Source organism: Pseudophryne corroboree, chromosome 4 (assembly GCF_028390025.1).
Source record: "Pseudophryne corroboree isolate aPseCor3 chromosome 4, aPseCor3.hap2, whole genome shotgun sequence".
Taxonomy (NCBI): Eukaryota; Metazoa; Chordata; class Amphibia; order Anura; family Myobatrachidae; genus Pseudophryne; species Pseudophryne corroboree.
Genome location: NC_086447.1, coordinates 871285251 through 871346198, shown reverse-complemented (window position 1 = coordinate 871346198; position 60948 = coordinate 871285251). Strand labels below are relative to the sequence as shown.

The window sequence follows — 60948 nt, the reverse complement described above, 5'->3', positions numbered from 1 at the left end:
CCACTCTGCACGCAGGTGAGTTCGCTTCTTCTCCCCTTAGTCCCTCGATGCAGTGAGCCTGTTGCCAGCAGGTCTCACTGAAAATAAAAAACCTAAAACTAAACTTTTCACTAAGAAGCTCAGGAGAGCCCCTAGTGTGCACCCTTCTCGGCCGGGCACAAAAATCTAACTGAGGCTTGGAGGAGGGTCATAGGGGGAGGAGCCAGTGCACACCAGGTAGTCCTAAAGCTTTTACTTTTGTGCCCAGTCTCCTGCGGAGCCGCTATTCCCCATGGTCCTTACGGAGTTCCCAGCATCCACTAGGACGTCAGAGAAATAACATTTGCAGAGAGTTAGATTTGGGTGGGCTATTTTGTTTCTGTGCAGGGTAAATACTGGCTGCTTTATTTTTACACTGCAATTTAGATTTCAGTTTGAACACACCCCACCCAAATCTAACTCTCTCTGCACATGTTATATCTGCCTCCCCTGCAGTGCACATGGTTTTGCCCAACTGCTAAAAAATGTCCTGCTGCGATCAACTTGGAATTACCCCCATTGTGCAGCCAAGAGCTCCGCAAGTGGCTTCATGACCTCAGCGCTGGTTCTGCTGTACGGCTTCCACTGGAGAGTGACAGCAATCTACGGGACAGGCACAATGATCTACGCCCTGTAACACAATTTACCCGATTCAGATGTGGTCACAATGCCGTCACAGCACTGATCCTTTCCAGTGACGGAACTGGGAGGCAACACAAGTGGAGCAGCCACCCACAAGTAAACAGGGGATGTAGTGAATATCCTGGCGGTCAGAACACTGACGCCGGGATCCCGACCGCCGAGAATGCTGGCAGCTGTGCCAGAGCTATTCCCACTCGTGGGTTTACACGACACCCATAGAGTGGGAACAGAACCCATGGAGAGTGCAGCGAGACCAGCAGCGTGGCGAGTGCAGTGAGCCCGCAAGGGGCTTTCTAGCGCTCACCCCGCTGCCAGCATTCTGAGGGCCGGGATCCTGGTATTGCTGTACTGACCTCCGGGATCCCGGCCGCCCAGATTCCATCCCCTACCCATGAATAAAGACGCCCACCAAAGCCATCGCACCATTCTCGCAACCTCGACGCAGATGTAACATCGAGTCACCGGCTGCGGGCGTCATGTTTTATGTGTACGAGATCGTCACAGGCTGAGACACTCCCCGAACACGGTCATGACACCTGCTTTTTTGCAGACACTCCCCGTTACCTTTCCCAAACGGCCTCTTCTCGTCAGCAACTCTGCGACCGATTCATCTCTGCGACACGTACGCACTGCAGCCATGATGCATGCACGGTCTATCGATAATCGCTCTGTTGCGACACAATCGAAGTTGCGACCAAATCTGAATCAGGTCTGGTATCATCGAGGCTGAAATCCTCACGTTTAGACATGGAGAGGTTTCATCCCTTCCTCAGTCTCAGACGAGACTACGGTTTCATTTTCTCTCTATAGGGCTCACTCTGCCACAGCTGGTGCGTTCCATTGGCCGTACTCAAGCATCAAACAGACGTCTAACACGTTACTTTTAAAATAGTTTATTTTTCATTGGAAAATAGACATTAGCTCTGAAAAAAAAATGTCAGAAAATAAATCTAAGTGAGATTAACAGTCTGAAAATCAGGAGGATGGGGGAGTGTCAGAAACTTAGTAACAGGTAATACTGTACTGGGTACAAAAATATATATATATACTGAGAGAAAATACTCAGTATGAGCAGATACCATACAGTCTTTCAAACACTGAAAACCAGAACAGCAGATAGATGTGGACAGAGGCAAGTGGGCTCTGGGTACCACAGCAGCACCAGGCGGACCGTGAAACAAATCAGACAATGTGGTACCTTGCGTGGGCGCTACTGACATGTTACCGGCAGGAATTTACCACAACAAAGACAGAAAAATATATAAAGATCAAACAAACCACAAAAAACACAAGTGCCCGGCACTGCACTGTCAGTCAAGGGTTAACTGTAACCACTGCTCTCAGAGGTCAGTGTCAATCAGGCCCAAGGTTTTAGAAATTGGGAAGAGGTGGGTGACCTACTGCTGGAACTCAATGGGAATTAGGTATTTTTATTGATTCTCTCCAACAATTAACTCATTCCATAACCAGAGAGCAGGCCGGAACGAGGGATCTGCCATGACAACGCAGAAACTTCAACTACTCAGACACTATAGCAACCCCCATGTCTAAGCCACTCCCTCTTCCTGATACTATATCCAGTCTTACTGCTCAGCTCCTTCCTCTTCCCAATACGATATCCAGCCCCACTTCTCAGCTCCTCCCTCTTTCCGATACTATATCCAGCCCCACTTCTCAGCTCCTCCCGATACTATATCCAGCCCCACTTCTCAGCTCCTCCCTCTTCCCGATACTATATCCAGCCCCACTTCTCAGCTCCTCCCTCTTCCCGATACTATATCCAGCTCCACTTCTCAGCTCCTCCCTCTTCCCGATACTATATCCAGCCCCACTTCTCAGCTCCTCCCTCTTCCCAATACTATATCCAGCCCCACTTCTCAGCTCCTCCCTCTTCCAGATACTATATCCAGCTCCACTTCTCAGCTCCTCCCTCTTTCCGATACTATATCCAGCTCCAATTCTTGGCTCCTCCCTCTGAATGGTACTGTACCTTTCTCACTGCTCCTTTTGCCTATCCCAGACCTACTATTATCCTCACTATTTTATTTTCCCAACACAACCTACAGTCCTCAAATTATCCCCACATTCCAACAACCCTGACCACACTGGATACCATTCACCGCAGATCCTGCCTGCCCTCAGCCATCTATATAGTCCTCATAGAAGCTGGATGAAGAGGTTAGAGTGGGAGATTAAGCAAAAATCCACCCTCCTCTGCTGGGGGCAGATGTACTTTTTGGGATGGATTGTAACCCACCTCCTGTAGTGCACTCTTGTCATGGCTGCAGACATAAAAGGGAATTAAGCAAGCCTGGAAGGCAGTGAAGCCTCGGACATGGTTATCTGCATCCACTGTAAGGTCTGGCCACAGCCTGTAAGCCTCACATTCTGTATTAACAAACACAATGCTGCTTCTTCTAGTTTAGTAAGTTACCCTGCTCCTGTGCTCGGGTCAGGCTGTCCTTCCGGTGCAGGTGATGTACACCCATTCTCTTGGGGCTGCGGTGTGGCCGGCCACTTGGAGGTTTCTCCCTAAATATCTCCACCTCCTGTTCTATGGGAGTCTCATGAATATGATCTTCAAGTTCAATTTCCTCCTCTATTTCCTCTGGAAGAACTTGTGGCTCTTCCATCTCCTCCTCTTCCTCCACAGTCCCAGACAGGAGGTCCAGAGCCTCCTCCTCGGAGAACTCCTTTCCATACTCATTGGGTAGGTGACCTCTCTTTGTCCCAGTGCTTTCCACATCCAAGCTGGACTCCCGGCTGTTCATCCAGCTGTTCCTAGAGGTTTCCTGTTCAGAAAAGGCTTGTGCTACACGGCTCAGTTCCTGCATGGATTGACTGAACCTCTGTTGCAGTTCCAGCGCAGTGTCCCGGCTAAAGGATGTACGGTGTGCCAAAGTCCCCTCCGTGCTGGGTGCAGCCTTCTCTACAAACATCCTCTGCCAGTTTGCCAGCATGTCCTCCTCTGAGCTAGCAGAGCTGGGCACTGCACTACTCAAAGGGGACCGTGCGGGATTGTCCGCACTTCGTGCCCGCTGAGGGTAGCTGCCTGAGGATGCTGGGCTATTTGGTACAGTGCGATGTCTGTTTGGACTCCCCTCCTCACCCTGCACTAGGCTGAGAGAAATGGCTTGCCGTGTGGCATAGGTACAATTGGGCAGTGGACTGTTTTTGGGGATCTGTACCTTCTCATCAGAGAACTCTATGACCTTGCGGCCTGGGAACATAGTGTGTGGAGGTGGTGGGGTAGGGTATGGACTCAGTTTTTCAAAGGCTGGAGGTTCTTCAGTAGTACTGTCCAAGCTACCCTGTTGCTGGAGGACACCATTTTGTTGCTGACCAGGGCAGCTCATGTCTACATGCACAAAGAAATCTTCAGCAGTTGGCCCACTACCACTGCTGGATGTGGCCGAATTAAGGATAAGTGATTCTGGCTTCTCCAGAACACGAGCAATGACAGATGTGGGTACCACGTCCGATTGAGATAAGCTAGGTGGAGGAGTGTCTTGCCCAGAACCTGGAGAAGAAGCTGAGCTCTGTAGATGCTTACTGACCATATCTTGTAGCTTGTATGGTAACTGCAGTAAGAAGGAAAAGAAGGAAATGTCAGCAATGTCACTCAAACACCAGTGGCTTCCCAATGTGATGACATGGCTCACTGCCCCCTGAAATTCACCAACATATAATAAGGAAGCTTCCTTTTATACAGGAGAATGAAAAGCCTAGAGATGCTTACAGCCGAACATACAAACCTTTATTAAACTGACACTACACAGAGATATCTACACTGTTTACCTTACTGAAGGGCCTACAAGCCTCTACATAACTCACACTGCCAGGAGCTATATACACTGCAGGATGGCATACAGGCCTCTACCTAGCTCATACTGCCAGGAGCTATCTACACTGCAGGATGACCTACAGGCCTCTACCTAGCTCATACCGCCAGGGGATACCTACACTGCAGGATGGCGTACAAGCCTCTACATAACTCACACTGCCAGGAGCTATATACACTGCAGGATGGCCTACAGGCCTCTAGATAGCTCCTGGCAGTGAGAGTTATCTGGAGGCCTGTAGGCCATCCTGCAGTGTAGATAGCTCCTGGCAGTATGAGCTAGGTAGAGGCCTGTATGCCATCCTGCAGTGTAGATAACTCGCACTGCCAGGAGCTATCTACACTGCAGGATGGCCTACAGGCCTCTACCTAGCTCATATCGCCAGGAGATACCTACACTGCATGATGGCGTACAAGCCTCTACATAACTCACACTGACAGGAGCTATCTACACTGCAGGATGGCCTACAGGCCTCTACCTAGCTCATACCGCCAGGGGATACCTACACTGCAGGATGGCCTACAGGCCTCTACCTAGCTCATACTACCAGGAGCTATCACATTGCAGGATGGCCTACAGGCCTCTACCTAGCTCATACCGCCAGGGGATACCTACACTGCAGGATGGCGTACAAGCCTCTACATAACTCACACTGACAGGAGCTATCTACACTGCAGGATGGCCTACAGGCCTCTACCTAGCTCATACTGCAAAAGGATACCTACACTGCAGGGTGGCCTACAGGTCTCTACATAGCTCCTACTGCAAGTGAATCTAGAAGTATCTACACTGCAGGAGAACCTAGACACTTTTTTTTTTTTTTTTTAACATCGGAAATGCAGTGTCTACACAGAATATTGTACATGACACAGAGCCCGCATAGGATTTCTCTACTCACAGTGCCAAGATCGCTCTACACAGAAAGTAAGACTGGAAAACTATACTGCAAATCAACTACTCACATCTGCAAATTTGTGGTTCCTGAAATGCGACTTGTTGCACTTCAGCAGCTGAACAGCGAGATTACAGTCTTGTCGATAACGCTCCTGAAAAAGAGTGGAAATTGCGGTTAAGGACTAACTAGTCCCACGTCAGTGTTAATTTTGACAAGGATTTTAAACTTAGTTTTAGTATTGGTTGCTTACTTAAAATTGTAGTTGGTTTAAAGTCACATTTTAGTCTCTTTACTTTGCATTGCTTAGTGAAGATTTAGTCAGTATCTAGGATTACATTTTAGTCCTGAAATAAAACGGTCGTCAACGATTACCTTTCATCAAACTTTTCGTTGACGAAATTATTACGCCATATTACAGGACAGTAACAGTCAGTGGGTTTTGCATCATGTGTAAATGTCCAGGGGGTTTCTCCACCTAGCTTGCCCTCTGAGGTTTAACCAGTTCCGACAGCAGGAACATAACTATCTCACATTACAGTCCCCAATTCACACGTTCAATGTTTCAGCCTCTATGAATACATCTCAGTCTTAACTCCCTGTAACATACATTTAACTCTTCCAGTTTGTTGATGGTGGTTTTTGCATCCAAAAGTTTGTTAGTGAGTTCAACTATTTCCCAGTCCATAGTTTTTCGGTCCATCTCAGCCTTCTTAATCTGGAAGTGAACATGGAAAAGTGAGTAAGTGGCTGAGGGTATGTGGCGGGCAGGAGTGAGGAGACACATGCACCCCATACAAGCAACACACGGAAGATGGAGAGTGCCAACCACACAGAAGGATAGAAAACAGCTGAGCTGCGGTGTGATGTTAATCCCAAAGCTGCCGGAGGGTCTGTTTTCTGGAAGGTGAATGACAAGAGGTTAAGAGTAGGTGAGGTTCTGGAAGCCCAGACACACGAGACAGGGAGTGGAAGTGACCACCCATCCCACCCCAAACGTCTACCAAACGCAACTGAATAGATCCAGCTTTGGCTGAACGATGCCTGCAAACCGACAGCGCAAGGCAGAGAGAAAGAGAGAGTTAGATGTAAGATTAGTACATGAAGAAGGAAATTACATGATGACCTTAATCACTTCATAATTCCCAGCTGCAGACCCAAACAGCCATCCACTGCAGCGATATCATCACCAGGCAACAGCCAACCAGCTTACACCAGAACCAACAGTCACCAGTTACAGCAATCTAATCACCAGGCAACAACCAATCAGGAAACCTAAACCATCACTGCATAAACATCATCCAATACAGCAATATCACCAGGCAACGAACAACCAATAAAACTACAGCATCACTGCACAACCAACAGTCATCCACTACAGCAGTTTCCCAAGTTCGGTTCTCAAGGTGCCATAATAGTCCGGGTTTTAAGGATACCCATGTTCAAGTACACACGACGTAATTAGTACTAGAGTCATTTTGCTTTTACAATCTGAGCACAAGCATGGATCTCTTGATAACCTGGACTGGCAATAACACTGATAATAACACTGTTTGGATAACACTGGACTAAAGTGGCATCATCACCAGACAATAACCAACCTGGAAAGCAACAATGTACAACCAACAGTCACCTTCTAATGCAATCCAATCACCAGTTAGCAACCAACCATGAAACAGACACAATCACCGTATAACAGCAATCAACTACAGTGATATTAATCATAAGGAAACTTACACATACACTGTACAACCACTACAGCTATATAATCAACAGGCAACAACCATCCAGACAATCTTCACCATCCCAGCACCACCAACAGCAATCAAATACAGCAGGCAACAACCATCTAGAAAACCTACACCATCACTGCACAACCAATAGTAATACATTAAATTCATATAAACAAACTAGGAAACCTACAGCTTACTAAGTCACTGCAATACCAAAAGCCATGCCCTACAATGATCTAATCACCATATAACAACTAAAAAGGAAATATATACCATCACTGCACTATTACCATCAGTCATCCACTACAGCCATCTAATAACCAGGCATCAACTTGCCAGGAAACCTACATCGCTGTACAATGAACAGTCCCCACTACAGTGATATAGTCTCCAAGCAACAATCAACCAGAATACCTACAACATCAATCGGCAACTACTAGGGAAATATACTAACTAGGCAACAACCAACCAGGAAACTTACAAAATAACTGCACAACTAACAGTCATCAACCACAACAGAAATATCATCGTCAGAGAACAATAAACAGGAAACCTACACCATCTCTGCACAGACATTCATCCACTACAGTGATCTAATAATAAGGCAACAACCAACCAAGAAACCTACACCATCACTTCACAACCAACAGTCATCCACTAAAGTGGTCCAATAACCAGGCAATGGGCAAAGTGGAAGCCTACAGCATCACAACCAACAGTCGAACACTACACCAAACCAACAAGTCACCCACTACAGCGATTTCACCACATGGCGCCCAAACAGAAAACTACAGCATAACTGCAATGCAATCAACAGTCACCCACCACCACCATGCACCTGTCCACCACACCATTGTACGAAGTGTATCTATATGTCACATGATACAGTAAGTGATAGCTCTGGCGGAGGAATGGGAGATGGCTCGTCTCATCCATAGTGTCACGTACGACACTGCTTACCCACACCCACCGCCTGCACTGGTTTCACTGTGCAACCACAGCTCTTACCAGCGTGTGCAGCTTCTCCTCCAGGTCCTGGTTGGTCCTCTGCGAGGCTGTGTAGCTATTCTGCAATCTGCAAAACAGTTAATGTGAGGAACCAAAGGACTGGGAACGAGCTTCGATAACGGATTGTGTTCTGTTGTAAGGATACCTGCGAAACTTGTCTTTGAGTTTCTCCAATTCCTCCCGATTACGACTCAACTCTACCTCCAAATAATGCCGACTTGCATCCACCTCGTGCTCCATGGCTTCCATTTTGGTGGTGGCATACGCAAGGCGCCGGCGCAGTTCATCATTCTGGTGCTGCAGAAAGCTGAGAGAAAAAGGAAAAAAAAATAAGAATTTACTTACCGATAATTCTATTTCTCGTAGTCCGTAGTGGATGCTGGGAACTCCGTAAGGACCATGGGGAATAGCGGCTCCGCAGGAGACTGGGCACAAAAAGTAAAAGCTTTAGACTAGCTGGTGTGCACTGGCTCCTCCCCCTATGACCCTCCTCCAAGCCTCAGTTAAGATACTGTGCCCGGACGAGCGTACATAATAAGGAAGGATCTTGAATCCCGGGTAAGACTCATACCAGCCACACCAATCACACCGTACAACTCGTGGTCTGAACCCAGTTAACAGTATGATAACCGTAGGAGCCTCTGAAAAGATGGCTTCCAACAAAAAACAACCCGATTTGTTTGTAACAATAACTATATACAAGTATTGCAGACAATCCGCACTTGGGATGGGCGCCCAGCATCCACTACGGACAACGAGAAATAGAATTATCGGTAAGTAAATTCTTATTTTCTCCGACGTCCTAGTGGATGCTGGGAACTCCGTAAGGACCATGGGGATTATACCAAAGCTCCCAAACGGGCGGGAGAGTGCGGATGACTCTGCAGCACCGAATGAGAGAACTCCAGGTCCTCCTCAGCCAGGGTATCAAATTTGTAGAATTTAGCAAACGTGTTTGCCCCTGACCAAGTAACTGCTCGGCAAAGTTGTAAAGCCGAGACCCCTCGGGCAGCCGCCCAAGATGAGCCCACCTTCCTTGTGGAATGGGCTTTAACAGATTTTGGCTGTGGCAGGCCTGCCACAGAATGTGCAAGTTGAATTGTACTACAAATCCAACGAGCAATCGTCTGCTTAGAAGCAGGAGCACCCAGCTTGTTGGGTGCATACAGTATAAACAGCGAGTCAGATTTTCTGACTCCAGCCGTCCTGGAAACATATATTTTCAGGGCCCTGACTACGTCCAGCAACTTGGAGTCCTCCAAGTCCCTAGTAGCCACAGGTACCACAATAGGTTGATTCATGTGAAACGCTGAAACCACCTTAGGGAGAAATTGAGGACGAGTCCTCAATTCCGCCCTATCCGAATGAAATATCAGGTAAGGGCTTTTATAGGATAAAGCCGCCAATTCTGATACGCGCCTGGCTGAAGCCAGGGCCAACAGCATTACCACTTTCCATGTGAGATATTTCAAATCCACTGTGGCAAGTGGTTCAAACCAATGTGATTTTAGGAACCCTAAAACTACATTGAGATCCCAAGGTGCCACTGGAGGCACAAAAGGAGGCTGTATATGCAGTGCCCCTTTGACAAACGTCTGAACTTCAGGCACTGAAGCCAGTTCTTTTTGGAAGAAGATCGACAGGGCCGAAATTTGAACCTTAATGGATCCTAATTTTAGGCCCATAGACAATCCTGCTTGCAGGAAATGTAGGAAACGACCCAGTTGAAATTCCTCCGTAGGGGCCTTCTTGGCCTCACACCACGCAACATATTTTCGCCAAATGCGATGATAATGTTTTGCAGTTACATCCTTCCTGGCCTTGATCAGGGTAGGGATGACTTCATCTGGAATGCCTTTTCCTTCAGGATCCGGCGTTCAACCGCCATGCCGTCAAACGCAGCCGCGGTAAGTCTTGGAACAGACAAGGTCCCTGCTGGAGCAGGTCCTTCCTTAGAGGTAGAGGCCACGGGTCCTCCGTGAGCATCTCTTGCAGCTCCGGGTACCAAGTTCTTCTTGGCCAATCCGGAGCCACGAGTATCGTTCTTACTCCTCTCCTTCTTATGATTCTCAGTACTTTTGGTATGAGAGGAAGAGGAGGGAACACATATACCGACTGGAAAACCCACGGAGTTACCAGAGCGTCCACAGCTATTGCCTGAGGGTCCCTTGACCTGGCGCAATATCTGTCCAGTTTTCTGTTTACGTGGGCGACAGCCGTGATGTTGTCCGACTGGATCAATACCGGTTGACCCTGAAGCAGAGGCCTTGCTTGACTTAGGGCATTGTAAATGGCCCTTAGCTCTAGGATATTTATGTGAAGAGACGTTTCCATGCTTGACCACAAGCCCTGGAAATTTCTTCCCTGTGTGACTGCTCCCCAGCCTCTCAGGCTGGCATCCGTGGTTACCAGCATCCAATCCTGAATGCCGAATCTGCGGCCCTCTAGAAGATGAGCCTTCTGTAACCACCACAGGAGAGATACCCTTGTCCTTGGAGATAGGGTTATCCGCTGATGCATCTGAAGATGCGATCCGGACCATTTGTCCAGCAGATCCCACTGAAAAGTTCTTGCATGGAATCTTCCGAATGGAATCGCTTCGTAAGAAGCCACCATTTTTCCCAGGACTCTCGTGCACTGATGCACTGACACTTGTCCTGGTTTTAGGAGGTTCCTGACTAGCTCGGATAACTCCCTGGCCTTCTCCTCCGGGAGAAACACCTTTTTCTGGACTGTGTCCAGAATCATCCCTAGGAACAGTAGACGTGTTGTTGGAATCAGCTGTGATTTTGGGATATTTAGAGAATCCACCCGTGCTGACGTAGCACTACCTGAGATAGTGCTACTCCGACCTCTAACTGTTCCCTGGACCTTGCCCTTATCAGGAGATCGTCCAAGTAAGGGATAATTAATACGCCTTTTCTTCGAAGAAGAATCATCATTTCGGCCATTACCTTGGTAAAGACCCGTGGTGCCGTGGACAATCCAAACGGCAGCGTCTGAAACTGATAATGACAGTTTTGTATCACAAACCTGAGGTACCCTTGGTGAGAAGGGTAGATTGGGACATGGAGATAAGCATCCTTGATGTCTAGAGATACCATATAGTCCCCTTCTTCCAGGTTCGCTATCACTGCTCTGAGTGACTCCATCTTGAATTTGAACCTTTTTATGTAAGTGTTCAAAGATTTTAGATTTAAAATTGGTCTCACCGAGCCGTCCGGCTTCGGTACCACAAACAGCGTGGAATAATACCCCTTTCCCTGTTGTAGGAGGGGTACCTTGATTATCACCTGCTGGGAATACAGCTTGTGAATAGCTTCCAATACTGCCTCCCTGTCGGAGGGAGACGTTGGTAGAGCAGACTTCAGGAACCGGCGAGGGGGAGACGTCTCGAATTCCAATTTGTACCCCTGTGATACTACCTGCAGGATCCAGGGGTCCACTTGCGAGTGAGCCCACTGCGCGCTGAAATTCTTGAGACGGCCCCCCACCGTGCCCGAGTCTGCTTGCAGAGCCCCCGCGTCATGCTGAGGACTTGGCAGAAGCGGGGGAGGGCTTCTGCTCCTGGGAAGAGGCTGCATGGTGCAGTCTTTTTCCCCTTCCTCTGCCCCGGGGCAGGAATGAGCGGCCTTTTTCCCTCTTGCCCTTATAGGGACGAAAGGACTGGGTTTGAAAAGACGGTGTCTTTTTCTGCCGAGAGGTGACCTGGGGTAAAAAGGTGGATTTTCCAGCCGTTGCCGTGGCCACCAGGTCCGATAGACCGACCCCAAATAACTCCTCCCCTTTATACGGCAATACTTCCATGTCGTTTGGAATCCGCATCACCTGACCACTGTCGCGTCCATAACGTTCTTCTGGCAGAAATGGACATCGCACTTACTCTAGATGCCAGGGTGCAAATATCCCTCTGTGCATCTCGCATATATAGTAATGCATCCTTTAAATGCTCTATAGTTAATAATATACTGTCCCTATCCAGGGTATCAATATTTTCAGTCAGGGAATCCGACCAAGCCACTCCAGCGCTGCACATCCAGGCTGAGGCGATCGCTGGTCGCAGTATAACACCGGTATGTGTGTATATACCTTTTAAGATATTTTCCAGCCTTCTATCAGCTAGTTCCTTGAGAGCGGCCGTATCAGGAGACGGTAACGCCACTTGTTTTGATAAGCGTGTGAGCGCCTTATCTACCCTAGGGGGTGTTTCCCAACGTGCCCTAACCTCTGGCGGGAAAGGGTATAGTGCCAATAATTTATTAGAAATCAGCAGTTTTTTATCGGGGGAAACCCACGCTTTATCACACACCTCATTTAATTCATCTGACTCAGGAAAAACTACTGGTAGTTTTTTCACACCCCACATAATACCCTTTTTTGTGGTACTTGTAGTGTCAGAAATGTTCAATGCCTCCTTCATTGCCGTGATCATGTAACGTGTGGCCCTACTGGACATTACGTTTGTCTCGTCACCGTCGTCACTGGATTCAGTATCCGTGTCAGGGTCTGTGTCGACCATCTGAGGTAACGGGCGTTTTAGCGCCCCTGACGGTGTCTGAGACGCCTGAACAGGCACTAATTGATTTGTCGGCTGTCTCATGTCGTCAACAGTTTTTTGCAAAGTGCTGACATTGTCACGTAATTCTTTAATTACTACCATCCAGTCAGGTGTCGACTCCCTAGGGGGTGACATCACTAACACAGGCAATTGCTCTGCTTCCACATCATTTTCCTCCTCATACATGTCGACACAATCGTACCGACACCCAGCACACACACAGGGAATGCTCTGATAGAGGACAGGACCCCACTAGCCCTTTGGGGAGACAGAGGGAGAGTTTGCCAGCACACACCAGAGCGCTATATATATATATACAGGGATAACCTTATATAAGTGTTACTCCCTTTATAGCTGCTGTATTATATATTAGCTGCCAATAGTGCCCCCCCTCTCTTGTTTTACCCTGTTTCTGTAGTGTAGTCTGCAGGGGAGAGTCAGGGAGCCGTCCTTCCAGCGAAGCTGTGAAAGAAAATGGCGCTTGTGTGCTGAGGAGAAAGGCTCCGCCCCCTTCACGGCGGCCTTTTCTCCCGCTTTTTTCAGGAAACTGGCAGGGGATAAATGCATCCATATAGCCCAGGAGCTATATGTGATTCATTTTTTTTAGCCATATAAGGTTTTTATATCGTTTTTATTGCGTCTCAGGGCGCTCCCCCCCAGCGCCCTGCACCCTCAGTGACCGGAGTGTGAAGTGTGCTGAGAGCAATGGCGCACAGCTGCAGTGCTGTGCGCTACCTTATTTGAAGACAGGAACGTCTTCTGCCGCCGCTTTCTCCGGACCTCTTCGCTCTTCTGGCTCTGTAAGGGGGCCGGCGGCGCGGCTCCGGGACCCATCCAGGCTGAACCTGTGATCGTCCCTCTGGAGCTAATGTCCAGTAGCCAAGAAGCCCAATCCACTCTGCAGTCAGGTGAGTTCGCTTCTTCTCCCCTTAGTCCCACGATGCAGTGAGCCTGTTGCCAGCAGGACTCACTGAAAATAAAAACCTATTTAAACTTTTACTTCTAAGCAGCTCAGGAGAGCCACCTAGCTTGCACCCTTCTCGTTCGGGCACAAAAATCTAACTGGGGCTTGGAGGAGGGTCATAGGGGGAGGAGCCAGTGCACACCAGCTAGTCTAAAGCTTTTACTTTTTGTGCCCAGTCTCCTGCGGAGCCGCTATTCCCCATGGTCCTTACGGAGTTCCCAGCATCCACTAGGACGTCAGAGAAAAAAAAAAAAAAAGAGAAAAAATAATAACCACTTTATAGAAAGATAATCAGTTTCTCAATATCATACTGGCCAATGTGCCGGACACAGAGTTGCATGCGAGTTGGCATAACTGCACCAGCATTGCGTGTATGGAAATATGTATACTTGGTGCAAATTACAGGTCTGGGATTTACGCTCCGTCAAACTCTGTTTAACTGCAGTTTCTGTCTACATGTCCTCTCTGATCCGTCTAGGAGAACGTTACAACCCAGCAGAGGCTACTGGAACGCAAACAACTACTGTATATACAACTGTACCTATAGGTGTACACACAACTCTGCACGAGCCCCAATAAGTCACAGAAGAGTTTTTAAAACCATGAGGTTGATATATTAACCAGTCAAAAGAGGGGAGAAGTGCCCGAGTGGAGAAGTTGCCCATAATATCCAATCAGCTTTGAGGACACATTTATCAAGTACATTATATAAAAATGACAGGTAGCAGCTGATTGGTCCACTTCTCCGCTTCATACATCATCCCCCAAATGATATACGGGTCATCATGAAATGTGCATAGAAAGTCAGCCTGTGAGTAATCTCAAATGAAAACTAATGGCAGCAAGTTCTATATATCATCCAGGCAGAGCCATTCATTCTGTTGCCCTAGATAGGGCACTGGGCCCCTCAGTTTTCTACACAATTGTATTTGGGACAGCAACTTTGTGCTGCCTCCCTTAGCAAGGAAAACAAAAAACCCTGCCTGATTATATAACAACGGGACTGAGACGCGTTTCTGCATCAGCCACATTCATCTGTGATACACAATAAATGGAAAGAGGTCGTGTGCATAGAGAGGATGACAAAAGAACAGCGAGTAATGTTACCCTGGACGCAGTAACGGTTACACACTAAAACATTTATACATGATCCCGGGGTGTGTGTTACATGTATACAGCCGTCACACACACCAGGAGTCGGTGGTGTAGTAATGAACGCACACTGTGGATTATCTGCACTGTGGTGACTCCGCTGTACAACCCCCCTTCCCTAACTCCCACCCCCCTCCTCCCGGCCTAGATTCAGTCACTCCTCATTGGGTAACACTAAACTAAGTGATGGGGTAGGGGGGGACTGTGAGACTACATACATCACGTCACTGAATATTAGGAAAAAGATATTCCCAGAGAAAAGGGTGTCCTCCCCGTAAAGCTATGTGAAATGGTCATCGCAATGGTGCTATCGCCATCTATAGAATACTTCCACTCACATATAAATATTGTAATCAGTTTAGAGTCCTGCGGTGTAACACAAGAGCTCACAGACACACAGGGAGATATAAATGGCTGTGTATTGCAGATGATCTAGTACGGCTCACACCATGCTGCAGGACAAGGCATTGGGGGTTATTCAGAGTTGATTGCAGCAGCAAATTTGTTAGCAGATGGGCAAAACCATGTGCACTGCAGGGGAGGCAGATATAACATGTACAGAGAGAGAGTTAGATTTGGGTGGGTTATATTGTTTCTGTGCAGGGTAAATACTGGCGGCTTTATTTTTACACTGCAATTTAGATTTCAGTTTGAACACACCCCACCCAAATCTAGCTCTCTCTGCACATGTTATATTTGTCCCCACTGCAGTGCACATGGGGGGTAATTCTGAGTTGATCGCAGCAGGAACTTTGTTAGCAATTGGGCAAAACCATGTGCACTGCAGGGGAGGCAGATATAACATGTGCAGAGAGAGTTAGATTTGGGTGTGGTGAGTTCAATCTGCAATCTAAATTGCAGTGTAAAAATAAAGCAGCCAGTATTTACCCTGCACAGAAACAAAATAACCCACCCAAATCTAACTCTCTCTGCACATGTTATATCTGCCCCCCCCCTGCAGTGCACATGGTTTTGCCCAATTGCTAAAAAATGTCCTGCTGCGATCAACTTGGAATTACCCCCATGGTTCTGCCCAACTGCTAACAAATTTGCTGTTACAATCAGGTCTGAATTAGGCCCATTAAACAAACAGCAGGACACAGCTTTACGAGACACTGTCCCACTGTCCGGGCTGGAGAATACAGATGAGTATAGAGGCTGAGGCCAAAGGATAGGAAGAAAGAGGTACTTACTGAATTCTGTCCGATTCTGTCACAGGTTCCTGAAGAACAGAGAGAGAGAACAGACATCATTGAAGATGATACTGCTACTAACTGCTGCATCAGACACCGAATATCTGACAATATTAATGCATTTTGAATCATTCACAAGTTAAATCTACAAAAACATTGATGAAAAACCATTAAAACTTTTCTACATTTTACACTAAAATAAATGTTCGTTTTCATTTGTAAACATGTGGTCGGCTAAGGCCCTTAACGTTTCCTGCACCAATTCATAAAAGTATTGTAATATTTACTTCTAAAACCTGAGCTCCTTGTGGCAGGGTTGAAATAATTATCAGATAACGGCCTCTGAAGACATAATGGCGTACCTGTAATCGGATGCAGGTTCTGCGAAGCAGCAGGATTTTGTCCGTCCCTGTTGTAGATTTAATGTGCCATTAACATAAAAGGCAAAACCAACTGAGTTTTGCCTTTTAAATTATTGGAACTTTAAACCTGCGAGATGACAGAATGCACACCCTATTACACGTACCCTGTTACCTCTGTTAGTAAGCAAAAATTCCTGTCCAATGAATTTCCCATTTTAGTTGCAGTCATGAACAGCAGTCTAGAAAACAGGGCAATGTATGCAACTGGTGGAGCTATGTATTATCGTGCTGAAAGAGTAGTGGGCGCCTGGAACAATCTGCCAGTAGGGCTGGCTGGAAAAATATATGTAATAAGGGTAGGCTTACTATACCGTCCCTTTAACCTGGGATGCTCATGGATGACACAGGTTCTGTGGCTGATAAAAACCAGATGAAATGCAGTCGTAAAGTCACCCAGCCACAGAACCTGTGTAATTCATTAGTGTCCCGGTTTAAAAGGCTAGTATGGCAAGTCTCAATATGGTAGAACTCAGACCATTCCATCTTCTGATGCACAAGCGTTATCAAGAAGTGTCTGCAAAAAGGTTCACATTAATGGCTGGGTAACAGAGGAGCATTTGTGGGCACTGGAGGAGACATGGACATGGAAGTGGTACATAAAGATTGAGCTGGTAAATGTACATTATTGCATGATGAGTAGAACTTGTACACATAGGACTTGGGAAGGGTGGGATGAGACGCAGACGAGGACTCCAAAACTACAGAAGAAATCTACACCACACTAACCTTGCCTCGGGTAACAATAAGTGAGGGTGAAGTCCTAGGGGAGGGGCTTTTCCCCTCGGGGCTCCAATAGGATGCTGACGACAGAGACTCTGTATCCAGGAAGCCTAGGTCAGAAGGGGTCTGACACCTCTCCTTACTGTGTAGGTCTACTCTATTAGCCTCCCTAGCACCGCACTCCTGCAGATCCTGATGGAACAGAGCGGACTTCAGATGGTCAGATGAAGCTGGTCTGGCTCTCGGTCTCCTGTCTGTTGGCCTCCTGCCCCCGTGATGACCTGGAGACACCGCCCGACGCCTAGCTCTTTCTGAACCATTCAGGTGTTTGATGTCTGCCCTGCAGCCGGAGCCATTTCCAGCCATTTTGGCATCAGGGATTTGGGATTCCTCATCAGTGCTGGCTCCCGTGCCCATCCGTCGGGCTGCCTGGGAGTTGGTTGGGCTCAGCACCCTAGAAGTAATCTCGTCAAGAAACTTTGAAAAGTTAACTTTCTCCTGCTGGGTCTTCCGATCTGGAGACCCACCTCTCTCTGTGTCTAGTTTAGATGGCGAGTGTGCTAGCGGAGACCTCGGTTTCTCAGACCTCACTTGGACTGGATTTAACTTTGAGGCAGCATTTATGTTCAACGGTCCCGGGGGTTTCAGGATACTCTTAAGAGGCCGAGAGCTGGATGAGTGATGGCTTTTCTTGGGTGCCAGAATTTCTGCTTGCTCTTTGAAGACCAGGCTCCGCTCCAGACTCCGACTTTTGCCTTCCTGCTTTCCTCCTTCTGTCATGGCAACGTTCTCCTCGCTGCGGCTGAGGAACCGCCGCAGCCCTGTTAGCCGTGATGGCTTGTTCAACTTCCCCTTACCTCTGAGAGATTTCACCCTGCGAAGCAATCCCTGGGGTTTGCCACTACGTGCGCCCTCCCATTTAGTTTCTTTATCGTTGCTGGATGCTATAGACCAGGAGGAGGAACAGCTAAACGTACTAACATCTGAACCATCTGTCTCCTTTAACTCCACAGCCTCCGCTTTGCTGAAACAAGTGCGCTGGTACAAAGTTCCCCGACTTGAGGTTACCTGACTCGGCTGCTCCGACACATCATCCCGCGGCTCAGGCGGCTCATGTCGAACCTCCCGGTGCTGCGGTGGAGCCTTGCGGTATGGCTTCTTGGTGGGGGCGGTGCTGGTCATGCTGAGATCCCAGGGTGCTGATCCTGCAGGAGAGTAAAAAGTGTCAGTGGCTTCCCATGCAGAGTGAGAGTGTTCTGGGCCACAAGTGTTCTCCTCCTCACACTGGCATTCATACTGGTCAGGCACACACAGGACAGGCAGCTGCAGGCAAGGTATTGATCTAATTAAGGGGGGAGGAGAAATCTGGCTGGGGAAACAGCAATCGACCCGACTCACAGGACATGTGCTGGGGGGGTTTCGGCATCACACAGATGACCCAGCATCATACTCTAAACTAAAAACACAGACCACCAATCAGATCTCAATACACAAAGAATGTTCAAAGTATTGTGGGTGAAATAACCAACACTGCGTGTCTAAGACAACACGCCACACAGTGCAGCATGTGTGATCTCACTATGCCTGCCATGCCTGAGGCTACCCGCATTACATGGGGACAGCAACTGATGCGGGAGGGACAACCCAGTAAGAAATCGGCTGTGTACTGAAACAGTCAAAATTCTGTCTGTAGAGGTCTCTAGGTCATGACAGAAAGCAAAGACCGTTACTGCCGCACATGATGCTTTCCCAGGAGACACAAAAGGCTGTAACTAATGAAATGTAAAGTAATAAGCAAACATCAGTCTTTGGCCCCTGAACTGATGAGACCCTAGGCTTTACTTACCTCAAAAGGCCTCAGAACTGGGTCAGCCAGAAGGTTCTCTCCCAATCAGGAGTCCTGAGAATGACACAGGCATGTTACATGTCAGAGACAGGGTAAGAATTGCAGTGGGATAAGGCAGGACTGAACATAAAGGTGTAAGTAGGGTACCTACAAGGGGGCCAGGAGACAGACTGAATCTGGGGAGAGCATGGGCAACAATATAGAAGGCCATGGGCCATACAGGCGGAAGGCAGAGGGCCACAGGGGACAGGCAGATAGGGGGCCAGGGAACAGAGGTGGGAGTGAGATGGCCACAGGTCAGGCAGGCAGGCAGCCACGGGACAAAAAGGTGGACAGAGGGCATCAGGTCAGGCAGGCAGAAGTCCAAGGCATAGGCAAGCAGAGGGCCACAGGACAAACAGGCAGTGGGCCACAGGACAGGCAGGAAAGGGGCCACGGGACAAGAAGTTTAGTAGGTAGGGAAAGAGCAAAGGGATGGCCACAAAGCCATATTGAAGGGTGGAAGTACTCTATGTGGAGGGGAACAGGAGTGACAGGAGATGTGTAGGGCTCACTCACAACAGAAAGGAAAGATGAAATAAGGAATAACAGAGGGGCTGTACACTGCAGACATCACGGGACGTAGGAGGAATTCACACGGAATACTACAAACAATGCCGAGAGGCTGGCAGGGAGAATGGAGGGGTTCTTGAACTGCTAGCTAAAAACATTCCAAGATTCACAAAGGCCAGGAATGCCCCAAACGGAACAAAGATCTCATTGTGTCTGGGTATGCCGCACAACACAATATAATCCGCACCATGACAGGCTAAAATAAATCCTAAACTTATAGACAGAAGCAAGTCATTTATTGTGTGTGAATAACGGGAATAATCAGAAAGGAAATGAGATGATGAGGGTCGCAGAAAACAAAAAGATTAGCAAATAAGTACAGGAAACTGGATGTTCCCACCTGAAGAGGACGTTCCATCGCTGACACACAAGCTGCCATCTGGAGTGATACTGCCCGAATCTGTCAATTACCTGTTCTGTGTCGCTGGCAACTCTGTGTAATCTAAGCTGCTGGAACCAGCATTCTTCCTGTGAAATATGAGAACATCCACCTGTCAGTAGACAAAGTATTATAAACCATCAATACCACCTCTCCCTCTGTCTTCACTACCCTGACTGCCACACAAACTCCCTACCATGCACAGCCATCCTCACTAGCACTTCTGCTCTAGCCACCCTCTCCACTACCACTCAACTCTTCATTATCAACAATCTTCTTCACTGCCACTCACCAGTCTCCACTGTCAGCCATACTCACTACCACTCGGCTGTCTCTACTACCAGCCACACTCTCCACTACCACTCAACTCTTCATTATCAACCATCTTCTTCACTGCCACCCTAACACTCCCAAGCCATACCCCCCTAACACTCCCAAGCCATACCCCCCTAACACTCCCAAGCCATACCCCCCTAACACTCCGCTGCTTCTACTACCAGCCACCCTCTCCACTACCACTCAACTCTTCATTATCAACCATCTTCTTCACTGCCACCCTAACACTCCCAAGCCATACCCCCCTAACACTCCCAAGCCATACCCCCCTAACACTCCGCTGCTTCTACCAGCCACCCTCTCCACTACCACTCAACTCTTCATTATCAACCATCTTCTTCACTGCCACCCTAACACTCCCAAGCCATACCCCCCTAACACTCCGCTGCTTCTACTACCAGCCACCCTCTCCACTACCACTCAACTCTTCATTATCAACCATCTTCTTCACTGCCACCCTAACACTCCCAAGCCATACCCCCCTAACACTCCCAAGCCATACCCCCCTAACACTCCGCTGCTTCTACTACCAGCCACCCTCTCCACTACCACTCAACTCTTCATTATCAACCATCTTCTTCACTACCAGTCACCAATCTCCACTTCCAGCCATACTCACTATCACTCCCCAGTCTCCACTACCAGCCATACACATTATCACTGACATCTCCACTACCACCCATGCTCACTACCAACCACACTCACTACTACCTCTGCCTCCACTACCAGCCATACTCGCTACCACTCCTGCCTCCACTACCACTCACCTATCTACATTATCAACCATCTTCACCGCCACCACTCACCAGTCTCCACTGCTAGTCATACTCACTACCACTTCCGTCTCCACTGCCATCCAAACTCCCTACCACTCCTATCTCCACCACTAGACATACTCACTACACTCACCTGTCTCCACTGACAGCAATACTCCATTCAACTCACCTGTCCCCACTACCAGCCATACTCCCTACCACTTCCCTCCTCCACTACCACTCACCACCACCATACTCCCTACAATTCACCAGTCTCCACTACCAGCAACTAACTACCACTCCCACCTTCCCTACCAGCCATACTCACTACCACTCCAGCTTCCAAAAATACTCACTACCATTCCCATTACCAGCCATACTCCCTACCACTTCCCTCCTCCACTACCACTCACCGCCATACTCCCTACAACTCACCAGTCTCCACTACCAGCCACTAACTACCACTCCCACCTCCACTATCAGCCATATTCTCTACAACTCACCTGTCTCCACTACCGGACATACTCACTACCACTTCCCAGTCTCTTCTCCCAGCCACTCACTCTCCACTACCAGCCTCTCTCATTACCACTTCCGCCTCCACTACCAGCCACCCTTGCTAGCACTCGACTGTCTCCAATACCAGCCACCCTCCTTGCTACCACTCCCGTCTCCACTACCGTAGCCTTCTCCAGCACTCAACGGCATACACTAACCTACAAACCTCACAACATCTCTTGTATTAGCTACCTGCCACCCTCACTGCCTCACTTCTATCTATTCCTGGCTGCAACTTCTTGTTTCTTTGCTGCAAGCCCCCAAAATAATTTTATATTCTTTACCTACCATCATATCACCCGTCTACACTCCCTGACTGCCATACTCTTCACTGTACGAGTGCCATCCTCTCACCTGTACTCACTGACTAACACTCTCACCCTGCATCCATCTGCAATCACTGACTTACCGGTATATACTGACCCTCCCCCCTGTACTCACTAATACTCTCACGCTGCATCTATCTGCAATCACTGACTTATATAGGGACCCTCCCACCTGTACTCACTAATACTCTCACCCTGCATCTATCTGCAATCACTGACTTATATAGGGACCCTCCCACCTGTACTCACTAATACTCTCACCCTGCATCTATCTGCAATCACTGACTTATATACTGACCCTCCCACCCTGCATCTATCTGCAATCACTGACTTATATACTGACCCTCCCACCTGTACTCATTGACTTATAGGCCCTACACACTGGCCGATCCGCCGCCGAGCTGCCCGACGGCGGATACGGCCGATGAGCGACCCGGGGGGATGGGGGGGGGGCAGTGACGGGGGGAGTGAAGTTTCTTCACTCCCCCCTTGAAGTGCAGGCAAATATGGACGAGATCATCCATATTGGCCTGTATGTACAGCCGACGGGGGACCAGCTATGAACGAGCGCGGGGCCGCGCATCGTTCATCGCTGGAGCCTCCACACTGCACGATATGAACGTTATCTCGTTCATTAATGAACGAGATCGTTCATATCGTGCAGTCATGTCGGCCAGTATGTAGGGCCCAACACTCTCACCCTGCATCTCTGTGCAATCACTGACTTATATACTGACCCTCCCACTTGTACTCACTAACACTCTCACCCTGCATCCATCTGCAATCACTGACTTATATACTGACCCTCCCACCTGTACTCACTGATTCACTCTCACCCTGCATCCATCTGCAATCACTGACTTACCGGTATATACTGACCCTCCCACTTGTACTCACTAACACTCTCACCCTGCATCCATCTGCAATCACTGACTTATATACTGACCCTCCCACCTGTACTCACCGATTCACTCTCACCCTGCATCCATCTGCAATCACTGACTTACCGGTATATACTGACCCTCCCACTTGTACTCACTAACACTCTCACCCTGCATCTATCTGCAATCACTGACTTATATACTGACCCTCCCACCTGTACTCACCGATTCACTCTCACCCTGCATCCATCTGCAATCACTGACTTACCGGTATATACTGACCCTCCCACTTGTACTCACTTATACTCTCACCCTGCATCTATCTGCAATCACTGACTTATATACTGACCCTCCAACCTGTACTCACTGATTCACTCTCACCCTGCATCCATCTGCAATCACTGACTTATATACTGACCCTCCCACCTGTACTCACTGATTCACTTTCACCCTGCATCCATATGCAATCACTGACTTACCGGTATATACTGACCCTCCCACTTGTACTCACTAACACTCTCACCCTGCATCTATCTGCAATCACTGACTTATATACTGACCCTCCCACCTGTACTCACTGATTCACTGCCTCTCACCTGTCTTCAATACCTACCTATAGTCACCTGTATACCAGCCTGATATACTCTCCATCTAACCTATCCACAGTACCCTACTGCCATCCTCTCCAGCTCTCACCTGCATTTAATACCTACATGCCATCATGCCACCTGTATAAACTACCTGATAACCATCCGTTCCATCTCTCCCCTGTACTCACCTGTGCTGAAACACTGCCACCTAACTACAATAACCTTCTGCCTCTGCACTACTGCTCTGTCTAATCTGCCATCATATCCAACTGTCATCCTCCCCGTCTCTTACCTACCTACCCTACCTGCGTGTCACCCATCCCCCATCTCACACGTATTCACTACCTTTGCCCTCACACATTTCTTACCAGTCTTACCTGTATTCGTTATCTGCCTGCACCCATCACCTGTATTCACTACCTGCCTGCCTCCTTCAAAACCTCAATTATATTCATTACCTGCTCTACAACAGCCAGCAGAGGGGGCTGTGATCACACAGGGCTGCTCTACAGTCACAGGGCCAGAGGGTGCAGTGATCATACAATGCTGCTTTACACCCAGTGAACCAGCAGAGGGGGCTGTGACATTCACAGAGCCAGCACAGGGGTTTGCAAGTCTGATCATACAAGGCTGCTTTTTACACAGATAGCAGTACTTTAGTGAAATGGGATGAACAGTAAAGCTCCTTGCAGGCTCTGGTCATTCCCTGGGGAATGATGTATTCTAGGTGGAAGGAGATATATAGACCTACATGTAAGCAGGGTGAATCAGGATACACAGAGGGCATATCACTGAATGTATGTAAGAATAGGTAGTAGTGGCACAGTAATTGCAAAGCGTGCCACCCCCTCCTCCGCCTATTGTCTAACGCCTCTAGGGCTCCAGGTGTAACCAGGTAAAGACACGCGCAGCGCAGCCCCTCCCTTCTCATGTCTTTAAAAAGTTTGTGCCCTGGGGATAGAAACAGCGTGTCTCTCTGACTCGTAGCTGGAAGAATGCAGAGTGGAACCGTAAGCCAGAAAAACACGCACAAGACAAACACTCCATCAGCCTCCCACGTACAGACAAGACCTGGCTGGTAACCTGAGCGCTGTGTGGAATGAGGAGTGTGAGAGCGCACGTGGAGAGAGGGCCCAATACCCCTCCCCCAGGAGCCACCGCTGCAGCAGACCAGTGTGCAGCGCCACGGATGGCCCCGGCCGCCGTCTTCATCGATCCCATTATAAAACATTATTATAATATGTAATCATTCACATCACTCCGTGCAGAACTGGCACTCACATCCTGAATGGTTAAATCATTACATTAATTGTTATCCTATGTTATGCCAAATACTGATTTAAGATTGTATAGTTTAATCTTTGTACACTACTGCGGACTCCTAGCGGCGCCAAATAAATAAAAGATAATAACTCCTTACCCCACCCACCCACTGATACTAGGGTTATTCTTTTGTTAGCAGCCAAGTAACCTCCCAGTGTGTCTTTGGAGTGTGGCAGGAAACCTGGGCACTTGGAGGAAACCAACCAAACATAGGTAAAACATACAAACTACACACATACCGGGCTTTGGATGGAATCAAGCATACGACTCTTGGGTGATGAATGATACAGCTGCTGCAGCGCCCCTTCCTGACTGCTTACTTTGGATCGTAACCGCAGAGTGCGCCGGGCAGGATAATTGGCTTTTATTGATAGGTCTCCGGCAATAGGCGCCGTGTGGGAATACAGCAAGATCTATAAAAACAGCGATGTTTATTGCTCAGGTAGCACTTACTGTACAGAGGTGCTACACACCACACGCGATTCAGAGGAAACAGCGGTCCCCACCGGTGCCAAATTAGCTCCTGAAATTTTGGGCCAATCCAAGGGGTTTATGTGATCAAGGAGGACAACCCCGGAGAGCAGGTAAATGTACTGGACTAGGATTCTACTGGGCCAGTGGACGGCATCTCTCCAAAGCAGGGAGGCTCACACCACATCAATGGCACATATTAATAACTAGCTCTGAATTGCACCTGGTATCTCAGAATGTATTTATACTTACCAATAAATGCATGTGTACACAGTTATGGGCTGACATTGGGATCATTTATCCAACCTGCCTTTCCTTACGCAGGAAGAGCTCAACTGTGGTTGCCATAGCGCTAGATGGCAAGTATGTAGTGAAACAGGTAAAACCATCCTATACCATCCCAGACCAGATACCAAAACTGCCACGGAAGTACTCACACCTGCTGTGCGGCACCAAAGCAGGAGATCAGATTCAGTGAGAGGAACCAGAGAACGCGTACTATGAAAGGAGGTGAAAACGCCAGCGGGCAAATACTGGAACATAGAATTTGAAGGCAGATAAGAACAAATGGCCCATCTAGACTGCCTGTGTACATGCACACACTTACGCACTAGGGTTAATTTTTGTTGGAAGCCAATTTACCGGTCAGTATATTTTTGGCTTGTCGGAGGAAACCAGAGTACCCGGAGGAAACCCACGCAAGTACGGGGAGAATATACAAACTCCACACAGTTAAGGCCTTGGTGGGAACATGACCTTAGCACTGTGAGGCAGTAATGCTTTTACACCATTGGAGACGTTTCACAGTCAGACCATGCTTAATTACAGATATAATTATTAAAGGGCTGATGGCATGTCAGGAACAATGGTTACAATACAGAATCACAGCTCACATTAATGCCACAGAAGCAGCCACAATGCAGCTATTGGTCACCTTCTAGTAGACAGAAGCCTGCACTCAGAGGGGCCATATCTCCAGGTACACGGCTCTGGCTCCCCCCCCAACACACACACGCCTCCAGTCAGTGCTGTACATACATGTACAGGAGACTATACACCAGCTCAGACTCACATTTCGAGACCACAGACGATCAGAATACAAACAGGAGAGGAGAGTGTAATGTATATCAGTACTGCCAGCCAGGTTCCTGATAGAGTTACATACAGCGCCCAGACACGAGACAACTGCACACATGTAACAGGGTAACTCAATATACTGGTGAGAGGTCGGAGGAGTTATGTACACACACATGTAATGGGGTAACAAACAGTACGTATGGTATGGTGTAGAGGTGCATGGACACACCTGTAACAAAGTGACATGGGTGATACGCATGTAAACAAACATTTAATTGGATAACAGAAGGGACCCCCCCCCCCCCACCCCACACTACAAATACATGATCCCACGCATTTCATTGATGGAAATGCAGGTGTAAACCCAGCCAACATAAGACACATTTTGCGCAGCTTGCAGAGCTGGAAGTGCAGCAAAATGTATCTAGCTCTGCAAAAGTAGCGTGCGCGTTAGTTTTAGGTCAGGAGAGGACAGCAGTACGAGCGCTACTTTACGCCAGGAGATGTAGGCGTCAGTAGAAAATACAAAATACAAAGTACTTTAATGACGTGTCACATACTATTTATTTATAGCCGTCAGTGTTATGCAAGTCACATTTACCGTGTAAAATACAATACACACCTAAATATAAAATTAATGTTCTAATGAAGTTCAATTAGACACAAAGACCCCTTTTAAAAAACAAACAAAAAAAACTACACACAACATATGGGAAATTGCTTTCAAACCAGGGCTGACTGCAAATATCAAATAACGTGAATAGGATGCAGCAGCAGCACACTAATGATAGGTGGGAGGAGTCAAGATACACTGACCCAATCAGAAGTGACTGCCAATGTTCACCATTGCTGCCTATTTTGCACCGGGGGATATAAGTCTCCCGACGGCCACATACGCGTCTTTGATGTGGTCTCCATGAGACGCAATTACAGGAACACCCCACCCCTCATTAAGCGTAAGGAGCATAGAGCGCAAAATATGAAAATGCGTATTTCACGGAACACAAAAACGCACTTACATCCAACCCTACAGCAGCTCCGCAGAGAGGAGCTCCCATACCCTACCGCATACACACCTCCATCGTGCACAGATAAATGCATAAGTAAAAAGCACACTGCTCACACTTACCTCCGGACACCACTGCACTGTCCTATTCACCAAGTATTGCAGGGAGCCGGCAAGCAGGCAGAAATTCTGACATCACAAGTCAAAGTCCAGCAAGTGTGAGGATGTGGAAAGGGTCAAACTCCAGGAACGATCTGGCCAGAGATATGGGGGTGATGGCTCTCACACCAACAGGAGGGAAGAGATTATCTGCCGGACACAAACGTCTGGCAGCACCATCAGATCAGTATCTGGTTTTTCACAAGCCTCCTCTTTCTACAATTCTACAGGATTACTCCATAAATAGTAACATTCCCACAATGTCACTGTGACAATGATACAGGGGGAATACAAGTACTGTAACCGCGTGAACCTGACATTTACACCACTAATCTAACACCACTTGTAGAAACTGCAGATGAATCAGACCATAAAATACAAGCAGCAAAGATCATACACCTCTGTAAATTACAGAGAGTTAGTGATAGGATGCCAGGGTGAGGTAGGTTACAGAGGGTCAGTGATGAGAAGGCTGAGAGCAGGGAGAGGTAGGTTACAGAGGGTCAGTGATGAGAAGGCTGAGAGCAGGGAGAGGTAGGTTACAGAGGGTCAGTGATGAGAAGGCTGAGAGCAGGGAGAGGTAGGTTACAGAGGGTCAGTGATGAGAAGGCTGAGAGCAGGGAGAGGTAGGTTACAGAGGGTCAGTGATGGGATGGCGGAGAGCAGGGAGAGGTAGGTTACAGAGGGTCAGTGATGAGAAGGCTGAGAGCAGGGAGAGGTAGGTTACAGGGGGCAGGGATGGGATGGTGGCGAGCAGGGAGAGGTAGGTTACAGGGGGCAGGGATGGGATGGTGGAAAGCAGGGAGAGGTAGGTTATAGAGCGTCAGTGATGGGATGGTGGAGAGCAGGGAGAGGTAGGTTACAGGGGGGCAGGGATGGGATGGTGGAGAGCAGGGAGAGGTAGGTTACAGAGCGTCAGTGATGAGATGGCAGAGAGCAGGGAGAGGTAGGTTACAGGGGGTCAGTGATGGGATGGTGGAGAGCAGGGAGAGGTAGGTTACAGGGGGGCAGGGATGGGATGGTGGAGAGCAGGGAAAGGTAGGTTATAGAGCGTCAGTGATGGGATGGCGGAGAGCAGGGAGAGGTAGGTTACAGAGGGTCAGTGATGAGAAGGCTGAGAGCAGGGAGAGGTAGGTTACAGGGGGGCAGGGATGGGATGGTGGAAAGCAGGGAGAGGTAGGTTATAGGGGGGCAGGGATGGGATGGTGGAAAGCAGGGAGAGGTAGGTTACATAGAGTCAGTGATGGGATGGTGGAGAGCAGGGAGAGGTAGGTTACAGGGGGCAGGGATGGGATGGTGGAAAGCAGGGAGAGGTAGGTTACAGGGGGGCAGGGATGGGATGGTGGAAAGCAGGGAGAGGTAGGTTATAGAGCATCAGTGATGGGATGGTGGAGAGCAGGGAGAGGTAGGTTACAGGGGGGCAGGGATGGGATGGTGGAAAGCAGGGAGAGGTAGGTTATAGAGCATCAGTGATGGGATGGTGGAGAGCAGGGAGAGGTAGGTTACAGGGGGGCAGGGATGGGATGGTGGAAAGCAGGGAGAGGTAAGTTATAGAGCGTCAGTGATGGGATGGTGGAGAGCAGGGAGAGGTAGGTTACAGGGGGTCAGTGATGGGATGGTGGAGAGCAGGGAGAGGTAGGTTACAGAGGGTCAGTGATGGGATGGTGGAGAGCAGGGAGAGGTAGGTTACAGGGGGGCAGGGATGGGATGGTGGAAAGCAGGGAGAGGTAGGTTATAGAGCATCAGTGATGGGATGGTGGAGAGCAGGGAGAGGTAGGTTACAGGGGGGCAGGGATGGGATGGTGGAAAGCAGGGAGAGGTAGGTTATAGAGCATCAGTGATGGGATGGTGGAGAGCAGGGAGAGGTAGGTTACAGGGGGGCAGGGATGGGATGGTGGAAAGCAGGGAGAGGTAAGTTATAGAGCGTCAGTGATGGGATGGTGGAGAGCAGGGAGAGGTAGGTTACAGGGGGTCAGTGATGGGATGGTGGAGAGCAGGGAGAGGTAGGTTACAGAGGGTCAGTGATGGGATGGTGGAGAGCAGGGAGAGGTAGGTTACAGGGGGGCAGGGATGGGATGGTGGAGAGCAGGGAGAGGTAGGTTACAGGGAGGCAGGGATGGGATGGTGGAGAGCAGGGAGAGGTAGGTTACAGAGCGTCAGTGATGAGATGGCAGAGAGCAGGAAGAGGTAGGTTACAGGGGGGCAGGGATGGGATGGTGGAGAGCAGGGAGAGGTAGGTTACAGGGGGGCAGGGATGGGATGGTGGAAAGCAGGGAGAGGTAGGTTACAGGGGGGCAGGGATGGGATGGTGGAAAGCAGGGAGAGGTAGGTTACAGGGGGGCAGGGATGGGATGGTGGAAAGCAGGGAGAGGTAGGTTACAGAGGGTCAGTGATGGGATGGTGGAGAGCAGGGAGAGGTAGGTTACAGGGGGCAGGGATGGATGGTGGAAAGCAGGGAGAGGTAGGTTACAGAGCGTCAGTGATGGGATGGTGGAGAGCAGGGAGAGGTAGGTTATAGAGCGTCAGTGATGGGATGGTGGAGAGCAGGGAGAGGTAGGTTACAGAGGGTCAGTGATGGGATGGTGGAGAGCAGGGAGAGGTAGGTTATAAAGCGTCAGTGATGGGATGGTGGAGAGCAGGGAGAGGTAGGTTACAGGGGGGCAGGGATGGGATGGTGGAGAGCAGGGAGAGGTAGGTTATAGAGCGTCAGTGATGGGATGGTGGAGAGCAGGGAGAGGTAGGTTACAGGGGGGCAGGGATGGGATGGTGGAAAGCAGGGAGAGGTAGGTTACAGAGCGTCAGTGATGAGATGGCAGAGAGCAGGGAGAGGTAGGTTACAGGGGGGCAGGGATGAGATGGCAGAGAGCAGGGAGAGGTAGGTTACAGGGGGGCAGGGATGGGATGGCGGAGAGCAGGGAGAGGTAGGTTACAGGGGAGCAGGGATGGGATGGTGGAGAGCAGGGAGAGGTAGGTTACAGGGGGGCAGGGATGGGATGGTGGAGAGCAGAGAGAGGTAGGTTACAGGGGGGGCAGGGATGGGATGGTGGAGAGCAGGGAGAGGTAGGTTACAGGGGGGGCAGGGATGGGATGGTGGAGAGCAGGGAGAGGTAGGTTACAAGGGGGCAGGGACGGGATGGTGGAGAGCAGAGAGAGGTAGGTTACAGGGGGGGCAGGGATGGGATGGTGGAGAGCAGAGAGAGGTAGGTTACAGGGGGGCAGGGACGGGATGGTGGAGAGCAGAGAGAGGTAGGTTACAGGGGGGGGCAGGGATGGGATGGTGGAGAGCAGGGAGAGGTAGGTTACAGGGGGGCAGGGATGGAAAGGTGGAGAGCAGAGAGAGGTAGGTTACAGGGGGGCAGGGATGGGATGGTGGAAAGCAGGGAGAGGTAGGTTACAGGGGGGCAGGGATGGGATGGTGGAGAGCAGAGAGGTAGGTTACAGGGGGGGCAGGGATGGGATGGTGGAGAGCAGAGAGGTAGGTTACAGGGGGGCAGGGACGGGATGGTGGAGAGCAGAGAGAGGTAGGTTACAGGGGGGGCAGGGATGGGATGGTGGAGAGCAGGGAGAGGTAGGTTACAGGGGGGCAGGGATGGAAAGGTGGAGAGCAGAGAGAGGTAGGTTACAGGGGGGCAGGGATGGGATGGTGGAAAGCAGGGAGAGGTAGGTTACAGGGGGGCAGGGATGGGATGGTGGAGAGCAGGGAGAGGTAGGTTACAGGGGGGCAGGGACGGGATGGTGGAGAGCAGGGAGGTGTAGGATACAGGGGGGTAAGTGATAAAATAGTTGGGAGCTGGAATAGTAAAGTTAGAGGATTAGGGGTAAGATGGTAGAGAGTAGAAAGAGGTCTCTGCCAAGGGTCAGTAAGTAGTCACAATGAGAGTTGATATTAGGGTAACAGCTAATAAAACAGATATATCTAGCCACATGTCACACAAAGTGGTCTTCCCTGGACATGGGAGAACATTTCCCAAGTGCATAGTTATAGGTAGTGTACAGGTTTCTGCCAGCATCCGATGTACATGACTTGCTCTTCCAACTGACCTTCCTATGTAACAGAGGCCCATTCACAGGCGTATTGCCCAGTACAGGTTCAAGTGCTGCATTGCCATTTTCTACCCTGCCCATTTTTCCTTCTCCTGCCCTTACCGCGATACGTCTCCTGCAGATTTTAGATTTAGTATGAGCACTATGAATCTGCTGCTGTTCAACCTTTACAAACAACTCCCTGGCCTCTAATCCCAAGGGGTAAAACTACTAGTGTGCAATAGTGCTGGGACGGTAGATTGGGGGCAGAAAGGGGCTGTGATAGTTTAGTACAGAGGGTTACATCCAATCACCAGCAATTACTTCAGGTATGTTTAACCGAGCACCAAAGGACAGTATAAAGAGTAACGCACAAAGCACCCAATAAAATCAAAGAAAAACAAACAGTCACACCACCCAGGAACCCCAAAAATATTCTCCATCTTCTAGACGCATCCAATTAACAAGGGCATCCCTAAGCATCTGAATGTGGTCTTTCGTGGTGGTTGATTTGACACTATCCATTTTATTTATATGTATTAAAAATATTTTGACAATTTTAGGCATCAAAAGTGTTAAAAACATGTAGCGATGTGCAATCTCAATAAGGATTTTCAAAATCACTGGCGTACGGCCCTTTAAACTGTACGATTAAATAATAAATGTACTGAAAGCGACAGATCTCAAACAGCATATGAGAAACAAAATTGTTTCTATTCACCAATTAGATGTCTACAGATGGAGCCACGCTCATCTTGGCGTCTCTGCTGCGCCTAGGTGCACCAAGGCTTATTAGCATAAACCTTTCATCTATTGTTCTCAGCTGCAATACAATACAGAGAGAACAATACAGCAGGGGATTAAGTCTGACTGCTCTGGCTCAATTAATCCTATTAAAGGCAAAAATGGAGAGGGCTCCATCTGTATGTACTCCTTAGCCATGTGTGCTGTATTCCATAAATATGGCATCCACTTATCCAGCGCGACAAACACCCAAGTCTGAACCGAATAGAGACAAACTGGATACTAAGTACATTTAGGGAGAGATGTACTACGCTTTGGAAAGTGATAAAGTGGTGAGAGATAAAGTACCAGCCAATCAACTCCCTTTATTTTTCAAACACAGCCGGAACATGGCAACCAGGAACTGATTGACTGGTACTTTCCACTTCATCACTCTCTGAGGCTTAGTACTCTCCCCCCCCCCCCCAAAAAATAAATAAATAAATAAGAATTTACTTACCGATAATTCTATTTCTCGTAGTCCGTAGTGGATGCTGGGAACTCCGTAAGGACCATGGGGGATAGCGGCTCCGCAGGAGACTGGGCACAAAAGTAAAAGCTTTAGGACTACCTGGTGTGCACTGGCTCCTCCCCCTATGACCCTACTCCAAGCCTCAGTTAGGATACTGTGCCCGGACGAGCGTACACAATAAGGAAGGATTTTGAATCCCGGGTAAGACTCATACCAGCCACACCAATCACACCGTACAACCTGTGATCTGAACCCAGTTAACAGCATGATAACAGAGGAGCCTCTGAAAAGATGGCTCACAACAATAATAACCCGATTTTTGTAACAATAACTATGTACAAGTATTGCAGACAATCCGCACTTGGGATGGGCGCCCAGCATCCACTACGGACTACGAGAAATAGAATTATCGGTAAGTAAATTCTTATTTTCTCTGACGTCCTAGTGGATGCTGGGAACTCCGTAAGGACCATGGGGATTATACCAAAGCTTCCAAACGGGCGGGAGAGTGCGGATGACTCTGCAGCACCGAATGAGAGAACTCCAGGTCCTCCTCAGCCAGGGTATCAAATTTGTAAAATTTAGCAAACGTGTTTGCCCCTGACCAAGTAGCTGCTAGGCAAAGTTGTAAAGCCGAGACCCCTCGGGCAGCAGCCCAAGATGAGCCCACCTTCCTTGTGGAATGGGCTTTTACAGATTTTGGCTGTGGCAGGCCTGCCACAGAATGTGCAAGCTGAATTGTACTACAAATCCAATGAGCAATAGTCTGCTTAGAAGCAGGAGCACCCAGCTTGTTGGGTGCATACAGGATAAACAGCGAGTCAGATTTTCTGACTCCAGCCGTCCTGGAAACATATATTTTCAGGGCCCTGACTACGTCCAGCAACTTGGAATCCTCCAAGTCTCTAGTAGCCGCAGGTACCACAATAGGCTGGTTCAAGTGAAACGCTGAAACCACCTTAGGGAGAAATGGAGGACGAGTCCTCAATTCTGCCCTGTCCGTATGAAAAATTAGGTAAGGGCTTTTATAGGATAAAGCCGCCAATTCTGAGACACGCCTGGCTGAAGCCAGGGCTAACAGCATTACCACTTTCCATGTGAGATATTTTAAGTCCACAGTGGAGAGTGGTTCAAACCAATGTGATTTTAGGAACCCCAAAACTACATTGAGATCCCAAGGTGCCACTGGAGGCACAAAAGGAGGCTGTATATGCAGTACCCCCTTGACAAACGTCTGAACTTCAGGAACTGAAGCCAGTTCTTTCTGGAAGAAAATCGACAGGGCCGAAATTTGAACCTTAACGGACCCTAATTTTAGGCCCATAGACAGTCCTGTTTGCAGGAAATGCAGGAAACGACCCAGTTGAAATTCCTCTGTAGGGGCCTTCCTGGCCTCGCACCACGCAACATACTTACGCCAAATACGGTGATAATGTTGTACGGTTACAGCCTTCCTGGCTTTGATCAGGGTAGGGATGACTTCATCCGGAATGCCTTTTTCCTTCAGGATACGGCGTTCAACCGCCATGCCGTCAAACGCAGCCGCGGTAAGTCTTGGAATAGACAGAGTCCCTGCTGGAGCAGGTCCCTTCTTAGAGGTAGAGGCCACGGGTCCTCTGTGAGCATCTCTTGAAGTTCCGGGTACCAAGTCCTTCTTGGCCAATCCGGAGCCACGAGTATAGTCTTTACTCCTCTCCTTCTTATGATTCTCAGTACTTTGGGTAGGAGAGGCAGAGGAGGGAACACATACACTGACTGGTATACCCACGGTGTTACCAGAGCGTCCACAGCTATTGCCTGAGGGTCCCTTGACCTGGCGCAATACCTGTCTAGTTTTTTGTTGAGGCGGGACGCCATCATGTCCACCTTTGGTTTTTCCCAACGGTTCACAATCATGTGGAAGACTTCTGGGTGAAGTCCCCACTCCCCCGGGTGGAGGTCGTGTCTGCTGAGGAAGTCTGCTTCCCAGTTGTCCACTCCCGGAATGAACACTGCTGACAGTGCTATCACATGATTTTCCGCCCAGCGAAGAATCCTTGCAACTTCTGTCATTGCCCTCCTGCTTCTTGTGCCGCCCTGTCTGTTTACGTGGGCGACTGCCGTGATGTTGTCCGACTGGATCAGCACCGGCTGACCTTGAAGCAGAGGTCTTGCTAGGCTTAGAGCATTGTAGATGGCCCTTAGCTCCAGGATATTTATGTGAAGTGATGTCTCCAGGCTTGACCACAAGCCCTGGAAATTTCTTCCCTGTGTGACTGCTCCCCAGCCTCTCAGGCTGGCATCCGTGGTCACCAGGACCCAGTCCTGAATGCCGAATCTGCGGCCCTCTAGAAGATGAGCACTCTGCAACCACCACAGGAGAGACACCCTTGTCCTTGGTGACAAGATTATCCGCTGATGCATCTGAAGATGCGACCCGGACCATTTGTCTAGCAGATCCCACTGGAAGGTTCTTGCGTGGAATCTGTCGAATGGGATTGCTTCGTAAGAAGCCACCATCTTTCCCAGGACCCTTGTGCATTGATGCACTGAGACTTGGCCTGGTTTTAGGAGATTTCTGACTAGTTCGGATAACTCCCTGGCTTTCTCCTCCGGGAGAAACACCTTTTTCTGGACTGTGTCCAGGATCATCCCTAGGAATAGAAGTCATGTCGTCGGGATCAGCTGCGATTTTGGAATATTGAGAATCCAACCGTGCTGGCGCAGCACTATCTGAGATAGTGCTACCCCGACTTCCAACTGTTCCCTGGATCTTGCCCTTATCAGGAGATCGTCCAAGTAAGGGATAACTAAAACTCCCTTCCTTCGAAGGAGTATCATCATTTCGGCCATTACCTTGGTAAAGACCCGGGGTGCCGTGGACAATCCAAACGGCAGCGTCTGAAACTGATAGTGACAGTTCTGTACCACAAACCTGAGGTACCCTTGGTGAGAAGGGTAAATTGGGACATGTAGGTAAGCATCTTTGATGTCCAGAGACACCATATAGTCCCCTTCTTCCAGGTTTGCAATCACTGCTCTGAGTGACTCCATCTTGAATTTGAACCTTTGTATGTAAGTGTTCAAGGATTTTAGGTTTAAAATTGGTCTCACCGAGCCGTCCGGCTTCGGTACCACAAATAGTGTGGAATAGTACCCCTTTCCCTGTTGTAGGAGGGGTACCTTGATTATCACCTGCTGGGAATACAGCTTGTGAATGGCTTCCAATACTGCCTCCCTGTCTGAGGGAGACGTCGGTAAAGCAGACTTTAGAAAACGGCGAGGGGGAGACGTCTCGAATTCCAATTTGTACCCCTGAGATACCACCTGAAGGATCCAGGGGTCCACTTGCGAGTGGGCCCACTGCGCACTGAACTTCTTGAGACGGGCCCCCACCGTGCCTGAGTCCGCTTGTAAAGCCCCAGCGTCATGCTGAGGACTTTGCGGAGGCGGGAGAGGGCTTTTGTTCCTGGGAACTGGCTGTTTGTTGCAGCCTTTTTCCTCTCCCTCTGCCACGGGGCAGAAATGAGGCGCCTTTTGCCCGCTTGCCCTTATGGGGCCGAAAGGACTGCGCCTGATAATACGGCGTCTTCTTAGGTTGAGAAGCTACCTGGGGTAAAAATGTGGATTTTCCAGCAGTTGCCGTGGCTACCAGGTCTGACCTACCCCAAATAACTCCTCCCCCTTATAAGGCAATACTTCCATGTGCCTTTTAGAATCCGCATCACCTGACCACTGCCGCGTCCATAAACCTCTTCTTGCAGAAATGGACAGCGCGCTCACTCTTGATGCCAGTCGGCAAATATCCCTCTGTGCATCACGCATATATAGAAATGCATCCTTCAAATGCTCTATAGTCAGTAATATACTGTCCCTATCTAGGGTATCAATATTTTCAGTCAGGGAATCCGACCACGCCAGGCCCGCACTGCACATCCAGGCTGAGGCGATTGCTGGTCGCAGTATAACACCCGTGTGAGAGTATATACATTTTAGGATATTCTCCAGCTTTCTATCGGCAGGTTCCTTTAGGGCGGCCGTATCAGGAGAGGGTAGTGCTACCTGTTTAGACAAGCGTGTGAGCGCTTTATCCACCCTAGGGGGTGTTTCCCAACGTGCCCTATCCTCTGGCGGGAAAGGGTACGATGCCAATAACCTTTTAGGAATTATCAGTTTTTTATCGGGGGAAACCCACGCCTCATCACACACTTCATTTAATTCCTCGGATACAGGAAAAACTACAGGCAGTTTTTTCTCACCAAACATAATACCCTTTTTAGTGGTACTTGTATTATCAGAGATATGCAATACATTTTTCATTGCTTCAATCATGTAACGTGTGGCCCTAGTGGAAGTCACGTTTGTCTCCTCATCATCGACACTGGAGTCAGTATCCGTGTCTGTGTCTGCCATTTGAGGTAACGGGCATTTTAAAGCCCCTGATGGCGTTTGAGACCCCTGGACAAGCACAAGCCGAGTAGCCGGCTGTCTCATGTCGTCAACTGTCTGTCGTAAAGAGCTGACACTGTCACGCAATTCCTTCCATAAGCTCATCCACTCGGGTGTCGACTCCCTAGGGGGTGACAACTGTATAATAGGCAATTGCTCCATCTCATTTTCCTCCTCAAACATGTCGACACAATCGTACCGACACACCGCGCACACACACAGGGAATGCTCTGATAGAGGACAGGACCCCACTAGCCCTTTGGGGAGACAGAGGGAGAGTATGCCAGCACACACCAGAGCGCTATATATATATATATATATATATATACACAGGAATACCACTATAAAATGTGCTTTTCCCTTTATAGCTGCTGTTAGTATCAAACTGCGCCAAATTAGTGCCCCCCCTCTCTTTTTTTACCCTTTTCTGTAGTGCAGGACTGCAGGGGAGAGTCAGGGAGACGTCCTTCCAGCGGAGCTGTGATGGAAAATGGCGCCCGTGTGCTGAGGAGATAGGCTCCGCCCCCTTCTCGGCGGCCTTTTCTCCCGCTTTTTGGTGAGTTCTGGCATGGGTTAAAATACACCCATATAGCCCTGGGGGTTATATGTGGTGTATTTATGCCAGCCAAGGTGTTTTACATTGCTGCTCAGGGCGCCCCCACCCTAGCGCCCTGCACCCTCAGTGACCGGAGTGTGAAGTGTGCCTGAGTAACAATGGCGCACAGCTGCAGTGCTGTGCGCTACCTTGTTGAAGACAGATGTCTTCTGCCGCCGATTTTTCCGGACCTTTTCTTGCTTCTGGCTCTGTAAGGGGGCCGGCGGCGCGGCTCTGGGACCGAGCTCCGAGGCTGGGCCTGTGTTCGGTCCCTCTGGAGCTAATGGTGTCCAGTAGCCTAAGAAGCCCAATCCACTCTGCACGCAAGTGAGTTCGCTTCTTCTCCCCTTAGTCCCTCGATGCAGTGAGCCTGTTGCCAGCAGGTCTCACTGAAAATCAAAAACCTAAAACTAAACTTTCACTAAGAAGCTCAGGAGAGCCCCTAGTGTGCACCCTTCTTGGCCGGGCACAAAAATCTAACTGAGGCTTGGAGGAGGGTCATAGGGGGAGGAGCCAGTGCACACCAGGTAGTCCTAAAGCTTTTACTTTTGTGCCCAGTCTCCTGCGGAGCCGCTATCCCCCATGGTCCTTACGGAGTTCCCAGCATCCACTAGGACGTCAGAGAAAAATAATAATCTTCTTACACACGTGAAGATCATCAACCAGATTTTGGGGGACATTTACTGAGCAGTGATAAGAGCAGAGAAGTGAGCCACTGGAGAAGTTGCCCATGTCAACCAATCAGCAGCTCTGTATAATTTTATAGTATGCAAATTATAGATGTTACTTCAGTGCCGATTGGTTGCCATGGGCAACTTCTCCACTGGCTCACTTCTCCGCTCTCATCACTGCTTAGTAAATGTCCCCCTTTGTGTTATAACCTCAGTGATGAAACTTCTGTACATTTTTATGGATGCGAAGGACATGTAAAAAGTAGCACAGAAGTTGTTAAAGCAAATGATTTGTTTTTCTCTTAACAGCTTACTAACGAGGCTTACGGTCTATTCATTGACTAGTATGACGGAGCACCCCAATTAGGGGTTACTAAATAAGCAGATATCAGACCCACGGGAAGGAGATTTGTAACAACAACAGTCACATATTGGGGTGTTTGACTGTATCCAGCTCATCTTTGTTCCAGTTATATACCTATACTGTGGCCAACAGGCTGTCATCACTGGTGATCCTGGGCCTCGCTGTTTAAGATCATTCACAAAGTAGTTATTATGTATTTATATACTGACTAATCATACGCCCAACTTCTAATACACCCAATACGGATAGCAGTATTCCCTTCACTCTCCATAGCCATACTAACTCACACAAAGGGGGATATTCAATTAGCAGCGATAACTGACTTTTCGCGCGAAAAGTCATTTTTTTTCGCACGAAAAACCGGACTTTTCCTGCCAAACGCAATTATAGCCTATTCAATTTTCCGGGAAAATTTATCAATGATAATTTTTTCACAAATTTCACTTTACCTACTCTGAGCAGGTGAAAAGTTGGGAAAAGTCACTATTTTAAAGGTAAAATTTTTGGATATGTACAGAACTCCTGGGACACCCCCCTTAATGACTAATTAGGCACGTTGAAGTTTTTAATTATTTTTAATTGGCCAATAATGACATGTCATATTTGTGGTGAAAAAGTACAAAGTGATGGAAATAGGGGTTCAAGGTATGGGACAGGTATATTGGGGTGATTTATGAGTGGGACAGGTGTTTTTAGGCTTGCAGGTGGGAGTGATCGGTCTGTTTCTACTTCTTTTTTTATTTTTTTTTAAAGTACCCTAAAATGAACCAAATATATACTTATACCCATTTTCATGTACCCCAAATTTAATGAGCATTTATTTTACACAAAAAAACTTGCTTTCTATCATTTTTTTGCATTGTTAAAAAAATGCATATAACAGCCATTTCACACAATTTAAGTCCCCAAAAACTCTCTAATGTGATCTCTAATACACTTCTCTTCTGTTTTCCTATGTTAGTTTAGCATTTTTTGGGGTACAGGCTGATTTCCCTATTTTCACTGCAACAATTTTCACGTGAAACCCGTTTGGAATTAAATAGGTCGAAAAACGGGAGCGCGCATACCCGCGAAAAATTGCAGCGAATTTGCGGATAATTGAATACCCTAGAAAGTCTTGCACTCTTTAAATGTATATATAATGTTTCCATGTATTTAGAGGTATAAGCCGTGTGCGTAGAGAAACAAACGTTCGTCATTGTACTGTATGATTGGGTGATTCTATGAAACAATATTAATTTGTTCCAACAACTTTTGGTCCAACTTAAAGTCAAACTCCTATTAGTCATCCATAATAAAATCCCTGCCACAACTGTCTCGTGTAATTGTGTATACATATATACACCTCATCCTCTAGCAGATGGGCCGGATGTAATGGCTTGAGAGACGGCCGGAGCTCCGAGACACCAGCTGAGCTTGTACATTTTTTTTTTATTAAAGCAGCAAACATTTACAACACAAAACCAACCAGGGGTTGCCTTGTAAACGTTTGCTGCTTTAAAAACAAAACAAAAAAAACGTACAAGTTCAGCCAGAGTCTCGGAGCTCCGGCCGTCTCGCAAGCCATTACATCTGGCCCGATATGTGGACGGATTAGTGAGAATTCCTATGCTACACATACGTATACGCTACTGGCACGGGAGGGCTGGCGACAAAGTGTCCTTGAGCTGGTGCTTGGCTACATTGACTTTCCGGCCGTCCATCATTATTGGCCGCAGGGACACCTCAGACTCTATACCAGACATGTCCAAACTGCGGCCCTCCAGCTGTTGGGAAACTACATATCCCAGCATGCCCTGACACAGTTTTGCTGTCAGAGAATGCTAAAGCTGTATCAGGGCATGCTGGGATGTGTAGTTTCTAAACAGCTGGAGGGCCGCAGTTTGGACATGCCTGCTCTATACTAACCTGATGCACTAAGCTCCGGGTCAACAGATTATTGTATACATAAATCCAGTGTTCAGCATTCCTATTTGCCATTGTTGCAGTCTTGTATATCAAACATTGGGATGGTCCGTGACCATAAAACCCAGTTCCCCCCAGTGCTAATCTTTCCTGAACCGATACCATTAGTGTTCATTCTAGCACCCTGCACCTTTCAAAATCCTGTGCAGTTCCTCTTTCCTGCCTGAGGTGTCGCTCTCTGCTCTGGTGCTTCTCAGCACACACAGGTCTCTATCACAGCACCGAGTAACAGATCAGAGTGTGCTGAGAAGCACCACCCCAGGCAGGAAAGAGGAACTGCACGGATTTTGAAAGGTGCAGGGTGCTAGAATGAACACTAACCATTATCGGAAGGAAAAAAGGAGGCTGCGCTATCAGAGGAAAGAACAATGTCAAATCACTAAATGTGTAATTTAGTGGTGGGCAACGATTAAAATTTCTAATCGCGATTAATCGCATGATTTTCTCAGATTAATCGCGATTAATCACATTGTTATGTGCAAAACTGGATCAGCAAAGTAGCTTTACACATAAATTGTTACAATGTTTCCGAATGGTGTAACAATATGTAACATTTAAGTAAGATAGTATCTCAGCCCTGAAAAGCCCAATGATGCAAATATAATTGATATATACGGTTAATTGATATATACCCAATGATGCCAATATAATTTATCTAAACAAATATAATTGATATATACTGTTCCTGGTAAAAAATAAATATAATGTTCACAAATGCCGCCCAGCAATATAGACTCCCTTAATGGGGAGATGACACATAGGCTCACAGTGCTTTAAATGGTGCCACATAGATACCTATAGTGCAGCTGCTTCCATCCTCGGAGTTGTAGAACAATGATTAGCACAAACGTCCCCTATAGCAGGAGAACCAGTGCAGGTGGCTCAGATGGAGGTGCTGTAACAGCCTCCCGATGAGTAAGTGATCCTAATTTCCGTAAGCCGTTTTATGAAGCCGGTGCAAGCGGCTCTGTGAAACAGGAGAGCCAAGGCAAGCGGCTCGGGTGGACGTGCTGTGAATGCTTTGCGGTGATGAGCATTCTGCAGTACCGCAATCTCCGTCTTACCGGTCGGTGCAGCCGGCTCTGGGATGGATTATTCAAACCACTCGGTGGTAGCTGGTAGATCCTGACTGTGTGGTGACTGAAAGGGGAATGGCGTCCCCGTATCCTGACGCGGTTCTCGACCACAAAGCCCGGTCGTTTCTTCAGAGGTTGATTGTCGGCGTTAAAATTATCGGCATTAATTAGTTAATGCGTTAACGCGATATTAACGCGTTAACTTGCCCAGCCCTAGTGTAATTTAAAACAATTTATTAAAAAACAATAATTCATTAAAAAGCAGTACTTCTGTGCAAGATAATATGCCGGATATATGCAAAAAAATAAGAATTTACTTACCGATAATTCTATTTCTCGGAGTCCGTAGTGGATGCTGGGGTTCCTGAAAGGACCATGGGGAATAGCGGCTCCGCAGGAGACAGGGCACAAAAGTAAAGCTTTTACAGGTCAGGTGGTGTGTACTGGCTCCTCCCCCTATGACCCTCCTCCAGACTCCAGTTAGGTACTGTGCCCGGACGAGCGTACACAATAAGGGAGGATTTTGAATCCCGGGTAAGACTCATACCAGCCACACCAATCACACCGTACAACTTGTGATCTAAACCCAGTTAACAGTATGATAACAGAGGAGCCTCTGAAAGATGGCTTCCTAAACAATAACCCGAATTAATTAACAATAACTATGTACAAGTATTGCAGATAATCCGCACTTGGGATGGGCGCCCAGCATCCACTACGGACTCCGAGAAATAGAATTATCGGTAAGTAAATTCTTATTTTCTCTATCGTCCTAAGTGGATGCTGGGGTTCCTGAAAGGACCATGGGGATTATACCAAAGCTCCCAAACGGGCGGGAGAGTGCGGATGACTCTGCAGCACCGAATGAGAGAACTCCAGGTCCTCCTTTGCCAGGGTATCAAATTTGTAAAAATTTACAAACGTGTTCTCCCCTGACCACGTAGCTGCTCGGCAGAGTTGTAATGCCGAGACCCCTCGGGCAGCCGCCCAAGATGAGCCCACCTTCCTTGCGGAATGGGCCTTAACAGATTTAGGCTGTGGCAGGCCTGCCACAGAATGTACAAGTTGAATTTTGTTACAAATCCAACGAGCAATCGACTGCTTAGAAGCAGGTGCACCCAACTTGTTGGGTGCATACAGTATAAACAGCGAGTCAGATTTTCTGACTCCAGCCGTCCTTTAAATGTATATTTTTAAGGCTCTGACAACGTCCAACAACTTGGAGTCCTCCAAGTCGTCTGTAGCCGCAGGCACTACAATAGGCTGGTTCAGGTGAAACGCTGATACCACCTTAGGGAGAAAATGCGGACGCGTCCGCAGCTCTGCCCTATGTCGAATGGAAAATTAAATAAGGGCTTTTATAAAACAAAGCCGCCAGTTCAGATACTCTCCCGGCCGAAGCCAGGGCCAGTAACATAGTCACTTTCCATGTGAGATATTTCAAATCCACATTCTTTAGTGGTTCAAACCAATTGGATTTGAGGAAATCTAAAACTACATTTAGATCCCACGGTGCCACCTTAGGCACCACAGGAGGCTGTATATGCAGTACTCCTTTGATAAAAATCTGGACCTCAGGGACTGAGGCCAATTCTTTTTGGAAGAATATTGATAGGGCCGAAATTTGAACCTTAATAGATCCCAATTTGAGACCCACAGACAATCCTGATTGCAGGAAATGTAGGAAAACGACCCAGTTGAAATTCCTCCATCGGAGCACTCCGCTGCTCGCACCACGCAACATATTTTCGCCAAATACGGCGATAATGCTTCGCGGTGACTTCCTTCCTTGCCTTTATCAAGGTAGGAATGACTTCTTCTGGAATGCCTTTTCCTTTTAGGATCTGGCATTCAAACGCCATGCCGTCAAACGCAGCCGCGGTAAGTCTTGAAAAAGACAAGGACCCTGCTGAAGCAGGTCCCTTCTCAGAAGTAGAGGCCACGGATCGTCCGTGACCATCTCTTGAAGTTCCGGGTACCAAGTCCTTCTTGGCCAATCCGGAGCCACTAGTCTTACTCCTCTTTGCCGTATAATCCTCAATACCTTTGGTATGAGAGGCAGAGGAGGAAAAACATATACCGACTGGTACACCCAAGGTGTTACCAGCGCGTCCACAGCTATTGCCTGCGGATCTCTTGACCTGGCGCAATACCTGTCCAGTGTTTTGTTGAGGCGAGACGCCATCATGTCCACCATTGGTTTTACCCAACGGTTTAATAGCATGTGGAAAACTTCTGGATGAAGTCCCCACTCTCCCGGGTGAAGGTCGTGTCTGCTGAGGAATTCTGCTTCCCAGTTGTCCACGCCCGGGATGAATACTGCTGACAGTGCTATCACGTGATTCTCCGCCCAGCGAAGGATCCTGGCAGCTTCTGCCATTGCCCTCCTGCTTCTTGTGCCGCCCTGTCTGTTTACATGGGCGATTGCCGTGATGTTGTCCGACTGGATCAACACCGGTCTTCCTTGAAGCAGAGGTTCCGCCTGGCTTAGAGCATTGTAGATTGCTCTTAGTTCCAGAATGCTTATGTGAAGAGACTTTTTCAGGCTCGACCACACTCCCTGGAAATTTCTTCCCTGTGTGACTGCTCCCTAGCCTCTCAGGCTGGCATCCGTGGTCACCAGGATCCAATCCTGCATGCCGAATCTGCGGCCCTCCAATAGATGAGCCTCCTGCAACCACCACAGACGGGATACCCTTGTCCTCGGCGACAGGGTTATCCGCAGGTGCATCTGAAGATGCGACCCTGACCATTTGTCCAACAGATCCCTTTGCATGGAATCTGCCGAAAGGGATTGCTTCGTAAGAAGCTACCATTTTTTCCCAGGACTCTTGTGCATTGATGTACAGACACCTTTCCTGGTTTTAGGAGGTTCCTGACCAGGTCAGATAACTCCTTGGCTTTTTCTTCGGGAAGAAAAACCTTTTTCTGAACTGTGTCCAGAATCATCCCCAGGAACAGCAGACGAGTTGTCGGCATTAATTGGGATTTTGGAATATTCAGAATCCATCCGTGCTGCTTTAGCACCTCTTGAGATAGTGCTAAACCCATCTCTAGCTGTTCTCTGGACCTTGCCCTTATTAGGAGATCGTCCAAGTATGGGATAATTAATACGCCTTTTCTTCGAAGAAGAAATATTATCTCGGCCATTACCTTTGTAAAGACCCGAGGTGCCGTGGACAAACCAAACGGCAGCGTCTGAAACTGATAGTGACAGTTTTGTACAACGAACCTGAGGTACCCCTGGTGTGAGGGGTAATTGGAACGTGGAGATACGCATCCTTGATGTCCAAGGATACCATAAAGTCCCCTTCTTCCAGGTTCGCTATCACTGCTCTGAGTGACTCCATCTTGAACTTGAACTTCTTTATGTACAGGTTCAAGGACTTCAGATTTAGAATAGGCCTTACCGAGCCATCCGGCTTCGGTACCACAAAAAGAGTGGAATAATACCCCTTCCCTTGTTGTAGAAGAGGTACCTTGACTATCACCTGCTGAGAATACAGCTTGTGAATGGCTTCCAAAACCGTCTCCCTTTCTGAGTGGGACGTTGGTAAAGCAGACTTCAGGAAACGGCGAGGTGGCTCTGTCTCTAATTTCAACCTGTACCCCTGAGATATTATCTGCAGGATCCAGGGATTTACCTGCGAGTGAGCCCACTGCGCGCTGTAATTCTTGAGACGACCGCCTACCGCCCCCGAGTCCGCTTGCGAAGCCCCAGCGTCATGCTGAGGCTTTTGTAGAAGCCGGGGAGGGCTTCTGTTCCTGGGAAGGAGCTGCCTGTTGCTGTCTCTTCCCTCGTCCTCTGCCTCGTGGCAGATATGAATAGCCCTTTGCTCTCTTATTTTTAAAGGAACGAAAGGGCTGCGGTTGAAAGGTCGGTGCCTTTTTCTGTTGGGGAGTGACTTGAGGTAGAAAGGTGGATTTCCCGGCCGTAGCCGTGGCCACCAAATCCGATAGACCGACCCCAAATAACTCCTCTACGCATCGCCTGTCCACTGTCGTGTCCATAAAGCTCTTCTGGCCGAAATGGACATAGCACTTACCCGTGATGCCAGTGTGCAGATATCTCTCTGTGCATCACGCATATAAAGAAATGCATCCTTTATTTGTTCTAACGACAGTAAAATATTGTCCCTGTCCAGGGTATCAATATTTTCGATCAGGGACTCTGACCAAACTACCCCAGCACTGCACATCCAGGCAGTCGCAATAGCTGGTCGTAGTATAACACCTGCATGTGTGTATATACCTTTTTGGATATTTTCCATCCTCCTATCTGATGGATCTTTAAGTGCGGCCGTCTCAGGAGAGGGTAACGCCACTTGTTTTGATAAGCGTGTTAGCGCTTTGTCCACCCTAGGAGGTGTTTCCCAGCGCTCCCTAACCTCTGGCGGGAAAGGGTATAAAGCCAATAACTTCTTTGAAATTAGCAGTTTTTTATCGGGGCACCCCACGCTTCATCACACACGTCATTTAATTCTTCTGATTCGGTAAAAACTACTGGTAGTTTTTTCACACCCCACATAATACCCTGTTTAGTGGTACCTGTAGTATCAGCTAAATGTAACATCTCCTTTATTGCCAAAATCATATAACGTGTGGCCCTACTGGAAAATACGGTTGATTCGTCACCTTCACCACCGGAATCAGTGCCTGTGTCTGGGTCTGTGTCGACCGACTGAGGCAAGGGGCGTTTTACAGCCCCTGACGGTGTTTGAGGCGCCTGGACAGGCACTAATTGAGTGTCCGGCCGCCTCATGTCGGCAAACGACTGCTTAAGCGAGTTGACGCTATCCCGTAATTCCACAAATAAAGGCATCCATTCTGGTGTCGACCCCCTAGGAGGTGACATCCTCATATTTGGCAATTGCTCCGCCTCCACACCAATAACGTCCTCATACATGTCGACACACACGTACCGACACACAGCAGACACACAGGGAATGCTCTATACGAAGACAGGACCCACTAGCCCTTTGGGGAGACAGAGGGAGAGTCTGCCAGCACACACCAAAAAGCGCTATATATGACAGGGATAGCCTTATGATTAAGTGCTCCCTTATAGCTGCTTTTATATTAATATATTGCCATTTATTTTGCCCCCCCTCTCTGTTATACCCTGTTTCTGTAGTGCAGTGCAGGGGAGAGACCTGGGAGCCTTCCTGACCAGCGGAGCTGTGACAGAAAATGGCGCCGTGTGCTGAGGAGATAGGCCCCGCCCCTTTTTCGGCGGGCTCGTCTCCCGCTATTTAGTACATTTAGGCAGGGGTAAATATCTCCATATAGCCTCTGGGGCTATATGTGAGGTATTTTTAGCCTTTTTAAAGGTTTTCATTTGCCTCCCAGGGCGCCCCCCCCCCAGCGCCCTGCACCCTCAGTGACTGCCGTGTGAAGTGTGCTGAGAGGAAAATGGCGCACAGCTGCAGTGCTGTGCGCTACCTTAAGAAGACTGCAGGAGTCTTCAGCCGCCGATTCTGGACCTCTTCTTGCTTCAGCATCTGTGAGGGGGCCGGCGGCGTGGCTCCGGTGACCATCCAGGCTGTACCTGTGATCGTCCCTCTGGAGCTTCATGTCCAGTAGCCAAGAAGCCAATCCATCCTGCACGCAGGTGAGTTCACTTCTTCTCCCCTCTGTCCCTCGTTGCAGTGATCCTGTTGCCAGCAGGAATCACTGTAAAATAAAAAACCTAAGCTAAACTCTCTAAGCAGCTCTTTATGAGAGCCACCTAGAATTGCACCCTTCTCGGCCGGGCACAAAAATCTAACTGGAGTCTGGAGGAGGGTCATAGGGGGAGGAGCCAGTACACACCACCTGACCTGTAAAAGCTTTACTTTTGTGCCCTGTCTCCTGCGGAGCCGCTATTCCCCATGGTCCTTTCAGGAACCCCAGCATCCACTTAGGACGATAGAGAAATGGGTTTTACCAATTATATGCAAGAGTTGGAGTTTACCCAAGGTATTGGTACAGGACTGATGGTTTATATACTATAGGATCCGTTCCACATTTTGCCCATGAATGATACGTCCAGTTATAATCCACCTTTGAAAAAGCTGCAAGGTCTATGCAGCGAAACGCGTCAGTCACTTACCCTTTGGAACAGGACATCTTTGAATTGGACCCGAACCAGCCCAAACTGTTGACCAGCTATCCAGAGGAGTCCGAGAGAGGTACCATCCTATCTCCGCACTGCATGAGGTATTCACCATTTATGGGACACTGCATTAACCCTCTAGCGGCATATGGAACTTTTTCATGGACTCTCTTAATCACCATCTAAAGGGACTCTCCATAGTGGATTATAACTGGACGTATCATTCATGGGCAAAATGTGGAACGGATCCTATAGAATATAAACCATCAGTCCTGTACCAATACCTTGGGTAAACTCCAACTCTTGCATATAATTGGTAAAACCCATTTTTTTGCATATATCTGGCATATTATCTTGCACAGAAGTACTGCTTTTTAATGAATTATTGTTTTTTAATAAATTGTTTTAAATTACACATTTAGTGATTGACATTGTGCTTTCCTCTGATAGCGCAGCCTCCTTTTTTCCTTACAGTTTCCCTCCAGGGAGTGACTTTCCCGTATTATTGGCTGCTGCTTAGCTAAGCAACTCGCCTCACAGCGCCCGAATACCTTTGGGTATTTTTTTACCTTATTTTTGCAACTAACCGTTATCGCTATGTATTGACTAGAGACCTCTTATTTCCAGTTTATACTATTCTTGATACTTCTGAAGTCACCAATGTTTCTGTCTCTGACTTGACTACCCGAATTATCTGACCCATGACTTCTGACCTGAGCATTCTTCGTACAGATATATTTTATTGAGTGACATCATACCAATTTTTTTTTTTTTTTCCTTTTGGACACCCTCCCGTTTTCTCTGCTGGTGCACTACCGCAGTCCCCATGTTCATCAGACACTGGAGACCAGTGCCCAGAGCTCCAGCAGGCAGGTGACACGTACAATACAGACGCCTCCTCTGTGTTTTCTTACCAGTTCTGCCCTATCCGGTCACCGTTCCTGTTTATGCCGAGAGATGCCGCATGGACAGAATTCCCACCCACTGCTGCAGTCCTCAGGATAGAGAACACCTACATGAGACAAACACAGCACAGTGTATAGGAGAGGCTGAGCATCCCACCTGTCAATCATAAGTTCAAATAATAAGAATTTACTCACCGGTAATTCTATTTCTCGTAGTCCGTAGTGGATGCTGGGAACTCCGTAAGGACCATGGGGAATAGCGGGCTCCGAAGCAGGCTGGGCACTCTAGAAAGATTTATGACTACCTGGTGTGCACTGGCTCCTCCCACTATGACCCTCCTCCAAGCCTCAGTTAGGACACTGTGCCCGGACGAGCTGACATAATAAGGAAGGATTTAGAATCCCGGGTAAGACTCTTACCAGCCACACCAATCACACCGTACAACTCGCGATACTATATCCAGTTTGACAGTATGAAAACAACTGAGCCTCTCAACAGATGGCTCAACAATAACCCTTTAGTTAACAATAACTATTTACAAGTATTGCAGACAATCCGCACTTGGGATGGGCGCCCAGCATCCACTACGGACTACGAGAAATAGAATTACCGGTGAGTAAATTCTTATTTTCTCTGACGTCCTAGTGGATGCTGGGAACTCCGTAAGGACCATGGGGATTATACCAAAGCTCCCAAACGGGCGGGAGAGTGCGGATGACTCTGCAGCACCGAATGAGAGAACTCCAGGTCCTCCTCAGCCAGGTTATCAAATTTGTAGAATTTTGCAAACGTGTTTGCCCCTGACCAAGTAGCTGCTCGGCAAAGTTGTAAAGCCGAGACCCCTCGGGCAGCCGCCCAAGATGAGCCCACCTTCCTTGTGGAATGGGCATTTACAGATTTTGGCTGTGGCAGGCCTGCCACAGAATGTGCAAGCTGAATTGTACTACAAATCCAGCGAGCAATAGACTGCTTAGAAGCAGGAGCACCCAGCTTGTTGGGTACATACAGGATAAACAGCGAGTCAGATTTTCTGACTCCAGCCGTCCTGGAAACATATATTTTCAGGGCCCTGACAACGTCTAGCAACTTGGAGTCCTCCAAATCCTTAGTAGCCACAGGCACCACAATAGGCTGGTTCAGGTGAAACGCTGACACCACCTTAGGGAGAAATTGGGGACGAGTCCTCAATTCTGCCCTATCCATATGGAAAATCAGATAAGGGCTTTTACATGATAAAGCCGCCAATTCTGACACTCGCCTGGCTGAAGCCAAGGCCAATAACATGACCACTTTCCACGTGAGATATTTCAGATCCACGGTTTTTAGTGGCTCAAACCAATGTGATTTTAAGAAACTCAACACCACGTTGAGATCCCAAGGTGCCACAGGAGGCACAAACGGGGGCTGAATATGCAGCACTCCTTTCACAAATGTCTGAACTTCAGGTACTGAAGCTAGTTCTTTTTGAAAGAAAATCGACAGAGCCGAGATCTGTACTTTAATGGAGCCTAGTTTTAGGCCCATATTCACTCCTGCTTGCAGGAAATGCAGAAATCGACCTAGTTGAAATTCCTCTGTTGGGGCCTTTTTGGCCTCGCACCATGCAACATATTTCCGCCATATGCGGTGATAATGCTTTGCCGTAACATCTTTCCTGGCCTTAATAAGCGTAGGAATGACTTCTTCCGGAATACCCTTTTCCTTTAGGATCCGGTGTTCAACCGCCATGCCGTCAAACGCAGCCGCGGTAAGTCTTGAAACAGACAGGGCCCCTGCTGTAGCAGGTCCTGTCTGAGCGGTAGAGGCCACGGGTCCTCTGAGAGCATCTCTTGAAGTTCCGGGTACCACGCTCGTCTTGGCCAATCCGGAACCACGAGAATTGTGTTTACTCCTCGCTTTCTTATTATTCTCAATACCTTTGGTATGAGAGACAGAGGAGGGAACACATAAACCGACTGGTACACCCACGGTGTCACTAGAGCGTCCACAGCTACCGCCTGAGGGTCCCTTGACCTGGCGCAATATCTTTTTAACTTTTTGTTGAGGCGGGACGCCATCATGTCCACCTGTGGTTTTTCCCAACGGTTTACCAGCATCTGGAAGACTTCTGGATGAAGCCCCCACTCTCCCGGGTGGAGGTCGTGTCTGCTGAGGAAGTCTGCTTCCCAGTTGTCCACTCCCGGAATGAACACTGCTGACAGTGCTAGTACATGATTCTCCGCCCATCGGAGGATTCTTGTGGCTTCTGCCATCGCCATCCTGCTTCTTGTGCCGCCCTGTCGATTTACATGGGCGACTGCCGTGATGTTGTCTGACTGGATCAGCACCGGCTGGTGTAGGAGCAGGGATTTTGCTTGACTTAGGGCATTGTAGATGGCCCTTAGTTCCAGAATATTTATGTGAAGGGAAGTCTCCTGACTCGACCATAGTCCTTGGAAGTTTCTTCCCTGTGTGACTGCCCCCCATCCTCGAAGGCTGGCATCCGTGGTCACCAGGACCCAGTCCTGTATGCCGAACCTGCGGCCCTCTAGAAGATGGGCACTCTGCAGCCACCACAGTAGAGACACCCTGGTTCTTGGAGACAGGGTTATCAAGCGATGCATCTGAAGATGCGATCCGGACCACTGGTCCAACAGGTCCCACTGAAAGATTCTGGCATGGAACCTGCCGAAGGGAATTGCTTCGTAAGAAGCCACCATCTTTCCCAGGACCCGCGTGCAGCGATGCACTGATACCTGTTTTGGTTTCAGGAGGTCTCTGACTAGAGATGACAACTCCCTGGCTTTCTCCTCCGGGAGAAACACTTTTTTCTGGACTGTATCCAGAATCATACCCAGGAACAGTAGCCGTGTCGTCGGAACCAGCTGTGACTTCGGGATATTCAGAATCCAGCCGTGCTGGTGCAGCACCTCCTGAGATAGTGCTACTCCCACCAACAACTGTTCCTTGGACCTCGCTTTTATTAGGAGATCGTCCAAGTACGGGATAATTAAAACTCCCTTTTTTCGAAGGAGTATCATCATTTCCGCCATCACCTTGGTAAATACCCTTGGTGCCGTGGACAGTCCAAACGGCAGCGTCTGGAATTGGTAATGGCAATCCTGTACCACAAATCTGAGGTACTCCTGGTGAGGATGGAAAATGGGGACATGCAAGTAAGCATCCTTGATGTCCAGGGATACCATGTAATCCCCCTCTTCCAGGCTCGCAATAACCGCCCTGAGCAATTCCATCTTGAACTTGAATTTTTTTATGTATGTGTTCAAGGATTTCAAATTTAAAATGGGTCTCACCGAACCGTCCGGTTTCGGTACCACAAATAGTGTGGAATAGTAACCCCGGCCTTGTTGAAGTAGGGGTACCTTGATTATCACCTGCTGGGAATACAGCTTGTGAATTGCCGCTAGCACCGCCTCCCTGTCTGAGGGAGCAATCGGCAAGGCAGATTTTAGGAACCGGTGGGGTGGAGACGCCTCGAATTCCAGTTTGTACCCCTGAGATACTATTTGAAGGATCCAGGGATCCACCTGTGAGCGAGCCCACTGATCGCTGAAATTCTTGAGGCGGCCCCCCACCGTACCAGGCTCCGCCTGTGGAGCCCCACCGTCATGCGGCGGACTTGGCAGAAGAAGCGGGGGAGGACTTTTGCTCCTGGGAACCTGCTGTTTGTTGCAGCCTTTTTCCCCTACCTCTGCCTCTGGATAGAAAAGACCCGCCTTTTCCACGCCTGTTTTTCTGGGTCCGAAAGGACTGAACCTGATAAAACGGCGCCTTCTTAGGCTGTGAGGGGACATGGGGTAAAAATGCTGACTTCCCAGACGTTGCTGTGGAAACTAGGTCCGAGAGACCATCCCCAAATAATTCCTCACCCTTATATGGCAACACTTCCATGTGCCTTTTAGAATCTGCATCTCCTGTCCACTGGCGAGTCCATAAGCCTCTCCTAGCAGAAATGGACAATGCACTAACTTTAGATGCCAGTCGGCAGATTTCCCTCTGTGCATCTCTCATATATAAGACTGAGTCTTTTATATGGTCTATGGTTAACAGGATCGTGTCTCTGTCTAATGTGTCAATATTTTCTGACAGTTTATCTGACCACGCAGCGGCAGCACTGCACATCCAAGCTGACGCAATAGCTGGCCTAAGTATAATGCCTGAGTGTGTATATACAGACTTCAGGATCGCCTCCTGCTCAGGGAAAGCCCACGCTTCTTCACACACTTCATTTAATTCATCTGATGGGGGAAAAACTACGGGTAGTTTTTTCTCCCCAAACATAATACCCTTTTTAGTGGAACCTGTATTTATATCAGAAATGTGTAACACCTCTTTCATTGCCTCATGCAGTGAATGGCCTTAGTGGGCATCAGATTAGACTCATCGTCGTCGACACTGGTGTCAGTATCAGTGTCGACATCTGGGTCTGCGGTCTGAGGTAGCGGGCGTTTTAGAGCCCCTGATGACCTGTGCGACGCCTGGACAGGCACGAGCTGAGAAGTCGGCTGTCCCACATTTGGCATGTCGTCAAATTTCTTATGTAAGGAGTCTATACGTGCACTCATTTCTTTCCATAAGCTCAACCACTCAGGTGTCTGCCCCGCAGGGGGTGACATCCCTTCTAAAGGCATCTGCTCCGTCTCCACATCATTATCCTCATCAAACATGTCGACACAGCCGTACCGACACACCGCACACACACAAGGAATGCTCCAACAGAGGACAGGACCCACAAAAGCCCTTTGGGGGGACAGAGTGAGAGTATGCCAGCACACACCAGAGCGCTATATAATGCAGGGACTAACTGAGTTATGTCCCCTATAGCTGCTTTTTCTATATAATTTATACAGCGCCTAAATTTAGTGCCCCCCCTCTCTTTTTTTACCCTTTTCTGTAGTGTAGACTGCAGGGGAGAGCCAGGGAGCTTCTTTCCAGCGGATCTGTGAAGGAGAAATGGCGCCAGTGTGCTGCAGGAGATAGCTCCGCCCCTTTTCCGCTGACTATTCTCCCGCTTTTTTCTGGATTCTGGCAGGGGTATTTTCCACATATATAGCCTCTGGGGCTATATATTGTGGTATTTTTGCCAGCCAAGGTGTTATATTTGCTTCTCAGGGCGCCCCCCCCCCAGCGCCCTGCACCCTCAGTGACCGGAGTGTGAAGTGTGTGTGAGGAGCAATGGCGCACAGCTGCAGTGCTGTGCGCTACCTTGGTGAAGACTGATGTCTTCTGCCGCAGATTTTCCGGACCTCTTCTTGCTTCTGGCTCTGTAAGGGGGACAGCGGCGCGGCTCCGGGACCGAACACCAAGGACTGGGCCTGCGGTCGATCCCTCTGGAGCTAATGGTGTCCAGTAGCCTAAGAAGCCCAATCCGGATGCAAGCAGGCAGGTTCGCTTCTTCTCCCCTTAATCCCTCGCTGCAGTGAGCCTGTTGCCAGCAGGTCTCACTGAAAATAAAAAACCTAAATCTATACTTTCTTTCTAAGGGCTCAGGAGAGCCCCTAGTGTGCATCCAACCTCGGCCGGGCACAAAATCTAACTGAGGCTTGGAGGAGGGTCATAGTGGGAGGAGCCAGTGCACACCAGGTAGTCTGAAATCTTTCTAGAGTGCCCAGCCTCCTTCGGAGCCCGCTATTCCCCATGGTCCTTACGGAGTTCCCAGCATCCACTAGGACGTCAGAGAAATACAAGTTCTATTTAAACAAAAAAGGAGACAATGGATAAAAGAAAAGAGCCCATCGTGGGCAGCCAGTAATTTTACGTATATTTAGCCTTGCCATAATATCCCTTTAATCCAGGACATTTATTATTTACACAGATCCTGTGGCTAAATCAAGTCTACATTTCACGTCATTTTAATCAGTCACAGAACCGGTGTAAATGATAGGTGCCCCAGATTAAAGGGACATTTTGTTAATCCTACTTATAATACTCACCACATGCAGCGCTATATAAAATATACTGTCTTCAGCAAGTACCTTTGCTGCATCACAACTAATCAGAGACAGATCAGGTGTATTGTGGAGAAAACATCTATATAATGTTTGTGACAGGAAGGATGCACTCTGCTACTCTGTCTTTCCCCAGCTTATCTGTGGTTTTACCATTTGGGGTCGGGGATCCTCTGGCCGGTTACCAATAGCCAATATGGACCTCCCCTAATGGTGGTACACCACCTCCAACAAGACTGAATGGCAACTGTGCACCAGCTGAAGGAGGGAACCCTTACTTTTGGATGTTGGTATAGCTACTGCAGCACTTCTTTGCTGGTGACTATGGCTAGTACCTCCTGACTGCACACATTGGACTGATCAACACAGGACAGTTGGGGATGCTAGTGTGTTAGCACGTATCTGTAGGTCACAGCAAACAGTAGCAAAACAGCAAAGACAACACTCTGCAGTAGGATATATTTCTACAAAGCAGCATCTCATCTGATGAAGTGGGCAGAATTTTAGCGAAACACGTCATTTACAAATACCACAATTGTGTACTTCATTGTACTAAAGAGACTTTGCAAACAGTACAAAGAGGACAGGCTATAACCACCTCTCTTCCATCGCCTCACTGTCTGTTCGATCTCTCTGGAGACACAGCTAAGTTACTGAGGCTTCAAGAATACATTCCATATAATTACGGACCTTTTGGTCACCAGAATTACAGAAGCGGACAATAGAGGAATAACAAGGACAGGTCATTTCATCTATATTCAGATACTCAGTGGGGTCCCTCAAGCCAGTGTAACGCCTCAGGTGTCAATTTCTCTGTTAGACACATATCTTATAATATCACTCCTGACACAATGCACCGCCCCGGCTCCTGTCTTAAGTCATGACACCTTTTCATACTGGCACTATCAACACCCTCACCACCAATATCCCCACTTCCTAACTTTCAACACCTTCTTATTCCTTGCACGGTCAACCCCCCTCCTCCGATATTCTGCACCAACACCAGACAACCAAAACCCTTGTCTCCTGACACCCTGCACCAACCCCACCCCATCTTCCTGACACAGTGCACCAACCCCACCCCATCTTCCTGACACAGTGCACCAACCCCACCCCATCTTCCTGACACAGTGCACCAACCCCACCCCATCTTCCTGACACAGTGCACCAACCACCCCATCCTCCTGGCACAGTGCACTAAGAACCCCATCCTCCTGGCACAGTGCACTGAGAACCCCATCCTTCTGACACCATGCACCGTTTACTCCATCCTCCTCCGGACGCCGTGCATCGACAACCTCCTCCCCATGACACCCTGCACCGTCAGTCTCCTCCTCATGGCACTCTGCACTGACAGCTTCTCTTCCTACCCAGACTCTCCTCCCTGCACCTCGCCCCAGTCCCTGGATAGACCTCTTCTCCTTTTACCTCCATGCAGCCATGTTCCCGCAAAGTACGCTGGATAATCCTCCGGAATCCCCACGCAGCACGTCTGACATCACCTGGCTGCAGCCGGTTCACTTTCTCAGATTCGTGTCACCGGGTGCGCTTATGAAGTTAGTCCGCGTCGGCCATGTTTGCGGAGACCAATAAACTATTACTAACATACGAAAAGCTAAGTCAAAATGGCGCCTTCACAGAAGACAAGGTGTGAAGAGGGCTGATTATTCACTATTGTAGTTTCCTACTATCCCACTGCAGCACAGCAGTACAGGTGAGGACTTCATGTACAGACACCTGCGACGCCCCAATATTATTACATACACCTCAGTAGTATAATAAACACACCTTTCAGTCTAATATTATTATACACCCACTTTAAACCCCAATATTATAATATACCCACTTACACCCCAATATTATTATAATAAATCACATTATACCCCGATATTACACATCCACCTGACACCCCAATATTAAAATATACCTACCTTTTGAGCCCCATGTTATTATACACTCACCTTATACACCAATACACACTATTCATTATATACCCACATTACACCACTATATTATAATATACCACTTACACCCCCGTATTAATATAATAGTCATAATACACCCCAATATTATTACACATCTACTTTATATCCCAATATAATAATACATAACTGTACACCCCAATATTATAAAACATCTATCTTACACCGGATTCGGTATGATATACCGATGGACGGGAAGGCAGCAGTCAGAATACCGACAGCGGCATCTCGACCATCAGAATACCGACAACCCCCAAAAAATGTAGCCTAACCCTCCCCTGCCCCCTACCTTAACCCTTACGCTCCCTTGTGGGTGCCTAACCCTCCCCAGTGGTCCCTAACCCTGACTCTCCCTTCCCCGTTGCCTAAACCTACCCCCCCCCACTTGGTGCCTAACCCCCCCCCCTCCCCGGTACCTAACCACCCCCTTCTCGTCCCTGCACCCTAACCCCCCTTCTAATGCCTAAACCTAACCTCCCACTCCCCTTGGCAGGACGCGAGCGCAACCCGCTAAAAGAGCATTCGGAATTCCTGGCGTCGGTATTTTGATGCAGCGATCCCTATCCCCGTCGGTATTTTAATGCCGGCATTATGCCACCGGTCGGGATTCCAGCATCAGGATTTCGGCTGCCGGGATCCCATCCGGCAGCATCCCCTTACACCTCAGTACTATAATACACCCACCTTATAAACCCCTATATAATTTTACTTACCCTTTACACCCCAATACTACGCTCCCTATGTTATTACACAACCACGTTTCAGACCAATATTTATACTTCCACCTCATGGCCCTATGGCAAGCATTCCCAACCTCAGTCCTTGAGGCACACTAACAGTGCAGGTTTTAATGATATCCAAGGTGCAGCAGAGATGGTTACATCAAAAGAACCAAGGTACCAATTGTCACCTGTGCTCAAGCATGGATACCACAAAAACCTGGACTGGTAGTGTGGCAAACAGCAAGCCTGCCAGTAATACATTGAGCTTCCCAGGGGTATGGGACTCAGGGTCGACAGTGGCTAGGTCGACACTAGAAATAGGTTGACATGAGAAAAGGTCGACATAAGTTTTTAATGCTTTTTTTGGTGTAGTTTTCTCCGTCAAGTGACCGGGAACCCCAATTAGTGCACCGTGTCCCCTTGCATGGCTCGCTTCGCTGCGCTCCGCACAGATTACCGTTCCCAATTGTAGTCCACGTGGTTCGTAAGGTAAATCGCGATCCGGTCGCGGTCTCAGGAGACGGACCGCGACGCTGCCGTAGACACTGTGGCTGTGCAGGGACCCCACTATATCCACCAGTGCAAGGAGCACAGGTCGGATTTACTAAAATCCGTTTAACACAGGCTCCATAGGACCCGGTGGTGAGGCCCAGCAGAGGGGATAAGGCGCTGACCTGTAGCCCCTCCCCCAGCTCTTGGCGCCATCTACAGCAGGTGTTCCCACCCTGGAGCTGCATCTCTCTCTCTCCCTCACTCCCTGTCAGCGTTTGGGCGCCGTTTCACAGAGCTCCGCTGATCCTGGGACTGCTAGGCATTGTCTCCTCTGTAAAGCCACCTGCCTCATCAGCGCTGTGCATTTACAGGACACTTAAGTATTCTACCTGTCATTTTAGACAGTGTTAGTTAAGAACAAGTGTACTGCTATAGGAATATTTAGTACAAGTATTCTGTGATATACATCCAGTGGTTACTGTGCATTGTTATATCTATATTAATATATTTATATTTCTCTTACGTCCTAGAGGTTGCTGGTGTCCACATTAGTACCATGGGGTATAGACGGGTCCACCAGGAGCCGTTGGCACTTTAAGAGTTTGAGAGTGTGGGCTGTCTCCTCCCTCTATGCCCCTCCTACCAGACTCAGTTTAGAAAATGTGCCCGGAGGAGCCGGTCACAGCTAGGGGAGCTCCATAGGAGTTTCTTCAGTTTTGTTTTTTTGAATAGAGCTTAGGCACAGGGAGGCTGGTGGCAACAGCCTCCCTGCTTCGTAGGACTAAGGGGGGGAGTAGTGTCCGCCCTGAGGGGTGCGAGCCACTATCTCCGCTGACAGGACACTGAGCTCCTGAGGGAACAGATCGATCGCCGCCACAGGGGATCGCTCACCCCAGCAGCATGCCGCCAACCCCCTTCCAGAGCCAGAAGACGTCGGTGGCGAGTTAGTCACCGCCCCCCTGAAAAGCGGGGAGCCGGTGTGAAGATGGCGGAAACAGGGTAGGGAGCGCAGTACTAACTGCGCTTCGGTGCTCAGCGGCACATGGTGCGGCGCCTTGAGGGGCGCCCTGAGCCAGCACTGTTACAAGGCAGCTGGGGTCGATGTGGAGGGACAGCTCTCCTCTGTCAGCGGCTGCATGCAGGAAAGATGGTGCTGAACTAGGAGTTCTACAAAGAAGAGAAGAATTGGATTTTAATGGGTGCAACCATTAAAATCCAATTCTTTTCTTCTTTGTAGAACTCCTAGATTGCTATTAAATTGGAGGGTAGCACCCATAAAACCTGGTCATAACTATTTAAACAATACAGTTTACTAATATTTAAAAGACCATTAACCCCCAGAATTCTGTTCAATAATGAACGTATGTCTCTGGTGCGGATGAAAATCTCTTTCTCGAACTCAAGATGGTGCTGAACGCTGCTGGGTTCGCTCTGAGGAGAAGCTCCGCCTCCTTCCATGGCGCCGCCTCCCGCTCATATTTGAATTATTATACTGGCCTTAGGTGAATCGCTGGCGGTGATCCGGGGACCCCGACAGGCTGAGAGACCAGTATCAGGGTGTATACTGGTCTCTCAGCCTGTCGGGTCCCCGGATCTCCGCTAGCGATTCACCTCAGGCCAGTATAAAAATTCAAATATGAGCGGGAGCCGGCGCCATGGAAGGCGGAGCTTCTCCTCAGAGCGGACCCAGCAGCGTTCAGCACCATCTTTCCTGCATGCAGAGCTGTCCCTCCACATTGACTCCAGCTGCCTTGTAACGGTACCAGGGGGTTGTGGAAGGGGGGGGGGGGGGGGGGAAGGCTGTGATTAGACTGTGTGTCCTTATCTCCCAAGGTGCTGTGTGTGGGTTGGCTCCAATCTCTGTGTCTCTCTTGGCATTCTTAGTGGGGAAACGCTGCCATTTCCCTGTTTGTGTGGGTGTGCTTGCTGTCTTACATAAGCCATATCTAGGGATTCTGTGTGATATGCTGCGGAAGAGATGTCATCTCTGGATGTAATAAGAATTGCTCTGGTTTAGCACAGATTCCATTCAGAGAACCGGAGTGGTTAACCTCTATCAAAAGTATGATTTCTCAGATCTCTACTAGATTAGCACAAAATTAAAATGCAACTCAGGTTTTACAGACCTCTATGGCTGTTTAGTCCAGGTCGGCACCTTCAGGGCCCCCTGGTACTCACTCTCAAAAACGTGCTTTTGCCCAGATTATGCAAGACGACACAGACACCGACTCTGACACGGTAGACGTTGATGGGGAAGTGCTGAAGGGGGCGGCATCTCTTGCAAAAGGGGTGCAGTTAATGATTGAAGCCATTAGAGATGTGTTAAATATTGTGGACACAATGCCTGGGCAGGTTGAGGAGGCTTACTTCACTGATACTAAGAAAGCCTTGCTAACCTTTCCTGCGTCTAAAGAATTAAATGCTATATTCGAAAAATCCTCGGAAAACCCAGAGAAAAAAATCCAGATTCCAAGAAAGGTTCTGGTTACATTCTCCTTCCCTGAGGAGGATAGAAAGAAATGGGAAACCCCACCCGTAGTTGACGCATCGGAATCCAGACTGTCAATAAAGGTGGTTTTACCTGTCCCGGGATCTGCCGTGTTGAAAGAACCGGCTGATCGCAAAATTGACACTATGCTCAAATCCATATACACGGCTTCAGTGGCGATATTACGGCCTACTATTGCCTGTGCATGGATTTCTAAAGCTATAGTAAAGTGGTCAGGCACGTTACTTGAGGAATTGGATACAATGGATAAATGTGACGTTGACTTGTTCTCACGTAACGTACAGGATTCTGCGGGATTTACGGTGGAATCCATGAAGGACCTGTGTTCGATGGCTGTTGGGATATCTTCCATGTCGGTCTCAGCTTGTAGAGGACTCTGGCTGCGCCAGTGGTCTGCCGACAGGTCAGGCCTTATTTGGGGAAGCGCTAGATACGTGGATCTCCACAGCAACGGC

At 48.6% G+C, this 60948-nt stretch overlaps 1 protein-coding gene across 10 annotated transcripts; it reads right to left on the bottom strand.

Annotated features, from left to right (window-relative positions):
• Positions 1-1537: 1537 nt before the first annotated feature.
• On the bottom strand, positions 1538-56319 carry TJAP1 (tight junction associated protein 1). Of its 10 annotated transcripts, none has more exons than XM_063918777.1 (11): positions 56217-56319; positions 48849-48946; positions 19943-20093; positions 18991-19044; positions 18213-18349; positions 16003-16031; positions 8281-8442; positions 8136-8202; positions 6005-6112; positions 5465-5548; positions 1538-4241 (listed from the first exon to the last, which is right to left on the bottom strand). In XM_063918777.1, the coding sequence occupies exons 5-11, from the start codon at positions 18324-18326 to the stop codon at positions 3078-3080; spliced, it is 1728 nt and encodes a 575-aa protein (XP_063774847.1). In that variant the 5' UTR covers positions 18327-18349; positions 18991-19044; positions 19943-20093; positions 48849-48946; positions 56217-56319; the 3' UTR covers positions 1538-3077. The 10 variants fall into 10 exon arrangements, with proteins under 10 accessions (XP_063774847.1, XP_063774845.1, XP_063774853.1 ...); XM_063918775.1 differs by having other exon boundaries at positions 19943-20070; XM_063918783.1 differs by having other exon boundaries at positions 20014-20070.
• Positions 56320-60948: the final 4629 nt, after the last annotated feature.

Bases quoted from the DNA above. Each gene is read 5' to 3' on its own strand.
- TJAP1 (XM_063918777.1), bottom strand. From the start codon at position 18,326: ATGACCAGCACCGCCCCCACCAAGAAGCCATACCGCAAGGCTCCACCG. The intron at 6,113-8,135 runs GTAAGAGCTGTG...GTTCACTTCCAG, and splicing joins AGGAGAAGCTGCACACGCTG to ATTAAGAAGGCTGAGATGGA. The intron at 4,242-5,464 runs GTGAGTAGTTGA...TTCTTACTGCAG, and splicing joins GGAACCACAAATTTGCAGAT to TTACCATACAAGCTACAAGA.